General features: G+C 40.7%; 1 protein-coding gene across 2 annotated transcripts; it reads right to left on the bottom strand.

Moving 5' to 3' along the window:
* Positions 1-15,930: 15,930 nt before the first annotated feature.
* On the bottom strand, positions 15,931-40,592 carry riok2 (RIO kinase 2 (yeast)). Of its 2 annotated transcripts, none has more exons than XM_052019643.1 (10): positions 40,139-40,592; positions 37,246-37,384; positions 34,523-34,639; positions 33,031-33,206; positions 27,096-27,184; positions 22,850-23,041; positions 21,686-21,778; positions 19,845-20,345; positions 17,020-17,110; positions 15,931-16,513 (listed from the first exon to the last, which is right to left on the bottom strand). In XM_052019643.1, exons 1-10 carry the CDS (start codon positions 40,202-40,204, stop codon positions 16,352-16,354), a joined length of 1,626 nt encoding a protein of 541 aa, XP_051875603.1. In that variant the 5' UTR covers positions 40,205-40,592; the 3' UTR covers positions 15,931-16,351. The 2 variants fall into 2 exon arrangements, with proteins under 2 accessions (XP_051875603.1, XP_051875604.1); XM_052019644.1 differs by having other exon boundaries at positions 40,539-40,592.
* Between the last annotated feature and the right edge of the window lie 20,356 nt (positions 40,593-60,948).

Here is a 60,948-nt window from a genome sequence, read left to right as displayed (position 1 = left end):
TTTCATTGAAAATTGTATTTCTTTCAAAGCTCACATGGGTGGAGATTGTACGTCTGGGCTGAAAAAGGACAAGGCAGCAATCAAAATGAGAGGCCAAGACATCAGGACATGTATGCACGTGATTCCTCCCTTTTAACTGAAAATGTAAAGGATTTTAGGAATCTTCCTATGGTAATCAAAGAAAAGTGTGAGGTGTAGTTTATTATTGAACATCAAGATGACAAAAAGTATTCTAAAGCACTTCAAACTAGACAATAACCAACTGGAAGTGGCAGATATTGTCTTCCTGGGAGCCAGAAATGGAGAATGTGCAGAAGTAGTCAGAGGGACAGGTAATGACAGGTCTCATCAAGATAATGAATGATAAAGATGTTACTGTGATATCTAAAATAACAATAGTAAGAAGGCTGGATTTCCCCAGTAGTGTTGTACAGATGTTAAAGTGTTTTATGTGAAAGAATGAGAGGAAGGGGATTTGAAGAGTGGCACTGGAAAAGGCTGCTCAAAGTGCCATCTGCAGGAAGAGTCAATCATTCAATCCTGAGCCAACTGAGGCCTATTTGTCCCCTTGAGGCTGTTATGCTCAAACAATAACTGACATACTTTGGATGTGTGATTCAGGCAAACAATGGGGTGCACCTCGCTGACAGGGGTTTCATCATCTGGCCTCAAATGTGAAATCCAACAGCAGAAACCAGCTTTCTGGGATTCGCGAATACCATGCTGGATCCTGGGCCAGGAAAGACCTGGACCTTAAACTGAGATTCCATTGACTTGCACAGAGATTAGGAGGCAAAGGAGAAAGCAAGCAAGCTTTTAAGCATTTGTATAATGTATTTAATTATTTCATGCCTTCATTTTATTGTATAAAATATTCAATAATTTTAATGTTTTAATCATTTAGATAAGATATCTTTATTAGTCACACGTACATCGAGATACACAGTGAAATGCACCTTTTTGCGTAGAGCATTCTGGGGGCATCCTGCAAGTGTCGCCACGCTCCCAGTGCCAACATAACATGCCCACAACTCCCTAACCTGTACGTCTTTGGAATGTGGGAGGAAACCGGAGCACCCGGAAGAAACCCACGCAGACATGGGGAGAACGTACAAACCCCTTACAGACAGTGGCCGGAATTGAACCCGGGTCGCTGGCGCTGTAAAGCATTACACTAACCGCGACACTACCGTGCCTGCCTATTTATGTAAATTTTTAAAGGTTACAAATGGCTCTGAGTAAGTCTTTCTTGGTCTGTTTGGCTCATATCTTCTACTGTGTTAATTTGCTAAGCTGTCAGAAAAGTTTACAGAAAATTTATTCTTACACCTTTATAATTCTAATATTAATGTGAAAGCATTAATGTTTAGAATGTAGACAGTTCTCCATCATTTGTGCCATAATGGGTTAAATCTATCTAAGCAGATATGGTAGGAATAAAAAAAAAGACTTGTTCATGGATAACTTTAAGTTAATTAAGATAACTTAATTGCATGGATAACTTTAAGGCAAGATCTCCCTCAGGTTAGATTCTAGCTTGTTGGACCTTGGGCTGCAATTTCTTTTTCACGAGAACATAGATGCAAGTGAATTAGAACTTGATTTTTCTGGTATCTTTGTGCCATTACTCAACAACTTAGTGATATAACAGATGGTGCCAATAAAATATGATGACAGAAGAAATCATTGGCTTTGTACTGCTTGCTGTCAACTCTCTTTTCTATTGAAACAAGATGTCAATGCACTGTCAGTGGTGAAGGCTTTGGGACAAGGAAAGGGCTCAATCCCTGAAATATTTTTATTTCGAGCATGATTCAAAGAATGCTTACAGTCTTGCTGGTGAACTAATGGAGCTGCTTGGCAGTGATTTCCCAGTATTTACCGAAAAATCTGCTGCATCAAACTGCAGCAACACATGAAGGAGCTGGAGGAAATCAGCGGGTTGGGCAGCATCTATGGAGGGAAGTGAACAGTCGACGTTTCAGGTTGAGACAACTTCATCAGGACTGGAGAGGAAGAGGAGAGATAAGCCAGTATAAAAGGGTGGGGGGAAGGGGTGAAGCAAGAGCTGGCAGGTGATAGGTGGATGCCGGTGAGGGGGGGGGGGAGGGAGTGAGAGGCAGGAGAGGGAAGAATGATTTAAGAAGCTGCGAAGTGATAGGTAGAAGTTACAAAGGGCTGAAGAAGATGGAATCTGATAGGAGAGGACAGTGGAGCATGGAATAGAGGGAAGGAGGTGAGGAGGGGAACTGGTGGGAGGAGTGTGTGGGTGACGGGGTGATCGTGAGAGAGGGGGAGGGGAAAGAGAAGGGGTAATGGGGCCGGTGGGATAAAGTAAAAATAAAAGGAGATGGAGGGGTTTGAGAAATCGATGCTCATGCCGTCAGGTTGGAGACTACCAAGGCGAAATATGAGGCGCTGTTCCTCTAATCTGCGTCTAGCATCAACAAGGCAGTAGAGGAGGCCGTGGACAGACACGACTCAACAACTTAGTGATATAACAGATGGTGCCAATAAGTGGGAATGGGAAGTGGAATTAAAGTGGCTGGCCACCAGGAGGTCCTGGCTGGCATGGCGGATGGAGCGAAAGTGCTCGACAAAGCAATCCCCCTTTCTGTGTCGGGTCTCACCGATGTAGAGGAGGCTGCATCGGGAGCACCAGATGCAATAAGAGACACCAATGGATTCACATGTGAAGTACTGCCTCACCTGGAAGGACTGTTTAAGGCCCTGAATGGTGGTGAGGGAGGAGGTGTAAGGGCAGATGTAACACTTAGCCCGGTTACAGGGATAAAACTGTGTCTCCTCTTCCCAACCCCAGTAGAAATGATACACGTGTGCCTACTAGGAGGACAGGTTTGAATGATTCCATTCCTTCTGAAATGCACAACATAGGCTCACAATTGTCAAGTTATAATCTGGATTATGCACCCAGGACCCACACACCAACATGAACCAACACTGCTTAAGATGGACATATGGCGCAGGGTAGGTTGAAGAATTGCCAAGTGAAAACACACTCACATGATGGGAGTGGACCCCACCACTCTTCCTGACAGAAATGACAAAATCCTTGGCAAACTTAACAATACCTTATAAATGTGCTGGCTCATGCTAGTTACACAATGGTTCACTCAGAGTTCCACATTTCTGCCTTGTTGGGTAAAGATTGGAGCAAGATGATATAATTGTTGTGAGATCCACAATGTTCATTATGTGCCGGAGACACGGCTTTGTTATTTATCTATCCCGCATTGTGCCAGTCGTTCCTCTGGTGTCCGTAAACTATTTAGCAAATGATGATGGGCCACCAGCAGGAAGATGGATCTCTGGGGCAACCGAGGCCTTGAATGACTATTTTATGTCAGTCAGAATTTAAGAGCAGGGAGGTTATGCTGCAACTGTACAGGGTGCTGGTGAGGTCGCACCTGGAGCACTGCGTGCAGTTCTGGTCTCCTTACTTGAGGAAAGATATATTGGCTATGGAGGCGGTGCAGAGGAGGTTCACCAGGTTGATTCCAGAGATGAGGGGTTTAGCCTATGAGGAGAGATTGAGTCACCTGGGATTATACTCACTGGAATTCAGAAGAATGACAGGGGATCTTAGAGAAACATATAAAATTATGAAATGAATAGATAACATAGAGGCAGGATGGTTGTTTCCACTGGCAGGTGAGACTAGAACTAGGGGACATAGCCTCAAGATTTGGGGGAATCCATTTAGGACAGAGATGAGGAGAAACTGCTTTTCCCAGAGAGTAGTGAATCTGTGGAATTCTCTGCCCAGGGAAGCAGTAGAGGCTACCTCATTAAATATATTTAAGACACAGTTAGATAGATTTTTGAATAGTAGGGGAATTAAGGGTTATGGGGAAAAGGCAGGTAGGTGGATCTGAGTCCACAGCCAGATCAGCCATGATCCTATTGAATGGCAGAGCAGGCTCGATGGGCCAGATGGCCTACTCCTGCTCCTATTTCTTATGTTCTTATGTATCCGTGCAGGAAATTGGCCAGGGTCTTGACTTTGCAACATCTGCTGGAAATGGTGGATACGTAGGCTTTACATCACAAAGGAAATCATTCAGCCCATTTGCATTGTCCCAGCACCATGAAAGATCCAACCTGTTAATGCCCTTTCCCAACAATTTTTTCTTTTCTAAGATATATATTCTATTAACTTTTTAAAAGTTATAGTGGAATTTGCATCCACTAGTGTTTCTAATATGGCAACATCATTTCTTAACAATTCATAACAAATCATCTAAATTTTCTATGCATTTGATAACGATTTTAAAGTTCTCACTCACTAACCAATGGGAATCGTTTTTGTTGATTTATCTTGCTAAAGCTCCTCATAAATATTATGGATGTGAACAAGTTATTTAAGATTGCGAATGGAGAACCAGAGGTCATGTGTAATCAAGCAGGAACTGGAATAACATGAATTGTTTTTCCACATAGAGTAGCAGTTACGTGCAACAGATTTTCTTGGAAAGTACTTGGTGCTGTATCAGTAATCATTTCTCAGAAAGGAGCTGGATAAAATCTGGTTAAGAATTGGATTAAAAGTAATAGGATATATAAAGTGACCAACTTAATTAGAATACAAATGTTAAATACACATGCTCCAAATTTCTTGGTGTGCTTATGCTGGTGTTAACCAATCAATTGAACAATACAGTAAAATTTAATGTGAGCAACTATTTAATATCTGGCCCTTCCCCACCTAACACCTCAGAATCATAGTCTAAGGTAGGACAGAAGAAGGCCCATTGAGTTCTCAATGTTTTAATTTGAAGGCTCAAGATTCCACATACTTTATTAACTGATTTGTTCATTTATTCTCCCACCTTCAAAGATTTGTGCACAAACTACCTATATGTCTCTCTCTTGCACCCATCTACACTGGCTCTAGATCCAGCAATGCCTCATCCTTGTCAAATCCCTCCAGAGTCTCACCCCTGCCTCATCCTTGTGATCTTCAATAGCCTGGGCCTTAATATCAGGCGTTCAACCCGTAGTGTTGTGGATAATTTGCAGTAAGGCTCACATACCAATTTAACAATCTGAAGAAACTAGTTGAATCATTAATTTTTGTTGCTGTGGCTTGAGGAAATTCAGCATAACTGACATCATAAAATGTATGAAATATGTGTGACATTGGTGCAGATGCAGGTGTGTTCACTCACAAACCGGTGACCCAATGTGTCAGCTTGATAAATGTTTTCAAGCTTGCCATTTACATATGATGGGAATTTAAATGTTAGTGGCAGCTAATGTAAAGCTGTAGAGAAAACAAAATCCTAAATACAACTTTCCTTAATGATTCCTGCTCTATCCTTTTGACAGCTAGATCAAAGGTGAAAGGAGCTTGAGAGTAGGTTTCTGCCCCTTTAGCCGTACACGGGTGGCTTTGTAAAGAAGCCATGAGTGTGAAAATTAAGCAAAATAAAAACAGAAGTAAATACCCAGCAAAACCACACCTGCCAAACTGGTGAGAACATCTCCGACAGATGATAAAATCACACTTCCATTTTTGTTACCTGTCAAAGTTGTCAAGATTTTGGAATGCTTCTGAACATCTCTGACATTCAGAAGCATTCAAATATTGTGACCATTGAAATAAACAATGAAAAGTTATTAAATGTTTTAATTTATTTTTAAAAATGACCTCTAAATATTTCTAAATAATGTTAAAGAAAGTAATCTGTTTTGGCTTTTTTCTAGCTGTAAAACCTCATTCGAACAGATGGGCTCATGGATCCTCCACCAGGTCCAGTTTTTTGAGAGTTAAAATTCCTGTAGGATCCATGAGCAAACTTCCAGATGCTGGGGAATCTCAGCAATTTCATGCTCGCCCGGGGCCAAGTAGTGGGGCAAGTGACAGATTCTCCAGCTGGAATCCATCAGCAAGTGCTGGACTTCCCATGTTTGGATACACTTGGACTGAAGTCCCATGCTTGCTCAGATTTACATGGGTAAAGGCCATGGTTCACTGTGGAGTTGCCTGCATGTCACATCAAGCATTTTCATTGTGTCTCTGTCAGCGCAAGTTGTTCTCTCTTTGAGAGTCCTGATTGTTTTAGTTTTTGTGTTCACATTTTTGCATTATGAGCAATTGCAATAAGATTTTCCAATAATATGATTAAACTAATCCATGAATTATTTTTGTGACCACTTTATTCTCTATTTTTTAAGATTTAACTCTAAAGCCTTAGCCACTTCCAATAACATTGCGTGAATTTTCACCCAGAACTGTGATTGATTTTCGATTGTGCACTTGCAAAGTATTGCAGACATTGAGACTCAGAAATAAAGACAGAAACTCCTGGATGTACTCAACAATTCAGGGGAGGAAAGAAGGAATGTAAAGGACTGTGTAAAGGTAGAAGATAGAAAAGAGTTCATGCAAAATTAAATTGTCTAGTCCTTTGGAAAAATGCCCATAAATAAAGAAGATTGTAAGATTGTGGCTTTGGGTGATTTTTCTACTTTAAGTCATGTCAATCTCTTAGTAAGAACCACCTATTTTATCTGGGTTTTCTGAATGCAATATCACTTTTGGGCCCTTCACTGCTGCATTCTCTAGTGCAGACTATCTGAAGACAGATGTGAACTGGTATCTCACTCATGCCCTTTGCCTCCAGAGAAAGATCTTTGTGGTTCCTCAAGGCCCTATCTTTAATTTATTTGCCTTTTATTTATTTCTACTTTTGAAGCATCGAGTCCTCATGCATTGATGGATGGAGGAACCTGGTCCAAGATAGCAAACTTCATGAATCATGTCACAAGGCCTGAGTGTTTTTCATCAGCAAACTGTCAGATATGTAATTGTAACTATTGAAACCGCATTTAATCACCTGCTGTTATCTGTTTTTTTTAAGAGTATAAAACCTTGATGTACTTTGAGTTTGGGTGGATTCTACCAAGGGATTCTGTCAGGACATTCTCCCAAAAGTCTCCTCCAGAATATCTGCTTGTGCTTAAAGACCTTTTACATCTACAGCTCCAGTCTCCGTGTGGCTTACTCAAAGACACTACACAGGTTATTTGTCCATGGTGATTCCTGCACTTGTTTTCGGATCCCAGATGTATACTTGAGTTCTGCAGAAGTGCTTTGAAAACCAAACTGTGGAGTACTGAGTATGGAAATATACCATTAAAGGAAAGGATGGTGTTGGCCAAGAGCTTGAGAGAGGCCCCTGAACTCTGCTCCTGATTGGTCTACTCCTGTTTCTACATTTGTGTCCTTATAGAGAGATGTCAGTCACAGTTGTACAGCTTGTTTTGGTGACTTAAAATCAGAAAATGCTAGAAGTGCTCAGGTTGCATTTGGCAGTAACTGTAGCAAGAGAAACAGAGTAGACCAATTTACAACATGCCCAGCTCTTTATCTTCACAGACAAATGAAGGGAAATCCCTGTGGTCCAGATGCACTGCTGCCTGTTTTACATAGCCTTCTAGTGAGAATGGAAAAAGATTAAAATTAGAAATGTGAATTAGTCTTTATAACGCCTGTGTGCTTAGTTTTTGATGTTTGCCCATGTCTATGTGACCTTTTCCACAGACATAATAGCCCGTAAAACTGAATGGCATTATTTTATTCTTCTATTTAGTAAATATTCTGATTCACATTCATTCCTTATCTTAAAACAAAAATTTTGTAAATGTGTTTCCATTCCTACGACGACCTACAATATTCCTTGAGTTTCTGAAAATCTGAGCTTTATTTTCTCAATCACTTTCTGGGGGGTTCTGGGACTGAGATACACAGTCAGCCATCAATGCTTCGAATGTCTTCACAACACATGCTTTATTGAGCTCAGCATTTGTTGTAGATTCCCAAGCCATTTTGACTGGATCTGGAATTTTCTTCTCTTCACTCCTACAGAATGATATGAAGAATTAATTTAATACATCTGTTATTTCCTAAACTCCTAACATATTTCCACATATTATCCCCTAAGTAACCTACCTGTTCCTTATCCTTCTATCTGTTTCATACATAAGTAAAACATTTCCAATACATCATTGTCAGGTAAGAAACCCACTTTTAACAGTAATCTGTTTTTCTAATTTTTTTGATTGCTTCTGCATTTTAAAATAATTACCATACTATAATCATAAAAATAGAAAGAATTTTACATGATGTGATTGCTCAGCTATGGCAAGTAATCCAACATAATTTATTATCCTCCTAGGAAGAAAATCTAATCTCCTCACTTGTTCTGCCTACATGTGAGAACAGACTCACCAATATGGTTGATTCTTAACTACTCTCTCGAAATGGCCTCACTAGTCTCTCAGTTCAAGGGGCACTTAAGGTAGATAAACGCTAATTGCCAGCAAGTTCCATATTCTGTGAAAAAAATCCAACTTTATTGGAAACTAGCTGAGCATTTTTCATTAAAATAATTAATGCATACAGCCTTCATCTAAACAGTTTTGTGCATGAAACAGGGGCACTTGGCAAATGGTTGGGAAATTAAACAAGGCTGGATTATTTTCAAAGTGGCTGCAGCAAATAAATTCCTTAAAAACAGATCTGTTGATGGTAAATTTGTACAATAAGCACTTAATTAGTGGCGAGGATTCTTATGTGCAATTAAAGCCTTGGCCAGAATGTTTTGCTTGTATGCTATTTAGGGGATAAATGTGAAAAGTTACCAGTTGAAAGCCTGGATGATAACACTGTATGTATGGATATTATATGTTGTCCAGATGTCTTGCAAAAGATCAGTCATCTCATCTCCATTAACACTTCCTTACCAAATCTCCTTAGGCACATCTCTCTTGTCATTATCATCCTGATATCAGCATCCCAATGTGCAGCAGAGGCCAAGACTTGATAGTATATTATGTGTGCTTCATTCTTTGTCAGTGCTCTTTCCGGCTTTTGCTGATACTATATCTACTTGCATTTATAGAGTTCTAAATTGTAGAGTTGGAGAGGTGGTAGAGAAGGAGGAGGGTTAAAACAAAACATGGTAGATAGCTCAGTAGATACTGATTGGTGAACTGTTCTTTTAAAGGTTGAGCAATACGTTGCAAATATCTCCACCAGTTTAATATTTTTTAACTGTCTATTACCAGTGAAGGAAAGCTTGAAAGAACAAAGGCGGAAAGGTGGTGGAAGTTAACAGGAGGAAGTGGCAGTGGTTGGATACTCAAAGTCATGGAAACGTCTGAAGATAAGGACCATGATTTGGAATTTAGATGAATGGAAGTCAGATGATAGATGAGCAATACACAATACAGATCATAGTCTGCGATAGGTTTCAGGTAACTGAGTTTCAGACAAATTGTTGTTGGTGACACTAGCAAGGAGAACAATTTCAAGGTGGCAAACACATTTTATGTCTTAATACAAACTAAGCAGATATTTATGTATGATGTTTGGAAGTTGATGCAATCACATGTCCTTAATCACGAGCCTGTGAGTCGCCTACACTATATTTTATCAGTTCTTGTGGGGATGCGTACTCGGGCAGGTGGGATGATGGTGAGCAGGAGATTGCTGGAAGAATGCATTCAGTGGAAGTGAGTTATTCATCTTGGGTTAGGGCAATTGAGATGGGAGGAAAGGATGATTGCTTTCTAAAAATAAATAGCTGCAGATGGTGAAAATCTGAAATAAAAAGTGAAAATATTGGAAATGTTCAGCACATCACACTGTTCTGATGAACTGTCAATGGCCTGAATAATTAACTCTGTTGCTTCCTCCACAGATGCTGCCTGACCTGTTCAGTATTTTCTGCTTTTATTTAAACTAATTGACACTGGCTGTCACATTCCCTGCAAGTCACATAAAGGTAAGCTGGGAAAGGTTAGTTTAATATTTGAGAGATCTTTATTTACGTAGTATTACACCAGTTTGGACTTGGTAGAGGTTTGGGAAAAACCCTGTTGATGGTTTCAAGGGGATAGAAACTAACAATGGAAAACATCACAAAAACAATATTGTATATTGCATCACTTTACTTGAGGGAGATAAGGAAATTTATAGCGATGGTGCTACAGGAGTTTCAAACTCTTGATCCCTTTGAATAACTAGAGCTGAATGGAATGTGTCCCAACTGGGGATAATCAAGTGTACCAGTGCTTAGCAACTCAATAATCTGACTATGATTGAATATCTGGCATTCAATTGCTAGATATATGTAGGCACACAGACCAATTCCAGCAAAATATAACAGTGATATCTTGGGACCTCAATATCACTGTTCAAAGATATTACTGTTACATTTTGCTGGAATTGGATTTTCAAAACTGATATGGATCATAAAGAAGGAAGGAGAATTTATTTCACTCATCATTCTGAGTACATTAAGCTGAGACAGCTGAAGTGAACAGTAATTTTACTGTCTAGTACGAAAGAGTTATAACATGTCTTTATGCTTCTATAAATGTTGATTAACTGGAAATACTTGTAGGATGCAAAATGAGTGAAACATAATATGGGATGTAACAATGGCCCAGATTTTGTATTATAGGAACCCAAAGACTTTCTATGGGTCATTGCACTGGAAGATATGGTAATTAGAACAAAAAAAACATGGCACATTCTATCAGAGTTTTGAGATGGAAATGAATAGTGTTAGAATATTAACTCAAAGCTAATCGTGTGCAGAAATAAAGAGAAAAGAAAATGGGATTAAGAGAACGATAGACATAAGAATTAAAAAGAAAGCAAAGGAGTTTAAAACATTTTCAACAATAATAGAAATAAATAATAAAAATATAAATAATAATAAAAAGATAAATTTTAGTGCAGAAGAACTTGTTTATAGTAATTAAGGTGAAATTATGGTGCTAAAATTTTACTTAGATTGGAATGGAAAGCTTTGATTTTTTTCTCATACTTTTCATGGATATTTAATCTGTTACATGCATTTCAATGTTGAGCCTCTGGTGAGGTACCCATATAGTGTAGCATCAGGAGCAGGCCAGCTTAATTGTTAACTTCCTAGATATCCACATTTAACTGCACATGTGAATTTGCTGGAACTTTGCTGTCCAACTTGCTCTTTAATAATGTTGAATTCTGAGAGATAATGTTGGCAAAAATTAGCAAAATATTGTGGAATTTTTCACTGCTAATGATAGAAAAGAAAATGACTGTAATACTATTGGGAAAAACAGAGTTAAAAGGAGAGGCAAGCTCAGGAAAACACATTGGACTTCTGGGTTTCTTACCCCAAAGTTAAGGCAGGTAGGAATGAGAACCCCTCCAGAAAGTTGGCTCATTTATTGGAAGGTGGAATAACTTCATCACTTTCCATGATGAACGGAGGCACAGGTGAACAAGGCATGGAACCTAGTGGTTATCAGGATATCTCCTATCAACCCAATGATCTAACTCCACAGAAAAGGCTTCATTTCACTGACGGTTCAAGTTGTGTTTGACCACAGAAACACCATTATACTAATCCATGGAACACCACTGGTAGGTTTCAGAGTCACCAATGCCCCTATGGAAATTGCTTATCATTTATTAGCAGCACCAAGAAGTGTATTGATTGGAAACCCCAGAAATCAATTATTTGGAGGCACACAAAGGGAAGGGAGAGGGGTTTCTGTACAGCCATTAGAGCCAATCCTCAAATAACAATGCAATAGAGGTACAGTGACACACATGCCATGATGAGGATTATTGTGGAGAACACCTAAAGGAAAGATTTCCTGGATCGACTAGGCACCATTGCCCAATGTAGACACCCAAATAATTAATCTCATATAATCTTTTTTTGCCTAATGTGGTTAAAGAGAAGGCACAGATGCTGCAGTAGCAATGGAAGATGAAGAAAGGGAAGCAATGAAGTGATTAGAGGTGCAGCTGGGAAGATTGATGTAGCAGTCATGTCATGAACTGCTTCCAGTAAGTTTCAGATTTGGCCCCTGCAGAAGCATGGCAAATAAAACCCAAGTGTATTTCATTTACATTTTCATCTGGTTTTCACCAACTGTCTGCAATAGAGAGGAATAAACTTCTCAAAATTTATTACATGCTATTTAGCATAAAATATGCTCAGCATTCCCATTTGACTTAGCTTATGTTTCAAATCCGACTCTAGTCATATTGAGAGAAAGACAAGAGTTATGGTTGACATCCAGCAGGATACTTGGCTCTGAGGGCAATGGAGTTCTCCCCCAATCCCAATCCCAATGAGGGACCAAAGTTCAGGCCTCCAAATGCTGGGTTGACATCTAGTGAGGTACATTGTTTTCACAGGCAGGTTGCTGCTTTCTCCAGAAGCATTCAGCTTCCTTTGCTGCATTGATATGTCTTCAATAACTGGGGAATGCTTATGGGATTATTTCCTGTCCACATCTGTGGTAGTGTTTTCTAGTCACTGTTCTTTGATTGCAAGTAAGATGTTTGCTAAAACATCCCCTCCTTAATTGAACGCCATAGCCATATAGACATTGAAGAAGCTGCAGATGCTGGAAATCTGAAATAAAAGCAGGAGATGCTGGAAGTACTCAGCATGTCAAACAGCATCTGTGGAAAGAGAAGCATTCAATCACCTTTCATCAGAAACCAGTTGCCCGTCACTGTAATTCTCTACCCCACTCCCACTCTGATTTTTCTGCCTTTGACTTCCTACACAATTCCAATTAGGCCAATGTAAGCTTGAGGAACAGCATTTCATCTTCTGAATGGGCATGTTCCAGCCTTTAGGACTCTGAATTCAACAATATCAGATATTCAGCCTTTCTGGTTTGCGTCAGAACTAACCAATTCCAATAAAAGGTCATTAACATGTAAGATTAACTTTTTCTTCCCATAGCTGCTGCCTGACTTGCAGAGTACTTCCAACATTATTTTATTTCAGTTTCCCAGCAACTGCAATGTTCAATATTTCAGTTCCAGCAATTTAAGTTTTTCTCTGTTCTCATTCATCTTATTCTATTGTAACTCCAAAAAGATCCAACACTTAGAGCAGAGCAGACTCCAGTGACCCAATGTCCAACATCACTTCCCCCTACCCATTTATCTGATTACTAACCCAGCCATGACTCCAGACTCTAATTGGGTCTACAACTATCAAGCCTCTCATTTCCTCCCTTGTCCTACTCTGACCTCCAAGGTCCAGACATGGTCTCAGGCAGCCCTGAAAAAGTGCAACAGCCAATCAGCAGTGCCTGAGTTTAAAGCAGTGGACCGAGAGCTGCAATACTTGCTTGCCTATTGTGCAATGGCCAAATAGCATCCCCATTGAGGCACAATAGAATTTCTAGACATTTGTCCCTTACACTTTAAGATTATCAGTTCAAGTTTACTGATGGGTGATGCATATACAATTGATGGAAAAGAGGAACTGAATGTCAACTTGAGCGAGAATTGATCTCCCACTTGCATATCCCCGATAGCCCCTTCAGGCTTCTTCCCTTGGATTTGAAGAACTTGCAGGATGTAAAGATGTGAGCTTTGGAAGTCTTCAGTCTACTACTGTGCATTGTTTTGGTCGTAACCACCACAGAAATTCAAGCATATAAGAAGTCATTTACAAAACAATTATAGCACTGTTTATGAGTTCACATAGACCCTGTGGAGCGTTCCTTGCTGTTGTTCTTGATGTGCACTAATTTTCTGGTTGGGAAATCATGAATACCATATACCTCGATTTCTGATTCGTAATGCTGGCAAAGATGTATTTGATGGCAGACTTTCAAAATCTTGCACTACATTTTAGGCTGTTAGTGGGTGAATCAGCATAAGTCAAGAAGTGAAGGCACACTTAGAAAAAAGGCAGAAGGAGTAAAACATGCATTGTATTACATTTTGGAAAATTTGAGCACTTTTAAACTTCATACACAGCATGTGAAATGTACCTTTAGTACAATCTTGAATGACTAAAGCCAATATTTTTTTAATATATCAGTTAATCCTTTGTTAGAAATGCAGGTTGTGCCTTATACACCTCCGTCCTTTGCACCTGTGCTCCTCTCACGAACGCCCCGGAATTTCCAAGGTGGGGTATCTATTGTATTGCTTCATTTTGTAGAACTTGAGCAGTTAGTGCTTCTTACTTACTTTAATGACCTGCTTGAACTTAGGGATAAAGAAAGGAGGAATCCGGTCAGGTAGCAATGTCTACAGGACAGAACATGCTGGAAATGCTCTGGAAATAGGCAGATTTTATAAAGAGTGTAACTGAATTAACATTTCCAGTCTTTGGCCTTTCATCAGAACAAGAAGTTGAAAGCAAATATGTTCTAGGTTGGAGAGAAGGGAAAGGGATGAGACCAAGCAAGACTGAATGACAGAAGTGCTGATAACCCAAGGAAAATAAGAGTAGAACTTACTGGGATCCTAGTGTCGTACTGCACTAAGACTTAGTTATCCTGAGAACATTGAGTCATGGTCACGGCCAGGACAACTTGGTCTAATTTTCCAAGTAATGCTCTCAGAGGAGTGTTGCAGGAATAATTATGTACTTTGATGTGCACCTGAAGTAGAAAGCACATCAAACACCGAGCAGCAACCCACATGAGAAATGCTCAGTTGAATTAACGAAAGTGATTAGAAAATGCTTGTTTCACTCATAAGATCACAATAAATAGGACATTCAGCCTTTCATGCCTGGTCTGCTATTCAGTAAAATCATTTTTGATCACTCAACTCAGCACCACTTTCCTGCATTAAAGCCCATGTTCCTGAATCCTATTAACAACCAAAAATCTGCCTTGAATATACACAGTGACTCTTGGCTAGAGAATTCCAAAGATGCACTACCAAGTGAAATGTTTTCCCATTTCAGTCCTGAATGGCTGACGTTATTTTAAGACTGTGACCCCAGTCCTGGAGACATTATCCCTGCATCTATCTTGTCCAGCTGCAGAAGAATTTTGTACGTTTCAATGAGATCACCTCTCGATCTTCTAAACTTAAGTTCTGACCCAGTCTGCATAATCTCCCCTCACAAGACAGACATGCTAGTGATCAATCAGGTGAACCTTTCTTGTACAATATTCTGAGGGCCAGTATAACTGCAGTAAGACATCTTTACTCTTCATCAAATCCTCTTGCAATAAAGGTCAACAGACTGATTGCTTCCTGATTGACTGCTGAATCTGCATATCAGTGATTTGTGCAGAAGGATACCCAGTATGCTCTGTATATCAACCCCTTTTAATATCACACCATGAAAAAAAAATTCTGCATTCTGCTTCTTTTCCCCCCACCAATGTGGATGAGCTCCCATTCCCCCCCATTATATTCCATCTGCCATGTTCTCACTCAATTCACTTAGCCTGTACATTCCCTTGAAGCCTCAACACATCCTGTTCACAGAACATACTGACACCTAGCTTCGTATCAATAGCAAACTTGGACTAAATTACATTTGGTCCCTTCATCCAAATAACTGATAAATTGTTAACTTCACCAATTCCTGTAGCACCAATCAGCCTCCTAATCTGAAATTGACCAGTTTATTCCTACTGTTTTGTTTGTTAACTAATCAATCCGCACCATCGTATTATTCCCAATCCCATGTGCTCCAATGGATTCATTCAATCAGAATTATCAGGGTCTTTCTTGGCATTTCCAGCATTTTTGTTTAAAACCAAATATAGGTCTACAACACAAAATGTGTCCCAATGCATTCATAATCACATTTGCCCAATAAGACATGGGGGATGTTTGGTGTGAAAACAAGTTTTATGGGTGACGGGTGGAAAAGGATGCTGTTCCATTCCAAAAAACTATTACCTCCAAAGTTAGAGACAGAATAGAAACTTCATCTAATTATATGATAATCTTCAAATGATTCCTCTTAATAATGGTACATGGGAATATAAGCATTTCATTCTTCAACACTGGTATTCCCCAACTTTAATCACCAAAACTAACCGGTTTCAAATATTAGAGACCTGACGACAAAAATCATCTCTTCTATTAGCCAAATTCCAACAGCAGTGAGCTAATGAAATAGATTTATTTCAATTTTGTTGATCCAGTACATCAAATCTCAAAATTTTGATTTTTATCAAATTAACATTCCATTGAGAATTCAAATACAAAACAAATGATTTAAGGAAAATAAGATTCATAGAACAAAACTCAAAATAATTTGTGGTATGATGTCACCTGAAGAGAAAAGAAGCTCTCTCCAGGATTCCCCAGTTTGATCATTCCATGGGGTTGGTAGTATAGATTAGGATGCAAACTCCTAAAATCAGCCTAGCATTAAATTCATGTGCTCCCTGTCAGTTCCAAATTGAATGAATAACTTTATATTGCACTGTGCATAGGACTTTGAAATTTAAATACAGAATCGGTACAAGTTAATTTTCACTGGATTTGTGTAGCTAAATAGGATTACAGAGCTCCTAAAAGGCTCTTCTAACCCCAAAAATCTTGTGCTTCCGCACTCCATTTGATGGTCTGCATATTTTCTCGCCGCTGCTTCGTGTAGATGTTGGCTTCTCCCTTTTGTAGACGTCGTCTTGTTGCAGCCTTTTGCTGCTTGGTGAGCTGTTGTTTAACTTTTCGTTTGATCACATCCTAAAATAAGCACATACAATCTGAATAAATATAAAGCAAAACAAGTGGTAATCATATAATATTTAGAACTGTTATCTGTATTGGGTTTTTGATTTAAAATATTTCAAATGAAACAAAATGCATTGTACTTTATTAACTAAATTCTGTACTACTATACCCAACATATTTTTGTTCAGTCACAGTTAATTTCAGAATACAGTCACAGACCTTTAGCAATTATCTATCAACACTGTATCGAGTTCATGAATGAAAGTTCTTTTATTGTAAGCCAACATCTCAAGCGGTTCTTGGAGTATAAATAAACAGCACATTACCACACTGGTAGCTGATATCCATGTCATTTTCTATTCATTTCAAAACTGAATAGAGAGTGGAACTGTCAGGGAAGGCCACCTGCTAATTTCCATTCAGGTTGTACTTCAAAGTCCAAAAAGGAAAATTGCATCGACTACCAATCAAGTAGAACAAGTAAGAGATACAAGAGTGGGTATTGAACACAAACTTACTGGTGGGATTGTTGAAGTACTCAACAAGCTGCCTGCAGAACTCACACTGGTGGTTCTCTCTCTGCGCTCATGAGAATCCATCCATTCATCCCTAGAGAAAAGTAAAAGCATTATCACCAAAACTAGGAACAAGTTAACTGCATTTCATAACATACAAATCCATAAATGTGGAATCTATTGTTGATAAAATATAAAAACCCAATGTGGTTGAAGTTTGCTCTTGATCACTTGTGCTGTCAATGAAACTGCATTACAGGTATAAAATGTTTAATGCAATAGACCAGGGACAAATTCTACCGTGATATACAAAGAACAATAAGAAGTCAGTTTATCGAATATTCAAAATTTCCTTTTTGCACTTCTAATGATGCTATATGCCACTTGTTCCTCCTGAAATTCCATTTAGTTTCCACCTTATGACATTGCACCTTATTGTCTACTGGCACTGCACTCTCTGAAGCTGTGACACTTTACTCTGCATTCTGTATATTTTATCTTGTGCTACCTCAATGTACTGTGTAATGAATTGATCTATATGAACAGTATGCAAGACAAGTTTTTCACTGTACCTCAGTACAAGTGACAATCATAAACCAATTCCAACTAAACGGACATCTTGCACATTAGGATGGACTCTTGACGCCACAATCTACCTCATAAAGGCCTTGCACCTGTATTGCACCCTCTCTGTAACTATTAACAATTTCTGCATTCTGTTATTGCTTTTCCTTTGTACTACCTCAATGTACTGATGTGGTGAACTGATCTGTATGGATGGCATGCAAAGCAAAGTTTTTCCACAGTGCCTGAGTGTACCACTGTACCTATACAATTTACCATTTACAAAAAAATGCCAGAAACATCCTGAAGACTTTAGTAACCACTGCTAAGACCACTCATAATCAGGTCAACCAGCCCATTGGGCTCATGCTGGTTCCCAGCACAGCAATCCCATCAGTCTCACTCCCTCTTTCTGTTTAACACAAACATTTATCTTCACAGTCAAAAATTTCAGCTTCTTGCATATCCCCATATAACACTGCTTCAACCTTTCTCTGCCAACAAACCAAGACCTTCATGATACACTGACATCAATCATTTGCACTTGCTTTCTCTTTGATACAGAGTCTAATTTTTGAAAAAATACTCTCCAATTTAAAACTTCCTTACACATGAAGATCACAAAATTCCAGCATGAACATCAGATCTCACAATAAGATGCTACAATTGGTTTCAGTGGACACAGTGGAGGAACATTTCTGGTTGTAATCATGATCCAGTAACTCCTGCTACATGCAAGTTAGGAATACAACTGAGTTTAGAGGATGTCTTCCACAAGCACAGAAAAAAAAACATTTAAAAAATTGGAACAGTGGAAATAACTGCAGTATACACAAACCTTACAATTTTGTAAACATCCCATATTAATCATATCACATTTCTTTGCCCTCTAACATTCAAAGTACTGGGAATTTCAGTCTGTTGGAGACTATTTGATGACTTCAGTGATGCAAGGAGCATAACGCACAGGAGCTTTATGCAGCAACTTATTGAATGTTCTGCAGTTCACTTTTAATGTCACAGGTAGAAGAATTCAGAATCAACTGCACAAAGAATTCATAAAAGTGAATTGTGGAATTGTTACTATGTAAGTGGTCATTATTCGACCAAGTCTATGCTGCTCCTACCAGAGCAATATCAGTCCCATTCTTCAATTCTTTCTCCATTGCTCTAAATTACTTGCTCTCAAGTGCCTGTCCAATTTCTTTTAAAAGCATTAATTGATTATGCTTCTACCAACCTTAAAGACCCAGAATTCCTCAACACAGTCTGAAATAAAAGTGTTTCTTTTCATATTCCTCTTGTAATTTTTACAAGTTCAAATCTGTGCCCACCGGTCCTTGAATCATTCATCTTTGGGGAATAGCATCCCTCTATTTCATTCAGATAACAGAATCAGGAACATGTACCTCTCTATCAAATCTTCTCACAGCTTTCTTTGCTCCAAGGAGAACACCAGTTTCCCAATTGTAACTCACAGCTGAAATCCTTCAGGTCTGGAACTACACCTAGTAAATCCTTTCTGTACCACCTTTAGCATCTTCACAACATTCCTAAAGTATGGTGACCATAATTGAATCAGTACTCCAATTATGGGTTGTGTTTTGTATAGGTTCAACATAACTCCACTTATGCACCCTCTCTATTTCTGAATCCCAGGATTCCACAGGCTTTAGATGTTTTATTTTCCAATTTCAAGGATCTATACACATGTACACCCAGGTCCCCTTTTCCATTTGCATCCTTTGACATTGGATCTGTGCCATTTCATCTACAAAGTGTATCACTTAACACTTCCCTGCCCTTTCACATTTCTATCCATTCCGCTAACCGATGTCTTCTTGCAGGCTATTACTATCTGCCTCACCATTTACTACATTTCCAAACAGTGTCTTCCACAATTTTTGGAACTTTTAACATGCACATCAATGCCTTCATAAACGTAAATAAGTAGAAGTCCCTGTACTGACAGGGGGGAGAAAAAACAGAATTTACCATCCTCCAATCTGGCAAGCAACCAATTACCACTACTCGCTGCTTTCTCTCTTTAAGCCCATTTCTTATTCCTACTGTCAATAACTGTTTAAATCCGTGGGCCTCAATTTTGGAAAACCAACTTTTTGTGTGGGACTTCGTCACATGCTTTCTGAAAATTCAAACAGATGATACCTAATGTGATCTCTTAATCATTCTATTTTACCTCTTCAGAAATTCAATATATAAAGTTAACAAGATATGCCAATTAGATACTTCTGAATTAGTACCTGAAAGGTTTAAACTCCTTGTTGTGAGTGGACATATCAATTAAGTCTGGGCATTCTTCATCTGTTGGAACAGCATCACTCTGGTCTATCTGATGCACCATTTCAGTCACATGTTCAAGATAATGTTTATTAGCATCTCCAGGAAGTTCAACAGCACCAGCCACTTCAGCACACTGTCTTTCAACTTCATCATTTATTTTCAGTGTGACCAGATTAACACTTTCAATTTCATTACTGTCTGAATATTCCTTGTACGTTTGCTCAATCACCTTACAATTAGAAGTAGGAGAATCTTCAGAATTAGTTTTATTGCTGGCATGCAAATCCTTGCTTTCTGTTGTTCTGTTTGAATATTTAATTTCTTCATCCACATCATCTTCTGAAAGTTCATTCTCAGCACCTTCCTCTTCAGGGTCTGAAGCATCTAGCAGCGCTGCATCTTCTTGGAGCTCTTTAGTGAAACCACTAACTTCTATCTCCACATCCAGTGAAGCCTCCTTCCTAAGGATGATGGAGAAGGATCCTTTTATATTACAGGTACATATTGCAATATTAAATTTGTTTTCTGTTGCAAGGTGAGGCAAAGCCATGGAGTTGGGGGTGGGGGTGAAGAAAGAGAGGAAATGGTAGAAGAAAATAAAAGAGTTGAATACAAAACACTGATGCAGCCTCAACTGGAGTATTGTGTTCACTTCTGGTCACCTCAATACAAGGATGTGAAGGTATTAGAGGGTCTAGAAATGACTTATGAGAATGGCTCCTGGGATGAGGGACCAGTTACATGGACAGATTAGAGGCATTTGGACTTTAGACATGGTCATGGGGTCTGTCCAGAGAGGATTGCAAGATGCTGTTCCCTTTGTTGGCAAGGTCAGGGACTAATGGTCACAGGTATTAAATAAAGAGAATTATTAGTGAAATGAGGAAAAACTTTCTTTAAAAAAAAAACACACACAGCATATAGTTGGAGACTGGAATGCACTGCCTGCAGATATGGTGGAGGCAGGTTCCATTGTGACCTTCAAGGAATTGGATAAACATTTGATGGAGAACATTTGGAAGGCCACAGAGAAGGAGCTGGGTGGAAGAACCACTGAGTTGCTCTTATAGAGAGTGACCGCAGACACAGATTCAATAGGTTGAATGGTTTCCTATTGTGCCATAACCATTTTATGATCCTACGATTCCAGTGAAGGAATGATTATTTGAGCAGAAGCTATCTTTGGTTTCTTGCTGACGTCAGAGGTTGGAAATGGTAATTACTAAACAAACGGGAAGGCACCTGGCATTGTTGGACCAACAGTTGGTGGGGGTATGGAAAAAGGAGAGAAAAATGTACAATCTACTAAAATCCTTCAGTGGAGGACAGACTGGAGAAAGGCTTTGATGCACACCAGTTCAAATAGCTATTCATTCCTAGCTGGGTTCACGATTGTTTGCTGGTGCCTATGCAACAATATCAGTGATGGGGTTATATAAAACCTTACAGAATTATGCAGGAAGTTAGGTAAATATCCTTTAGTATTGCTTGGGCTGAATCCAGGCTGCCAATTTTACTGCAGTTTACTGAAATACTGATACAAGGTGTGTTGTAAAAAAAATTGCATCTTGCCAAGTGGTCCATAATAAATTCCCTTAGCACTGTCAGTTTGCTTTAAGATCACAGTTACTTTAAGCAGACTATATATTGTAAAATTGCATTAATGTTGAGCAGAAAAGGCCATCTTTTGAACAAACAATGACCACAGAACCCAAAACATGGTGATTGTTATTAATTTACACCTAAAGAGCATCACCAGAAATCTACAATATTAAATACTGATTACACAAATAATGCTAACCTGATGTCCTTAAACGTTGGATAAAGCTCACTTTCGTAATTAAAGCGCTTGATAAAAAAATCACGGATACACTTAACATCTCTGTCAAAATACCTGGGTGAGGAAAAAAAAATCAGTTTATTCACTGAAACGTTTTAAACTAGTGCAATGCTGATCCTTAAGCAATTTTTTTTTCAAAAATCTCCCTTTTGTTTTACGCCCATATTTAGGAAGAAAAATGACAATTACAAAATCTGTTTCTCATGTACCAAAATGTAAAGATCATTTTCAATAAAAAATTCTCTTTGGGTCAATTTCATGAAAAGAAAATGTACATGTTTATGACCAGATCTTCAAATGTATACTGAAGACTACCAATTCAGTAGTATTTTCTGATTGTTTTTAATGTTTGACTTTTAATTTTAATTACTGGCATCCTCACCATTCCCCACCCCCACCTCACACAAAATACTTTTATATTAACAATGAGCCAGTCAGTTTAGGTGTAGGGAAACAGAACCAGACAAGGGATATTTTCTCCCCACTCTTCCAAACTCAACACCTCCCTGAAAAGTTCATTAAGTGGCACTAAGACCTCATGATACAGAAAATTCTGATTGCCTGCTTCCTACTCTGTTTTAGCCACTCACTCTTGAAAGTAAATACTAGAAACACCCGACCTCGGAGAGAAAGAAACCCTCAGTTTTGGCACTTGGAATAAAAGTAGTAAGCAAAAAGTCCAACAACAATCTGCAATAAAACAAAACATTTTGAATGGAAACCCTTTATCAGAACATCTGACAAGGAAGTCACCCAAAACATTGTTCAATCTTCCAGCAGATATTCTCTTTGTTGTGTATATTTGTCACAACATGTTTGTTATGTTTATGGTTTCCCTTCTGGAAAAAAAGATCAAAATCATTTCTTACACAGACACCAATCTCGTATAAATGAACAGATCACATATGCTTATTAATTCAAAGAAAAATGGAATGCAAGTGTTACTTTGACAAAGTGCCTCTAAGATGGCAGAATCAATTGCAAATGATTTAAATGACCAAAACAGAATGCAAGTTAGAATATAATTATTTCTCACTCAAATGATTCAACTCAATTCAAGTGGAGTAAATAACTCCAGCTAACGTAAAGGGAAAATAAATGCCCATTTTTTGGTTTTGTATTTACCATTCAGCATTTATATGAGATGTAGATACCATCTGTGGAAAATCAATCATTGTGACATGATCGTCATGATCTAGCATCAAATTGAATTCATTGAAGTCACCATGTATTAAACCATGATTAGCAAGCTGCACAATAAGGTCCATTAACTCATTATATGTTGCTGCCGGATTATTAAGTTGATGAACTTGGCACCTAAGGAAAAACACAACAAATGGTGATTCTTAAATACAGAAATTCTTATTCACATTGGTTCATTTTGCAAATTTCCATTTCACAGATCAAAACGCTTTAAGTTTATGTTACAAACGAATTGGGAACAGCTCTAAACCGTGACAAATTTTTTCCATGTTCTCTCAATACTTAACACATAATGTCACTATAACGAAAACATCAGATCCTTGCATGTTTAAGGCATTAAGTTTTTTGATGATTACCAAAACTTGCCATTTATCCTAATTTTACATTAGAACTAGAAGCACACATCGGCCATTTGGCTCCTTGCGCTGGCTCCACATCCAGTTAAGGTCATGGCTCATCTTTTCCTTCAGCACCAAACTACATATCACCTCAGGTCCCTTAATATGTAAAAATCCATCAATCTGTTGAATTTATTCAGCAACTGGATTGAGGGAATACAACAAACCTTTACAAAGTGGTTTCCTGGGATGGGGTATTGTTCCATGATGGTTACTGAATTCCAAAAATTCCCTATCCCACTTCGGTGAAGAAATTTCTTCTTCTTTCAGTCCTGAATATCTGAATCCCAATTTTGAGACTGTGATCCCTAGTCTTAGCATCCTAACCAGTAGAAACATCACTACTCGACATAATTTTGCATTTAACCACTTCAGATAACCAGCCTTTCCAGTTTGTTTCAGCAGTGACCAGTTCTGATGAAAGGTCATTAACATGAAATGTTAACTCTGTTTATCTCTCTGCAGAATCTGCCACATCTGCTGACTATGTCCAGCATTTCTTTTGTATTTCAGATTTCCAGCATCTGTAGTTTTATTTTACAATCCCTATATCTACCCTGTAAAGCCAAGTTAAAATTTCAACTGTTTCAGTGAGATTACCACCCATTCTTCTAAAGTATAGCCCAATCTGTTTAAACCTCTCCTCATGGAACAATATCCCATGCCAGGAATCCACTTTGTAAAGCTTTGTTGTGTACCCTCAATTGCAAGTATTTCCTCCCATTGGTAGGGAGTCCAGACCTTTATATAATAACTGCAAGAAAATATTTTTACCCTCGTTCTCAAATTCTTTTGCAATAAAGGCCAATTTACTATTTACCTTCTCAACTCTTTGTTGCATTTGCATGTTAACTTTCAGCATTTGTTATAGTAGAACACTTAAGCACCCCTGAACACCAGTACTTTTCAATCTTACTATTTAAAAACTGTTTTTCTATTATTCCTACTAAACTGGGTGACTTCATATTATATTCCATCTGCCATTTCCTTGTCACTCACTTAGATTGTCTACATTTCCTTGAAGCCTCTCTGCATTCTGTTCACAACTCAGTGCCACCCAGCTTTGTATCTTCAGCATTATATTACACTCAGTTTCACTATCAAAATCAATTTGGACAAGGTGACCAAGGCCTCCACACCAATCTATAGTGAATCTTCAATGCAAAAATGACCCTTCATTCTTACTCTGATTTCTGTCTGTTAAATTAATCTGAATCCATGGCAGTATATTACTGCCAATCAAAAACCTTAGGATGTAGGTCAGATTATAGAGATTTATTGGCTTTCAGTCCTGTTGTTAATTTCACTGATTCAACTCATTTTACTAATGCCAACTTCTTTCAGCTCCTCAATCTGTCCAGACCTATTCTCCACTATATCCAGGAAGATGTCTTACACTTGTCTCTTTTGGCAAATGTTGCATTTTCCCTGATAGTTCCTTATTCCTCAATATAATTTTTCTCATAATGGCTTGTAAAGGACACACATAAGCTCATATTCAACCTCTCCTTTTTTCTGCTGATCTATTTTTGTCTCTCACTAGATCAGTGCAACAGTGAATAATTTTTTTTATAAGTACACATTTGAATTGCCATAGATGAACTACATATAAATGTAAAAACAGTCTAAGTCAGGCAGAATCTGTGAAGAGAGAAAAGGTTAATGTTTCATATCAACAAAATTGGGTTTGAGAAAAGTGATACAATCCTTCATCTAATTCGATATACCTACACATGAAGTAACTTCTGATGGAAGATCATTGACCTAAAATGTTAATTCTGCTTTCTCTTTAAGCAGATGCTGAGTATTCTTAGCATCTTCTGCTTTCACTTCCAAGTTACAGCATTTGGCCTTTGTACATTTAAATATAATAAGATTTTTAGAAAAAATATCAATTAGCAAAGTTGATGTGCCTGCCTTGACAGTGAAGCTACATTTTGACATTTTCATTCTATGGAATTATTAAACATAATTCAGGAGAAAGTTAGAATCAGGTCATTTACAACATAAGAATTTAAGACAGCTGAAAAACATTGCAATCTGGCCTATTTCCCCTTTCAGGTTTACAGTCTTACAACACAATAAGTTTATTTTTAAATACAATGATGGCTCCCAGCCTTACCACCACTTCCAGCAAAGAGTTCTAGACCCCAAGCACACTGGCTGATTTTTAATATTTTTACTTTATATCTATGCCTCTGGTCATTAATCTCTGGGCAAAGAATAAATAGATCCTTCCTATTCATTTTATTTTGATCTTTCATAATTGTATACACCTCAATTTAACCTTCTCCAGCCATGTCTATTCAAAAGCATCAACATCAGCTTAGTTGTTATTTTTATCATTGTAACATTTCACCAATCTCACTAACATCCTGGTCTCGTCAAGAGTGCATCTAGTGCAATCACATCCTTTCTGAACTCGAGCTGTGGTCAAACTAGTCTTAAACATGCATGATCTCCCTGCTGTTACTCTGTCTCAGGCAAGAAGGAAGACATCCTAGATCTTCTTGATCACCTTAAGAAGCTTTTGTACCATCTTCAGAATTCAGTGCTCCCCATGGTTTTCCACATTTCCAGTATCCTATTGTTCACTATGGTCCGCTGCCTGATGTATTCTCCTCAAATGCACATCTCTGGGCTGAATTGAATTTGCCACTTTTCTGCATACCCATCTAGTTCACTAATATATGAATGAAGTTTGCAGCCATTTTCCTCAATTTCTGCAAAATTTTAATCACCTACATTCCCGTCTAAATCATCAAACATGAAAAGAAAGGAATTCACTGCAAGCAGCCTTCCAGTCAATACAAAACATGGATCCTGCCATTTCCCACGGGCTTTTATTCCTCTAACATCAGAATTGTACCCCATGCACAAATCTGAAAAAAGCCTGGCTAAAATCCAAGGAGACAAGATTTAGTACATTACCGTCATTGATCCTTCTTGCTAAATTCTCAGAAATGAGAATAATGTCAAATATGTGGCACCGGTCTTTGATTAATCTGCTGCTTTCTGAATGACAATTTATGCAAAAACATCCCTCCCCCCTAGTTATTTTATCCCAATTGATTTTAGCTTCACTGATCTATGAAGAATGAACCCACCCCTTTCTCACATTTTACTCCCGAGCAGTCTTTCTGTCATTATAGCTATAGTTAGGAAGAATTGGAAAATGTAGCTAGTGTCTCTGCTATTCCCTCCCTCACTTCTTTTAACACACTGAAATAAATTTCACCTTAGCCTGATTAGTTATCTAATTTCGAAGATGCTACCCGTAGTACTTATTCTTCTTTCACATTCTCATGATCCAGTGTTTCACAATTCTCTTCAAATACAAGGAATGTATTCTCAAAATAAAATGATACATGTTTAAAGAACCATACCCATCTTTGATCTCTACACTGGTTACCTTTTAAGTATCTAAAAGACCTTATTCCCTTCATCTATGTATTTACACTGCAGTGAAGTCATCAAGACCATCAAGACAACAGTTAACCTACAAAAATCTCAAACTGACTTTTTGATCTTAGCTATACAAATAGATTACTTACTGGTCTCAAGTTTTTGAATAACATTCCAAGATAAGTACAAACTAGCCTTTATGGTGAAAGCAGAAAATGCAATTGTTAACAACAAACAAGAGTTTGATCTTGGAACAAAGAGACCACAAAGATTGCTTAGTAACATTTAGACACGAGGCATTTGAAGTATTTGAAAGAAACTCTTGTACAAATCAGAGTACGCACTGAAAAAATAATAATACTCACATGGGATAACCATTTAAGAGCTCCATGACTACTGCATGTCTATTGAAATCCACTGGCTTGGGAACAGGGAATCCTCGATCATGCAATGCCTTTGTTTAAATAAAACAACTGTATAAAACAACTTATATTTTCAAGATCCTGCATATACAGTAAAACTCTGATAATCTGGTAACTGATTGATGGGAAATCCAGATGGTTCAGCATCTGGCTCAACAGGTTTGGTTTCCTGCTCTCCCTTTAAATTCACTAAGGCTCTGTTTTCTGTGGCCCCCCCCCCCCCCCGCCCCCCTTAAACTCACCAGATCTACTGGAAACTTTATTAAACTGTCATGTAACATCTAAAAAAAATTGAATTAACAATGTGTTGGAGTACTAATGGGAGTAATATCCAGTAGACAGGAATATCTGCTAGTCTAGCACCAAAGTCCCAAGGCTGTGAGATTAGAGTTTTAATGTTGCTAGATATTCATAAAAAATTAGCCATCCAATCACATGTGTGTGGGCTTTCCAATGATATTTGCTTAAATTATACATTTCAAGATGATTGATGAAGGTGGGGAAAGCATTCAACAAGGTCCATAATGGTAGGCTGATGGAAAAGATCAAGGTACACAGGATCCATAGTAACTTAGTATATTGGATTTAAAATTGGTTTGCCCATAGAAGACAGAGGGCAGTGGTGGAGGGGTGATACTCTGACTGGAGTTCTGTGTCTAGTGGTGTTTCACAGGGATCAGTGCTGAGACCTCTGTTGTCTGTGATATATATTTGGATGAAAATGTAGGTGGGCTGATTAGTAGGCTTGCAGAAGACACAAAAATTGGCAGAGTTATGAATGGGAAGGAAGGTTGTCAAAGGATATAGGTCAGCTGGAAATATGGGCAGACAAATGGCAGATGCAGTTTCATTCAGACAAGTGTGAGGTGTTGGGACTTTAGGAGGTCCAATGCAAGAGGAAAGTATACAGTAAATGCAGGATGCTTAGGAGCATTGATGGTACAGAGGGATCTTGGGAGCAAGTCCATAGCTCCCAGAAAGTGGCAACACAAGCAGATAGAGTGGTAAAGAATGCAAACGGCATACCTGCCTTTATCTGTCAGAACATTGAATACAAAGGTTGGCAAACCATGTTGCAGCTGTACAAAACTCTGGTTTGGCCACATTTAAAGTACTATGTGCAGTTCTGGTCACCACATTACAGGAAGGATGTGGAGGCTTTGAAGAGAGTGCAGAAGAGGTTCACGAGGATGTTGCCTGGATTAGAGAGTATTAGATATAAGGGTGGACAAACTTGGATTGTTTTCTCACAGAGTCACAGAACAATCTCTGGTGTGTTAGAGGCCAAGGGGCAAACTGATATAAGTATATAAAATTATGACAGGGTAGATAGTCTTTTTCCCAAGGTGGAAATGTCAAATACTAAAGGGCAAAGCCTTAAGGTGAGAGGGACAAAGGTTTGAAGAAGATTTGCAAGGTAAGTTTTTCCTTTAAAATACACACACACACACACACACACAGAATGGTAGGGGCCTGGAACGCACTGCCAAGGGGGGTGGTGGAAGTAGATATGATAGCAACATTTAAGGGGTATTTGGACAGACACATGAACAGGCAGGTGATCAAGGGACATGCACCATGTGCAGGCAGATGGGATTAGTTTAAATTGGCATCATGGTTGGCATAGATATCGTGGGCCAAAGGGCCTATTCCTGTGCCATACTGTTCTATGTTCTAATGCATACTATGATTTTTGGTATTCCTATTAATGACTAATCGAAAGGTTTAAAACAATGGTGCATTACTTTTTTTCTGGAGAGGGCTTCAGATGACTACTAACATGAAGCATGATCATTCTGACCGCAGAATGAAAATCTCATATTTTTGGGCACTTCTATGAAGACACAAATGCCATAGTTTCATAACAGCCTAATTTCTGAGGCAACTGCTACCAAACTAAAAGTTAATAATTATTTCTTTTTTTAATACGTAGGAAACGACTAGTGTTTTTATGCATTTGACTGCATAATTTGTTCAAAACTCTTCTTAAAAGTCTCAGTGTTCCCGGAAATTTAATTCCAGACTGCGTCTTTGATCCAAAAAGCAACTCATCATTTAAAAATCAATGTTCAGAAATTAAATTAGTTATCAAAACTATTCAAAATTTACCAATTTGTATAGTAAAAATACAACTCACAGTACAAGTTGTAATTGCTTTGGGATCAAATAAAAAGCTGTTGGCTTCAGTGTCACATGTATAAATGTGGGATCTAGGCATGGTTCCAGCTGGCCAATTTAAACCCCCCCTCCCCCCCCAACATCACCATGCTATTCAGGCTGGTTCAGGAATTCAGAATTTATGCCATATTCTAAGAGCCTTGTACTGAGGATACCAAGCCAGGACCTTTTCTGGACTGTAGCACTAAGGCAACAAGAACACTGGCCTAGGAATGCTGAATAAACATTCTTTCTGCACATCTGTATCAATAGAGGAGTTGGACGTGGTCCCAACTTAAATCCTTTACTCCCAGCCTCATCCCACCAAGTGCAACTATCAAAATATTCTGAATGCAATTCTAACAAGGCCTCTAGCCCAAGCATCAGCTTTCTCAAAGCCCACTCTATAATAGGTGACAACCAAGTAATGCCATTACTTGACTGTCACCTGTTGTTAATAGTTGTCCCATCACCAGATAAAGTCTTCCTTCTCAGTTCAGGCATTGGTCAATCAAGCATCCCAGATGTGTCACTAAACAACCAGAGTAAAGTGCTCACTGTACAACTTCCAGATGGCGAACATCATTGCTGTGTCTGACAAGTAAAGATTTCGGATGCTTACACAGTTCATTCAGGAGAAATGTGGGACAATCACTCACGCATGTTAGGGGCTCCAGGAAAGCCAACTATTTGATCTTTGCAGTGTTGGATGCTCCAGGGCTGGCCAAAATAAAACATCTAGCCAGTCAGATGTTGTGATTCACAGGTTAAAACATTCCAACACTGACACCCTGTGGTTTTGCAGAACAACAGCATATTGATTCTCATTTTGAACATTCTGAAGGCCAATAGAAAGGTTATACTCAGATCTAACTAAAACTCAGAATTATTCAGAGTTCTATTTTTTTGTTCCCTTCAGAGGAAATACCAATTTTTTATGTAATGAGGTGAAATGTTGCAACTACGAGCAGGAGTTTTTATTTACATTTATTGGACGAATGATTCTTGCACAAAAAATTTGTTACAATGCCCTTTCAAATAAGGGGTGCTGTAAATAATAAGGTATAACTAGTATGAAAACACACATTTCCTATTTTAAAGTTATATATTCTGCCTATTTTATACTTCCATGATAAAATCTGAAGCCTACATTTGTAATGGAAACTGACAAAATGATCACAGCTATTAAAATCATTTCACCAATATTGTTTGGGGTGGGAGAAAGAGGGGTTGAAGGAGGAAGTAATTAAAATAGCAGCAAGATCCCAGGCACCCTCTTATGGTACTTTCTCACCTTCTTTCACACCCTAACGAGAGCAAGACACAAATAAAGTGCCTGATCAGATACATTTTCAAATATACTGAAGGTTATAATATTAGAACTATTGCCTAGGTATTTACCTCTGGTTTGTAGCACTAAACATTCTATATAATCAAGTCAGTACATTGTACTCCAACTATAAAATGTATTAATGTAAATTCATAATAATTAACAACCTAATTTCATCTCACAGGAGAGTAAGAAATGTTATGTCTGTGCCATATTCCTTTAAAACATTACTTAACAAACACCTGTCTTGAAAACTCCAATTGTCCCAGCACACAATCTTATAAGAGCAGCTCCAAAAATCCATCCTTTAGTGAAAATATGCTTCCTGATTTCACTAAAAATTGTCTGGTGCTAAATTTTAGATCACATTCCTTGCTTCTTGGATACTTTTCCTTCCCCCAGCTCCACTCCAACAACCACAAGGGAAATAATTTCTCCACATCTACCCTAATTTCTTTCATTTTAAAACTTCAAACCAATCACTCAAAGCTCTTGTACATGCTAAATTGCTCTTTTTAGTGCATATGAATTCACACAAAGAGATTCTTGTCTATTTTACAAGAATACAAGAAAATAGGGGCAGGAGTAGGCCACCAGGCCTCAAAATGCCATTGAATATGATAATGGCTGATCTATGCTGGCCTCAACTCCTCTCTGTGCCAGTTCCCCATAGCCCACAATTCCTCTATCTTTCAAATATCTACACCTTACATCTTTCTAATGAGCTGGCCTCCACCACCCTCAGGGGCAAATAATCCCTGAGGTTCACTATCCTCAGAGAAGAAATTTCAAATGACCTGCCCCTTACCTTGTAACTATGTCTCCTTGTTTGTGAATCTTCCACTAGCGAAAATATCTCAACATCTACCCTGTCAAACCCCCTTTACGATCTTACATGTTTGAATAGGGTCACTCCTTATTCTTCTAAACTCCAAGGAATATAGACCCAAAATAACAACTCCCTCATCCCAGGAATCAGCTCCATTGTATTATTTATCTTTTTTAGGTTAGGCGACCAAAACTGTGTACGTATTCCAGGTGCCAGCACATTGTACAACTGAAACAACAGTTCCCCACTCCTATTTTTAAACTCCAATCCCTTTTCAATTAAGGCCACATTGCCCTTTTAACTACTGGTTGGACCTGCATTCTGACTTTTTATAATTCAGACCCTAGAACACCTAGATCCCTCTGAATTTTCGTCATCTGCAGCCCCTTTCCATTTAAATAACAATCCACTTCTTGATTCCTCTTACCGAAGTACATGATCTCACACTTCCCCACATTAAACTCCATTTTAGTAATATTAGTTGAAAGATAAATATTGACCTATAATGGTCAATAAAAAAAAACTCTGATCCTTCTTGGATTGGTGGCATGGGATTTACAAAAGAGTTGAATATCTCATCTGAAAGATTGGATTGCTGATAGTGCAGCACTGTCAGTTCTATCAACCTAAGCAATGTACTGCAGTCAAGTCCCTGGAGTGGAGCTCAATTCTGCAAGATTCTGATTTAGCAGGCAAAATTGCTCTCACTGAACCAAGGCTCACATCTGGAGGGCAAAGTGTTCCACACAAAAACTTTAAAGACATAGGGATACAAAGAGCAATTCAACTGATGAACTTATTAATGGTAGCGTGAAATAAATGATTTTGATTTTAATTTTGGGAATTACAAGAGGAAATTACTAAATAAAGCAACTTTAACTGTTATAAATGGAAAATAGTCACAACATGGATCACATGCCATAGAACAGTGTAGATTTCCCATAGTCAGTAGGTGAATGGTAGAATCTGGGAACAGTTGAGGGGAATGTGGAGAGAATAAAGTAAGATTAGTGTAGAATTAGAATAAGTGGGTGATTAATGATCGACACAGATTCAGTGGGCTGAATAGCCTGTTTCCCCAATGTATGTGTGACAGTGGATGCAAAATTTTTAAAAAATTACAAATAAATTGATGGTAATGTGGAGTACAATTGCTTCAGACAAGTTATAACTTCACATTGAATGTTCAGTTGACCCACAGAAATTTAAATTTCATCACCCCTTTAACATATATCAGAAGCATTAGGCAAAAGTAAATGTTTTTGTGCAACTTCCTCATACTGTCCAACTATGGAAGGTCACTGACTTTGGAATATTATAACAATCTGAAATGTTATTTAAATTCATGCCCTGAAGGAGCAAATTACTGAAATTACCAGCAACAATCGACAAAGATATCAAATTATTGTTTGATAACTGTATTCAGAACCACAGTATGTGTAAAAAGCATGCTACAACTTTATAAAGTCACATTACTTCCTTAAATGCAACAAGGTGAATTCTTTACGCATTAGTAGGAAATTTCAAAGTGTCAAAAGTCAATCTTTAAAAGGATCAAATACCTTCATATATGCGTATTCTTTCATTGCTGCAAGGCGGGAGAGATAAAGCCAGGACATTTTTTGTCTATGTTTGTGGTAGTCACGTTTATTCTTCAAATTCCGAAATGATGTACGACCCAATCTATGTAGCTTTAAAGCAAGCTGCTGCTCCTCTTCATTTGCAACTATATAAATATCTGCAATAAATCAATGCAAACTGTGTTATTGGTGCATCTGGTTGAAACCATTTTACAGTTTCTAAGCACTCAAATAGGCTTTGCAGTACTCATGGGAACTTTTTAAAGTTGACCATATTACCATATTTTATACTCTATGTAATGTTAAATCCAGCAGCAGGAGACGTCTCCTTGAAGACAACTCTGCAAGACCGAGTCAGATACGTGCAAATTCCAAAATTATACTGAGAACTTTGCCACTGAAAAAAATAATCAGCTTAATTCCATAGTGCTTTTATTGGAGTTAGCTGCCTAGAATTGAATGGAGCTCATTTATAGGCAATAAATTGTCAGAGTTTGACAGACTTATGAAATGGGGGGAGGATGACAGGGAGGGGGAGGGGACATTGGTGGGCAGGGTGCAAGGAGAACCAAATTACATTGAGGCAGGTTTCCAGTGCAGGACAGTTATGCAATACTGAAACAAGCCACAATCATGCTTGGACAAAAATCCCAGATGTTGCATTTGTTGCACAATGTCAAGCACCACTGAGTGTGCCTGGTTTCATGTGATGCATGCACAACCTGAAAGGACTTTGTGCATTTCAGTTAGAACTCAAATTTCCTATGTTTGATTTTTCATTCAAATGATCGCATGGCACAGAAAACAAGACCCAATTTCTAGACAAGCATCTTTAGTTACATTTTTCTACAAGTAACTACTATTACAGCTGTTAAAATCTGCTATGACATTGAAATCGATTTGTAGAAATGAAATAATGCATGAGAGGGAGAAAGACAATTGGACAAATTGGTAGAGTCCTAGAGCTGTTTTCAGAATGTTACAAGATAGTTATAGGTCTTTAGAACCACAACTCAACTCACAAATCAAAAAGAAATGATTCCTTCATTATATTAAGATAGCGACTTATCATGCAAGATAAATGCAGTAGAACACCGATTAATCCAGCATCTTCGTGATTTTGCCAGCCTAGCAGATTTCCAGCCTATTGGATGTTACTCCCACTAAATACTGTCGCACAATTTTATTTCACTTTTTCTATATTTTATATAGTAGTGTTCTAAATTTTCTAGTGAACCTGGTAAATTTAGAGGGAGTAAGAAATAAACAAGCATTCCGGATTCCGGCTCCAGTCTTAAACCTACCCACGCTTCTGCCCCCTGGTACTCTGGACTCAACCCAGGCTCCAGCCACATAGCCTGCCCGGTCACGCACCCTGCTTGCAGTCGAAACCCAAAACTCACATTCTGAACTAATGAGTAAGCAGATGCCAGATCACCAGGATTTGTGAATTTTACTACAGTTATGTTCTTACCAGATTCTTTGCCGACACCCATTTGGTTTCCAACAGAATTTAGGACATTTCGAGAAGAAAGTGTTTTCAGGGCTAGGTAATCATATCCAGTATTCGTCAACCGATAACCCTGCACAGCTAAAAGAAAGAGGCTGTGATTAACCAAAGAGGGCAAGGAATATTCGAGATGTAGAATGGGTGACTGGTTTATTTCTTGTTCTATCTTTCCAATAGTATACAAGAGACATTCTGAACTATTGGTCATCTAATGTTCTATCACACTCAATCTTGGCTGCCTACCCTGTTCCAATGAAACACAATACCAAGTCTACAACATGCATTTTTTATTTCAGGTGTTTTATTGCATTCCATCCTAAACAGTAAACTCTATAACATAACTACGGTTCACATTTTCTAATGAACAGCATGTGGCAAATTTTGAGAATGCTTACAACAAAGCTACACACAGTGAATGAGGTGGAAGCTAGGTGGGGATATCCCAGAAGTAAACAGCAACTGGAGGGGATCCATCCCTGAGATCTCTGTCATTCTGTTATCACACTGTAGGCCACTGGGAGTCTTCCTTATCTTCACTAGATTTTCATGTAATTTTCTTCTGCCAATCTGCTGTAACCATTCACACATGCTCTGGATCTTTTGTGTTTCTATCCCTTTCTTATATGATTTTGCTTTCAAGAATCAAAGTCATTAATCTGGGCACCTCATCTTTCAACTGCTCCTTTGAGACTCATGTGTCACTTGTATCAAGTAATATCTCACCATTCTGTGAAACTATGCATTATTTTGTGATCAGATAAGATCCAAGCAATTATTGCATTATTTAAAGGTGCACGGTCCCTAAACAATTATATACTGGGGAAGGGTCTCAGCCCAAAGTGTCTACTGTCCATTTCCCTCCATAGATGCTGCCCAATCTGCTGAGTTTCTCCAGCATTTTGTGTGTTGCTATATATTGGGGCTTTTTGGAAAAAAAACAGATAAAGTAGTAGGAGGGAGATACAAGCAATCTCCTGTTGTTCCTTAAGAACATAAGAAATAGGAGCAGAAGTAGGCCATCTGGCCCGTTGAGCCTGCTCCATCATTCTGTAAGATCATAGCTGATCAAGCTGTGGACTCAGATCCATCTACCTGCCTTTTCCCCATAACCCTCACTTTCCCTACTATGCAAAAATCTATCTGTGTTTAAATATATTTAATGAAATAGCCTCCACTGCTTCCCTGGGCAGAGAATTCCACAGATTCACTACTCTCTGGGAAAAGCAGTTCTCCTCATCTCCATCCTAAATCTATTCCCCCAAATCTTGAGGCTATGTCCCCTAGTTCTAGTCTCACCTACCAGTGGAAACAACCATCCTGCCTCTATTTTATCTATCCCTTTCATAATTTCATATGTTTCTGTAAGATCCCCTCTCATTCTTCTGAATTCCAGCGAGTATAGTCCCAGGCAACTCAATCTCTTCTCATAGGCTAACTCCTTCATCTCAGGAATCAACCTGGTGAACCTCTGCACCGCCTCCAAAGCCAGTACATCTTTTCTCAAGTAAGGAGACCAGAACTGCACGCAGTATTCCAGGTGCGACCTCACCAGTACCCTGTACAGTTGCAGCATAACCTCCCTGCTCTTAAATTCAATCCCTCTAGCAATGAAGGCCAACATTCCATTTGCCTTCTTGATAACCTGTTGCACCTACAAACTATCTTCTGCAATTCATGTACAAGCACTCCCAAGTCCCTCTGCAGAACAGCATGCTGCAATCTTTCACCATTTAAATAATAATCTGATCTTCTATTTTTCCTTCCAAAGTGGATGACCTCACATTTACCAACATTGTAGTCCATCTGCCAGACCCTTGCCCACTCACTTAACCTAGGTATCTATATCTCTCTGCAGACTCTCTGCATCCTCTGTACAATTTGCTTTTCACTCAATTTAGTGTCATCAGCAAACTTAGATACACTACATTCTGGCCCCTCTTCCATATCGTTAATGTATATCGTAAATAGTTGCGGGCCTGGCACTGACCCATGGCAGCCCCCTCACCACTGATTGCCAACCACAGAATCACCCATTTATCCCAACTCCCTACCTTCTATTAGTTAATCAATCCACTATCCATGCTAATACATTACCCCCAACTCCAGGCATCCCTATCTTATGGATAAGGCTTTTATGCAGTACCTTATCAAAAGCCTTCTAGAAATCCAAGTATACAACATCCACCTGTTTCCCTCTATCTACTGCACTCATTATATGCTCAAAAGAACTCCAGTAAGTTTGTCAAACAGGACCTGCCCTTCCCGAATCCATGCTGTGTCTAGAGATTGGCGGAAATGTCATTCACATCAACAGTGTGACATCAAAGGACACTAGGTAACACCAGACTACTTCACTCTATACACAACTGATAACAGAGAAACAAAAGGTAAAATACTGCAAAAGAAATAGAGAAACATTTGGTTTGCATATCTACTCATCAAAATAGATTACCAAGATGTACGAAATGTTATAAACTGAAGCAGAGACAGAAACAATTCAACTAAGGCAAAAGCAATTGAACAGGAAATATAGCACAAAGAAATGAAAAATAAAAGCAATACCACTTGATAATTAAAATATGCCAAGACCTAGTTTCTCAGAAAATATACATCTGGTGTTTATGCTAGAATGCAATGTAAAGAATGCAGGTAAATTATTTAATTTCTTATTTCTGTTTCAAACTTACTTTTTGTTCGCTCGTAAGCTAATAGTTTGTGTTTTACCAATTCACGCAGGATCTTGTTGCATCCACCATGTTTAAGATTTGAAATTGAAGCAATAAGACTGGGAGGAACAATTTCATGGTTTTTCATTCCCATTTCAACCTGTACATTGAAAGAAAACGAAAGGTGAAAATGGCAACTTTAAAACACTGTAATTAAAACTGAAACAAAACTCAGGATTTAAGTATTACCGAATAGAAATAATTAAAGAATAAGATGACAATCTATCCCTCCCATCATTTCACCTACACAGAAGCAACGAAAGACAACACCCCAAATTAGAAAAAAAAACTCTAGTAAATCATCCAATGCCAAAAGAAATTAAACACATCCTTGAAAGCTGCTACGTCTTATTATCATTAAATCGCACAAATCTTGCAGCCTACTTTTAGTACTTGTAATGCTCTCAAGAACTTATCCAGTTCCCTTCTCAAGCTTTGCAGAGAATCTATAAAGGTCTTTTGTAATCCATCCCAGAAGTCACTAAATGAAAAAATTCCTAGCATCTAACAAAACCAACTCCACAGTTTACATTAGCAATTCTTCCTTGTCTGCCTCAAACAACCCTTCAAACTGAATAGAATTCACTTGCATCACATTTCTTCGCACTAAACTTTCTCTAAACTTGCTTCCTCCCCACCCAATGGTTACTACCTTTTCATCTCCCACACTAACATCAAATTCTTTAACAAAGACAGAAAATGATGGAAATACTCAGCAGGTCAGGCCAGATCTGTGGGAAGAAAAATGATACAGGTAATAGACTCAAATTCTTTAAGTGTTTTCCAAGAGCTAAAGTCTAAGAATGGATATAATTTTGTGGATCTTGCACTGGATTACCGACATCTCAAGTGACTCACACTGGGTATGGAGACCAACACCAAAATATTGCACTCTAAGTATAATGTATAGCCATAATGTAACTATGTGAAATCCAAAGTATTGCTAGAATGTTGTAATACAAGATGTGGAATGTGTTTTTAAACTGTACTTTTCTATTGGCTCATCACGCTGCTTGCAGACCTTCAAAATGCCAGTCCTGTGTCTTTCTTCTGCTCGGCTAGTACAGTAAAACACCAACAACCCAGTGTCCAATTGTTCAGAAATCCCAATGCTTCAGCATTTGTCTAGACTTCATGCTGGGTGCTCAGCCAGATCAGGAACACCAGAACATGGGTAGGTTTGTAGCTGGAGCAGGGGGTTAGGAACAAGGGTATTGGTATATTATTGTCACTTGTACCGAGGTACAGTGAAAAACTTGTCTTGCATACCAATCGTATAGGTCAATTCATTACACAGTGCAGTTACATTGAGTTAGTACAGAGTGCATTGAGGTAGTACAGGTAAAAACAATAACAGTACAGAGAAACTGCAGTGCAATAAGGTCACAACAAGGTAGATCATGAAGTCATAGTCCATCTCATTGTATAAGGGAACCGTTCAATAGTCTTATCACAGTGGGGTAAAGCCGTCCTTAAGCCTGGTGGTACGTGCCCTCAGGCTCCTGTATCTTCTACCTGATGGAAGAGGGGAGAAGAGAGAACGTCCCCGGTGGGTGGGGTCTTTGATTATGCTGACTGCTTCACCAAGACAACGAGAGGTAAAGACAGAGACCAAGGAGGGGAGGCTGGTGTCCGTGATGCGCTGGGCTGTGTCCACAACTCTCTGCAGTTTCTTGCGGTCCTGGGCAGAGCAGTTGCCATACCAAGCCATGATACATCCAAATAGGATGTTTTCTATAGGTTTGGGCTGGAGCCAGAGTCCAAAGTGTTTGTATTTTTCAGCTTGTTTTGATAACCTCATCATTTTTATGAAAATCTGCCATTCCAGCATGATCAAAGACATTCCATAAGTATATCAACAGAGGGCAGCCATGAAAAGAGTGGGTCCCCTTAGGCATCAAAGTGATAATCTGTGTATGGAACCAGGCTATATGGGCGAGTTCCTAAATGAACACTCATCTGTATTTACCAAGAAGGACATGGAAAGTGGTGAGATCAGGGAGGGGTACATGGATAATCTAGGTCGTCAGTATCAAAAAGATGTAATGGGACACACAGGGGTTGTTAAATCCCCAGGGCTGGTTGACATCTAACCCACGTGGCCCTGAGAATCAAGGGAGGAGATAGCTAGGATCTGACAGAGAGTTTTGGATCTTCATTAATCACAGACGAGGTGCCTGAAGGTTAGAGTAGAGCTAATGTCGCCACAACCGTTTTGGTGAAGATATTGACAGAATGTTATTGGGAGTTCCAGAATTTATTTACAGAAAAGGTGATGCACAACTTGGTGGAGTACATGCAAATGAAAGCACCCTCACTCGTCCTCCTCGGTGGGAGAAGTCATGGACTGGAAATAATCATGGATGGCACTCCACTGCCCTAGGACTTGAGTAAAACCTAAGATAATGATTTTGTTTTAGTACATGGGTTATACCTTGCGTGAAAAACAAGTATGGTTACATGTGACAAGAATAAACCAATTCCAAATGCACTACCTCAATGCAGGGTTGTAATGAATTGATGTGTATGGACGGCATGCAAGACAAGTGTTTCACTATATCTCAGTACATGTGACAAAAATAAACCAGTAAAGGGTCGCAGACCCGAAAAGTCGACTATTTCTCTTTCCAGAGCTGCTGTCTGACTTGAGTTCTCCCGTCATTTTCTGATTTTGTTTCACGTTTCCAGCATTTTGTTTTTAAAAACGTCCATCCAATGCCGGCGCCGTCTGATGCTGCTGGAGCGCACGGCCCGGGGTAAGGCAGCGGGATGGCTGCGGCAACACAGACGGAAGAAGCGGCCGAACCGCCGGCCCAACGCACCGAGAGCGGGCAGAACCAAGGCTGGGACTTACCCCGACCAGCACCCTGAAGTCATCCCGACTGAGGTACCTCAGCAGCACCACGTTAAGCTTGCCCATGGCGCCCGCCGCCGGGGACCAAGCGTCCGCTCACCGCTGGGGACCGGGGGACCGAGCGCCCACTCACCGCCCGCCGGGTACCGGGGACCGAGCGCCCGCTCACCGCCCGCCGGGTACCGGGGACCGAGCGCCCGCTCACCGCCCGCCGGGTACCGGGGACCGAGCGCCCGCTCACCGCCCGCCGGGTACCGGGGACCGAGCGCCCGCTCACCGCCCGCCGGGTACCGGGGGACCGCTCACCGCCCGCCGGGTACCGGGGGACCGCTCACCGCCCGCCGGGTACCGGGGGACCGCTCACCGCCCGCCGGGTACCGAGGACCGAGCGCCCGCTCACCGCCGGGGACCGAGGGACCGCTCACCACCCGCCACAGGCCACGCACACGCCAACCTCCCGACCGCGCATGCGCCTCGCCGCTAGGTCCTCCACTCCGCCTTAAAGAAATACCAGGTTACGCACAAATTCCGTAGTTCCTAAAGACGTGAGTGGCATCTGGTTGAATTTTCGTTTTTGAAAGAAAATATTGCGTAAGGTCTGAACGTTGGTTTTGTTTTGTTCTGCGGCTTGCTGCGAGCCGAGTGTCGTGCTGTAAGGAACTGCGGGGACGTGATGACGTGAGGTCCGAGGGCGCCGGGTGTTGGCGGAAGGCGGCTTCAGTCTGCAGCACAGGCGTGGATGTCAACTGCTGGCAGAGACCTACAGGTACCTGCAGTCCGTCTTAACATAAGCACAGCACAGGCCCTTCGGCCCACAATGTTGTGCCGACATTTCATCCTGCTCTAAGATCTATCTAACCCTTCCCCCCCACATAGCTCCCCATTTCTCTATCATTCATGTGTCTATCCAAGAGTCTCTTAAATGTCTCCAAACTGGCATAAAAATAATCAGTGGTGGGCAGAGGAAGGGCGAGAATTAATATTTCAGGTCATTAATTTTTGGCTAGAATCCCAGAAAGTTCATTGATATCCCCTTCATAAATGTCTCTTTAATTAAACGATAGGAAATATGGTTTTGCAGCAACAAGAGCAATCAACTGTTCTTCGTTAAAGAGGCACAACGATAAAAAACTAAGTATCAGAGATAATGAAAGTGATCAGATTAAATAATAACCCTGTAAAGATCCTGCTCACTGTTTTCCCCAACATTTTCCATGTTATCTTTTGATACAAACTGGCTGTGCTCTCTGACCAAATCAACTCGTTAATGCTCCAGAGCAGCCTAGAAGCTGAGGAGCAACAATAGTACTAAAACAATCCTGTTTGATGTGAAATGCATTTACATGAAAGCTTACTAATCGTATGATCGCCCTGAATTAAAATGCCCGTTGACCACCTTTCCATAACCTGCATCAGTTTGAGAATAACACCCGATGCTACAAATAATTCGAGTTCGGATTGGCTTTGGGGATGGAGTTAAGTTTTGAAATTAATACTCACAGTAACGGCAGCTTTACAATTTAATTAGTAAACTCTTGTACACCTTATTCTGCATCAATGATGTTCATTTTGAGAATATATCAAGGAATCAATTTCCTTGGATAGTCTCCTGCTCCTTGACAATAATATGAGTGGAAAATCATGGAAAATTTTTTCTGGCACTTCTTCAGCTCATCTGCTGAAATTATATCAAATAAATGTGAAAATGCAGTAGGAAATTCAACCTGAAATTAAAAATGTACTGTTTAAAACACATAGTCATGGTAACCTCACTTATAGTCTTTTTATATGCATGGTAGCGGTTAGTGTAACGCTATCACAGCGCCAGCGATGGTGTTCAATTCCCGTCGCTGTCTGTGAGGAGTTTGTATGTTCTCCCGGTGTCTGCATGGGTTTCCTCTGGGTGCTCCAGTTTCCTCCCACATTACAAAGACGTATGGGTGGGTTAACGTGGGTTTAAGTGGGCAGCATGGACTTGTTGGGCCGGAAGGGACTGAAAATTTAAAGTTTTATATCTCATGTGATTTTAATTGTTATTTATGGGTGGAGTTCCATCCCTGATAATGTTACAAACCTTGGAAAGAAATGTTGTAAATCTGAAGAGCTATTATGGTAGAAGGAGCTGGACACTTAAGTTTTTCATGTGACAATAATAAACCAATTCCAATTCTAAATGCCTCCAAAAATTCTACAGTACTTAAAAATGTTTTCCAAAAAAAAATGAAGTGTGGTCATCAGTACTTCAAGTCCTAAAATCTGTCTTTTATCCAATAAAGTATGGACCATTTTTAACCTTAGCAAAGTGAAGTCTCTGAAGTTCAGTTCAATCTTTTAAAATAGAGTATTAAATATTGTAATTTTATTTATTTTTTGTTTAGATATAGCTGATAGTGACAAGACCCCATCAAGAGCATCTCTGGTTGCTTTGAGAATGGGAGACGTAATGTTGTAAGAACACCTTAATTGACCTCTCTTTTTTGTCCTGGGAAGCTGAAGAGCCTTCTTTAATAATTGAAGTCCTTGCATTTATAATGCTTACATGTCTGTGTCTGGTTAGGAATTCCTGGATAATGGAGGAACAGGGATGTGCCTGGAAATTCATCCCATTCATTGAGGCTGATCATGCTGTACAGTAATAGTTGTGTGTTCCACTCTGCTTCTACTTCTGAATTTTAATTTCATTGCATGACTGCTTGAATAAATTGTCTTTAGTGCAACTGCTAGGAGATGAATTTTAGGCAGTGATAGTCCCACACCATTGCTACTCTTGTTTTCTGTATTCTTTGTCCAGTGTACTTAGCCATTTATTAATGTCATGTACAGACACCAAAAATCGTTGAAAATTGAACAGTTGTAAAAACTTGTGACTCCAAGAATCAATCATTAATATATCTGTTTTTAAAGTATCTGGAAAATCTAGTTTAGTATACAGAAGGCATTGCTTTAATTCAAAAGTTAGCTTTATTCAGATAGGGCAGTAAAAATACTTTTAATTGAGCTGTTTTGAAAAAAGCATGGCATTGTTTTTGAAGCTGATGTTATCCAAGACACATGCCACCTTATATAATGCTATAGATCATAAGCATTTACCAAGAATAAGTAGTATACATCCAGAAGTGCTTCTGAAGATTGAGTTTTAAAGTTAGTGAATTTAATTTTGAACACAGCAGGGTAGAGTTAGGATAGAGAAATAGCATTCATTATGTGCCTTTAATTGGAGTGAATAAAATGTACGCCTGCGCTCACGTTTATGTGGAATTCTGTGACAGTACTGAAGAAATTTTGATAAAAAGAAGAGGGAACATCACCATTCACATTTTTTGCTATATCTTGCACAGGGGGATGGGATTAATGGTTACTTCTTTCAAAATTGCTGTGAAGAACTTTGTATGGGAACAAATAATCAGCGGTAAGGTTAAATGCTCTCGAGGCAATGCCCGATTTGACCAGGGAATGGGGCAAATAGTGAGCTGAGCGCCAGGGGCCTCAGCGGTTTCATGGGGAAGCAAATAGTGATACCCTTCTCTTGTTCCTTTGTCCGCTCTGCCCGAGTCCAAGCCACAAATTAGGAAAATAATTAACTTGGAAAAACTCGGCAGGTCAAGCCTGACTTGCTGAATTTTCCAGCATTTTCTGTTTTGTGAGAACAAATTGTATTGTATTGTATCTCTGTATGTCAAGTCGCTGTACACCTTGAAGTGTGGAGACATAAGAGACTGCAAAGCAACAAACAATCTGCTGGAGGAACTCAGCGGGTCGAGCAGCATCTGTGGGAGGAGGGTTTCGACCCGAAATGTCGGCAATTCCTTTGCTGCTCGATCAGCTGAGTTCCTCCAGCAGATTGCTTCTTGCACCCTGACTTATTCCTCGATTCCCTGAGAGTGAGACTTTTTTACCCAAGGTGCATGACAGCTTTATTTTGTGTGTGCCTTCTAGAAATTCATTTTCTTCCCCCTTAAAGCTCTGAAGAGCCATGCATAATACTATTTACAAGTTGTGGATTATTTGATATAAACATTTAACTGAATTTTCAACTGTCCTTAAGTTAGGGAAGTTCTTTGAACTATTACTTGACCCTGTTCCTCCCTTGAGCCACTAAACCTAGCTTCTTAGCTGGGATGGACAATGGCTTTGGGGCTGGGGATACCTCATAGCAAATGGGTTTGTTGGTGGAAAGGAAAGAGGAGGGATGATAGGAGTGGTTGGGAATTGTGTTTCTTCCAAGGCTTTCCTCACTAATGGAAAGTCTGGACAATTAAAAATATATTGTGAATTAGTCATCTGTGCCAGATCCATGTAGATTAGTCATCTGTGCCAGATCCATGTAGAACTTGTACTTATGCCCCTCACAACTCCAGGTTTTGCAAAGCAATTAAAGAAATACACTGAAAATCTGACTGAGTGGAAATAATTGACAATTCATGTCGGCGAGAGCATTGGGAGAATACTGCTACGTCACAATGAATGCTATAATATTGAGAGAGGCAAGAGATGAGATTGCTGGGGTCTTGACCAAGATCTTTGTGTCTTCTCTAGGCACAGACAAGCTCCTGGAGGACTGGAGAGTAAATAATGTTGTTGTTCCTATAACGGGATCTTTTACATCTACCTGCGAGAGCAAATTGAGCTTGTATTTAAACTTTTTTTTCAGAATTATGGTGCATCTGATAGTATAGTGTCCCCTCGATTACCACACTGAATTGCTGGTTTAGATTAGGTGCTTAGGTTTGTGGATAACTGGTTTCCAGTGATATTTATGTGTAGACTTATTTCTTCTACACCTGTTCAATGTTAAAAGCGAAAATGTGCATTTATACTGGCAATATACAGCAGATTTCTGAGTGAACAGTTCTGCAGGCATAAAAGTGTGCCATTCCTGTCAATTTATAATAAATCATGTAGCTATTGTCAAATAAGGCCATTGACCTGAAATGTTAACTCTGATTCTCTTCTCTGGATTCTGCCTGAGTTGCTGAATGTTTTCAGTATTTTCTGCTTTTTCTAAAAGAGTTTTCCAGCATAAACAATATTTTGACTTAACCAACATTGATTGATGCTGAACCATAGTGGTACTTCACATTATAATCCAAGTTATGTAGGGTTTGTCTTCATAATCCAGTTTGGTAAGGTTGTCCAGGCAATGCCAGGCAGAGATAATTAATTGTGCAATGGATTTTCAAGCACTAGTTCAAATATTAAGAACAGAATATGCTGGAGCTACACAACAGGTCAGGCAGTAACTTTGCGGAAAGAAACAGAGTTAACCTTACACTTCAGATTGACAATCTTTCATCAGAACAGTTCAGTGAAGCAAAATGTTATCTCCTTTTTTCTCTCTCTCTGCCATATCTGTTGTGTATTTTCAACGTTTTCTGTTCTTGTTTAGAAGAGTGTGGAGAGGCTGGGCTTGGAGGTTGAGGTAGAGAGAGAGAGGAGTGGGGATGAGCCAATGAAGGAAGGAGTTGAGCAAGGGGGGAATGAGATGGGAGGAGATAATGAGAGGGAATTAAGAGTGGGAGGGGAGACAAAGATTGGGAGACTGAGGGAGTAGGACTGAAGGGGATCAGGACGGTGAGTTTCGAGGGAAGGGGACATCAAGAGATCATGTGTATGCATCAATGTGTATGGCTGCATATGTGTGTGTGTCCAGATCTATGTGTGTGCTAAATCTGTGCAAACCAATTAGCACTTATCAAATTTGCACAAACAAAATGACCTGGTGTGATAATTTGCCCTTAACTGTTTTCAGTAAACATACAAAATAGTAGTAGCTGAGTACTGTATCTTAATTCTGAAATACAATTTCATGTTTTACTGTAGTATATATTGTGTGCCAGCAGTGAGAAGTGTACTATGTACAGAATATTGGAAGTATAGTACTTGCATTCATTCTGTGATATTCAAGCTCTTCTCATAGAAGAAGCCAGATAAGAAAAGTTTTTTTTATTAAATTTTGTTTTCGGACCTAAATATTATGATGTTAAGAATATTACAGATATCAAAGAAAACATTGTATTTTCAGAAACTCACTCAGCTAGTACAGTGAAAACCAGTTTGTGGTTGAAGTACAGTTGTATAATACAGTATTATTTAACAAATAACAATGTTTAAATTCCAGTGTGAAATGCAGAGTAACCATCATCAACCAAAGGATCTGGTGATTCTTTGAGTTCTGACTCAAAGACATGAGTTCAAGCTCCATGTTTTACTATGTATGGAGAGAATGCTGCACTGCTGGAGGGTGGAAATTTTCAATGAGGAGCCAAGATATTCTCTTGCAGTCCAAACAAACATTTATCCCTGAGCCAAAACCATGTAAACATTTCTGTTTGTGGCAACTTGCTGATCATGAACATACTATTATAAACATAGAACATACATAGAACAGAACAGCACAGTACGGGCCCTTCGGCCCATGATGTTGTGCCGAACTACATGAACACCTCCTCTGTGACCAATCTAACCCTTCCCTCCTGCACAGCCATAACCCTCCATTTTTCTTACTTCCATGTGCCTATCTAAGAGCCTTTTAAATGTCCCTATTGTATTAGCCTCTACCACCACCACTGGCAGTGTGTTCCAGGCACCCACCACTCTCTGTGCAAAGAACCTACCTCTGATATCTTCCCTGAACATTCCTCCTCTGACCTTAAACGGATGTCCTCTGGTATTTGCTATTACCGCCCTGGGGAAAAGGTACTGGGTGTCCACTGTATCTATGCCCCTCATATTCTTATACACCTCTATCAAGCCGTTTCTCATCCTGCATCACTCCAAAGAGAAAAGCCCCAACTCACTCAACCTTTCCTCATAAGATATGTTCTCTAATCCAGGCAGCATCCTTGTACATCTCCTCTGCACCCTCTCTAAAGCTTCCACATCCTTCCTATAATGACTAGAACTGAACACAATACTCTTAAGTGTGGTCTAACCAGAGTTTTATAGAGCTGCAGCATTACCTTGTGGTTCTTGAACTCAACTCCCCGACTAATGAATGCCAGCCCACCATACACCACCTAAATCACTCTATCAACTTGCGCGGCAACTTTGAGGGATCTATGGACGTGGACCCCAAGATCCCTCTGTTCCTCCACACTGCTCAGAATCCTGCCATTAACTTTGTACTCCGCCTTCATGTTCGTTCTTCCAAAGTGTATCAGTTCACACTTTTCCGGATTGAACTCCATCTGCCACTTCTCAGCCGAACTCTGCATCCTATATATATTGTTGTAACCTATAACAACCTTCCACACTATCCACAACCCCTCCAACCTTCGCATCATCCACAAACTTACTAACCCATCACTCCACTTCCTCATCCAAGTCATTTATAAAAATCACAAAGAGTAGGGGTCCCAGAACAAATCCCTGCGGACCACCACTAGTCACTGACCTCCAGGCAGAATATTCTCCATCTACTACCACCCTCTGACTTCTGTGGGCAAGCCAATTCCGAATCCATATGGCCGAATCTCCATGGATCCAATGCCTCATGACCTTCTGGATGAGCCTACCAAGGGGAACTTGTCAAACGCTTTACTAAAGTCCATATACACCACATCCACCGCTCTCCCTTCACATATTTGTTTTGTCACCTCCTCGAAAAACTCAGTTAGGCTCAAGAGGCATGTCCTGCCCTTCACAAAGCCATACTGACTATCCCTAATAAGACTGTGCTCTCCAAATGCTTGTAAATCCTACCCTAAGAATCCTGTCTAATAGCTTGCCTGCCACTGACGTGAGACTCACTGGTCTATAATTCCCAGGATTATCCCTATTACCTTCCTTGAACAAGGGAACAACATTAGCCATCCTCCAATCCTCTGGTACCACTCCTGTGGCCAGGGAGGATGCAAATATCATCGTCAATGCCTCAGCAATCTCTTCCCTCACCTCCCGTAGTAACCTGGGGTATATCCCGTTCAGTCCTGGGGACTTATCTATCCTAATGTTTTTCAGAAGCTCCAACACTGCCTCTTTCTTAACCTCAACATCCTCCAGCACATTAGCCTGTTCTATGCTGACCTCACATTCGTCAATGTCTCTCCCCCTAGTGCACACTGAAGCAAAGTATCCATTAAGGTGGGCCGAAGGGCCTGTTTTGTGCTGTATGGTTCTAAGGACCTCCCCTACCTCCTCCTCCTCCAGGCACATTTTCCCCCTTTATTGCTGAGCGGTCCTACCCTCACTCTAGTCATGCTCTTGTTCCTCACGTACGTACAGAACGCCTTGGGGTTTTCCTAATTCTACTCGCTAAGGCCTTCTCATGTACCTTTCTAGCTCTCCTAAGACCCTTCTTAAGCTCCTTCCTGGCTACCTTATAATTCTCAAGAGCCCTGCCTGATTTTTGCTTCCTAAAGCTTAAGTATGCTTCCTTCTTCCTCTTGACTAAATATTTCACCTCTTTTGTCAGCCATGGTTCCATTACCCTACTATCCTTTCCCTGTCTCAGTGGGACAAATCTATCCAGAACTCTATGCAAGTGTTCCTAAACAGCCTTCACATTTCTTCTGTGCATATCCCTGAGAACATCTGTTCCCAATTTACGCTCCCAAGATCCTGCCTAATACCATCATAGTTAGCCCTCCCCCAATTAAAAACTTTCCTATTTCGTCTGCTCCTATCCCTGTCCATGGTTATGCGAAGGGTCAGAGAGTTGTGGTCACTATCTCCGAAATGCTTGCCCATCGACAGGTCTGTCACCTGACCAGGTTCATGACTAGTACTAGATCCAGTATGGCCTCTTCTCTAGTCGGCCTGTCCACATACTGTGTCAGGGATCCTTCCTGCACACACCTAACAAATTCTGCCCCATCTAAACCTTTTGCACTAAGGAGGTGCCAATCAATATTAGGGAAGTTGAAGTCTCCCATGACAACAACCCTGTTATTTTTGCACCTTTCCAAAATCTGCCTGCTTATCTGTTCCTCAGTGTGCTGCTGGCTATTGGGGACCTATAGAATACTCCCAATAGAATGGTCACTCCCTTCCTGTTTCTAACTTCCATCCACACTGACTCAGTAGACGACCCCTCTGCGACGTCCTCCCTTTCTGCAGCTGTGATATTATCCCTGATTAGCGATGCCACTCCTCCCCTCTTTTATCTCCTGCACTATCCCTTTTGAAACATCTAAACCCCGGAACATAAAGCAACAAATCCTGCCCTTGCACAGCCAAGTTTCTGTAATGGCCACAACATCGTAATTCCACATACTGATCCATGCTCTGAGTTCATCACCCTTATTCTTAATACTTCTCACATTAAAGTAAAGACATTTCATGCCAAAACTCATCCTGGGATCACTTACGGCACATATACAAGCACCCACCTTCTCCAGGTTCCGGAGCAAATAATTCCAGGTTCTGCTATCTATTGGGGGAGGCAGAATATAAGGAAAGAAAGAGCACTTCGGCCATTGTAAGTAAGAAAGTCACTGAGAAATGCAGGGAATAAAAGCAATACAAGGAAAAAAGAGTGAAGGTTATGTGATGAGACAAGTATTGTGAGAACAATAGACTGAGATCATAATTGGGAATGTGAGAGGAATGCAAAAGAGAGAGATTGAGAATGAAAGAGGCAGTGAAAGAGAAGGAGGGAAAAAATATTGAAAAAGGAATGAGAGGGCACAATCCAGATATCAAGTAAATAACTGCACACAAAGTGGCATGGGTATACTACCACAGACTACATTTTAACAAGCTATAGGATCGAACTTACCTGAAACTTTGTGCAAACATCAGATAATTCTATTTTCACAAGATCACAAGACAAGGGAGCAGAAGCAGGCCATTCAGCCCATCGAGTCTGCTCCAAGGAAGGGGAAATAGAAATGAGAAATGGGGAATGGGGGAAGAAAAAAAAACTATTCTAATCCCAATTTCCGGCCTTATCCCCATATCCCTTGATATCCTGACTATTTAGATATCTATCTATCTCCTCCTTGAACGCCCCCACTGATCTGGCCTCCACTGCTGTACGTGGCAAGGAGTTCCACAAATTCACCACCCTCTGGCTAAAGAAATTTTTCCTCATCTCTGTTTTGAAACTGTACCCTCTAATTCTAAGATTGTGCCCTCTGGTCCTGGACTCACTCACTCACCCATTTCATATGAGTGAACACTGCTGAGCATGCATGGTATTGTAGCGGTTGCTACCGCAGAATAAAACAAGACGCTAGTCGGAGGATTGCCAAACAAGAACCGGTTTATTTTCCCGCCTTGCGCGGGCCCTTTAAGGGAGACTGTTCCCACCCAATGAAACCGGCAATGACATAAGTATTATGTCATCAAGACTTTCCCGCGCGCGGGTTCTCCCCGTCGCTCGGAAAGATGAGGCCCGCCGCCATCTTGGGCCTTGTCGCTCCGATGCCGCGCGACCCGACTGCCGAGCCGGTTCGCCCGACTAAACGGTGAGTCACCACACAACCCCCCCCAGAACCGGCGATACAGTCCCCAAGGTCCGTGGGCTGTGCCAGCTGCCGCTTAGGGGGCCGGCCTCTGCGTCGTGGCGTTGCAAGCTCGACAGGTTGTTGCAGATCCAAATGGGCCGGTTTGAGGCGGTCCGCCGTGAAAACCTGTTCCCTGCCTCCAACGTCCAAAATAAAGGTGGATCCGTTATTCCGTATGACTCGGAACGGTCCCTCATATGGTCGTTGCAATGGTGCCCGAGGTGTGCCCCTGCGAACGAAAACAAACTTACAGTCCCGTAGTTCCTTGGGCTGGCAGGATGGGGCTTGACCGTGCCGTGAGGTGGGAATCGGGGCCAAGTTGCCAAGCTTCTCACGCAGTCTTTGCAGGACTGCTGGGGGTTGTTCCCCTTGGTCCCGAAGGGCAGGTATGAAATCCCCGGGGACAACTAGGGGCGCCCCGTACACAAGCTCAGCTGACGAAGTGCGGAGGTCTTCTTTGGGGGCAGTGCGTATGCCGAGCAGGACCCAAGGCAGCTCGTCAACCCAGTTAGGACCCTTCAGACGGGCCATCAAGGCTGATTTCAGATGGCGGTGAAAACGTTCCACCAACCCGTTTGATTGAGGATGGTAGGCCATGGTGGTGTGCAGCTGTGTCCCTAGCAGGTTCGCTAATGCAGCCCAGAGACTGGAAGTGAATTGGCTGCCGCTGTCTGAAGTGATGCGGGCCGGAACACCAAAACGTGAGACCCAAGTTGTGAGCAGCGCTCGGGCGCAGGAATCAGTTGTGATGTCAGTCAGGGGGGTTGCCTCAGGCCACCTCGTGAACCGGTCCACGATGGTAAGGAGGTACCGGGCTCCTCTTGAAACCGGCAGAGGGCCCACGAGGTCAACGTGTATGTGGTCGAACCTCCTACGGGTAGGCTCGAACCGCTGTGGTGGGACCTTGGTGTGTTGCTGGAGTTTTGACGTCTGGCAGTGCGGACAAGTCCTGGCCCACTCACTGACCTGTTTGCGCAGGCCATGCCAGACAAACTTGCTGGCGACCAGTCGAACGGTAGATCTGATGGACGGGTGCGCCAACCCATGTACCGAGTCAAAAACGCATCTCCGCCAGGCTGCAGGGACTATAGGGCGGGGCTGACCAGTCGCAACGTTGCAAAGTAGGGTCCGCTGACCTGGACCAACCAAGAAATCTCGGAGCTGCAGACCCGAGACTGCGGTTCTGTAGCTGGGTAGTTCGTCGTCGGCTTGCTGTGCGTCAGCTAGGGCCGTGTAGTTGACACCCAAGGATAGGTTGTGGATGGTTGGTCTGGAAGGTGCATCAGCAACGACATTATCCTTTCCGGAGACATGTTGGATGTCAGTTGTGAATTCGGAAATGTAGGATAAATGTCTCTGCTGATGAGCTGACCAGGGATCGGAGACTTTGGAGAAGGCAAAGGGCAGAGGCTTATGATCGGTGAAAGCGGTGAAAGGCCTGCCTTCTAGAAAGTATCGGAGATGCCGGACCGCCAGATACAGTGCTAGAAGTTCCCGATCAAGAGCGCTGTACTTCAGTTCGGGCGGTCTAAGGTGCTTGCTGAAAAATGCCAAGGGTTGCCAGCGGCCTTCGAGTAGCTGTTCCAGTACCCCACCCACCGCGGTGTTGGACGCGTCTACCGTGAGGGCAGTCGGGACGTCAGTCCTAGGGTGTACAAGCATCGTGGCGTCTGCCAGGGCGTCTTTGGCCTTAACGAAAGCAACCGCAGCCTCGTCAGTCCAGGTGATGTCCTTGCCCTTACCAGCCAGCAGCGAGAACAGAGGGCGCATGATATGGGCTGCTGCAGGGATGAACCGATGGTAAAAGTTGACCATCCCAAGGAATTCCTGTAGGCCTTTGACTGTGTCGGGGCGGGCAAAATGGCGGATAGCGTCCACCTTGGCGGGTAGAGGTGTTGCCCCGTCGCTGGTGATTTTGTGGCCGAGGAAATGGATAGAGTCAAGTCCGAATTGGCACTTGGACGGGTTGATCGTGAGGTCGAAATCGCGGAGGTGGGAGTACAGCTGGCGGAGGTGGGAAAGGTGTTCCTGGCGGTTACGGCTGGCGATCAGTATGTCGTCTAAGTAAATGAACACGAAGTCCAGGTCTCGGCCTACCGCGTCCATCAGCCGCTGGAAGGTCTGCGCGGCGTTCTTAAGGCCGAACGGCATCCGAAGGAATTCGAACAGGCCGAATGGGGTGATAATCGCAGTCTTGGGGACGTCATCCGGATGGACCAGGATTTGGTGGTATCCCCTAACGAGGTCCACTTTGGAAAAGATGCAGGCCCCGTGTAAGTTCGCTGCGAAGTCCTGGATGTGAGGGATGGGATAGCGGTCCGGGGTGGTGGCGTCATTCAGCCGCCGTAGCCATCAGCGGCGGCTGGCCCTGGCGTTTCCCTGAAACTTGCAGGGTGGGTGGCATTGACAGGCCTCCGCACCCCACCTCTGATGGTAGAAGCACAGCTAGTCACCCGTGTCGTCGTCTGCGTTCCTGGGGCGTGGCTGCTCGGTTGCTGGGGCCGGGCGAGGCAGGCGTTGGGCTTGCGGCCTGGTGATTTGACTGACGGACGAACTGCTCTCGCGCTTGGCCCTCCACAGGACATCTGCCCGGGTGGCCACCTCACGGGGGTGGCTGAAGTCAGCGTCAGCTAACAACAAGTGGATGTCATCGGGGAGCTGTTCGAGGAAGGCCTGTTCAAACATCAGGCATGGCTTGTGTCCCTCGGCCTATGCCAGCATCTCATTCATTAGGGCAGATGGGGATCTGTCCCCCAGTCCATCCAGATGAAGCAGGCGGGCGGCGCGCTCACGACGGGAGAGGCCGAAGGTCCTAATCAATAGGTCTTTGAAAGCCGGGTACTTATCTTCCTCCGGAGGCGACTGGATGAAGTCTCCAACCTGGGCAGCTGTCTCTTGGTCGAGAGAGCTAACCACATGGTAGTACTTCGTGGAGTCGGAGGTGATCTGCCGAAGGTGGAATTGCGCTTCGGCCTGGTCAAACCAGACGCTGGGCCGAAGTGTCCAAAAGGTGGGCAGCTTGAGGGCCACTGCATTGGCTGCTGCGCTGTCGTCCATTGCGCGGGTCCAAAAGCCGTTTGGACCGTCGGGGTCACCAATGTAGCAGTTGCTACCGCGGAATAAAACAAGACGCTAGTCGGAGGATTGCCGAACAAGAACTGGTTTATTTTCCCGCCTTGCGCGGGCCCTTTAAGGGAGACTGTTCCCGCCCAATGAAACCGGCAATGACGTAAGTATTACATCATCAAGACTTTCCCGCGCGCGGGTTCTCCCCGTCACTCTGAAAGACGAGGCCCGCTGCCATCTTGGGCCTCGTCGCTCCGACGCCGCGTGACCCGACTGCCGAGCCAGTTCGCCTGACTAAACGGTGAGTCACCACAGTATTGTCAATAGCATGTGATGTGATGTTAATGCTTGCTACTTTTTTTTAGTGTTTTCTTTCTCATAGGCTGCCCTTGGCATCAAGCATGACCCGCTTCTATTCCAGTTCTATGGGTTCTGAATTAACTGATAAGGCTATTGTGTGTCCTGCAGACTTTGTCACAGGTGGGGTGAGAGGTGTTTCATGGGGTGGCCAGTTTGGGAGATGATGCACTCCTTCCACCATTTACGTTGGGCTTCTCTGTGCTCCTGTGGTTTATAAATAGCACAAGCTTTAAACATTGGAGCAGTTCTTAAATCGACATTGGTGGTTCATGTCCACCTGAGCCAATGTAACTAGGGCAGTGAAGTTTTTATTCAGGATGGGTCATTGTTAATTAAATTAGGTCCTTGTCTTTTTTCTGTTAAGTTTGATCATCCCCACTCCAGACATTGGACCCCACTCACTTCCATGGCCACCTATATCCTCCATTTCCTTTTAGTCCTTTGTCATTGTTCTCCCTCTCCACCCCCGAAATGATCTTCAACCAATCTCCACACTGGTGACCATCTCCTCACTCCATTCTCACATGCAGTAGCTACTATTTTCTGTGATGCCCCTGATTTCATCCCTCACTTCCTCTGGAATTGTTTTTTGGCCCCTTTCTGATTTCCTTTGTGCTTTCCATTGGCTTCTCAAGCCTCAATCTTCTCTCTGGCCTGCAATGACTTCCTGGCCATCCTACAATCTTCTCCCGGCTCTCAGTCTTCTCACTGTAACTTCTGCAATTTACTGTCTCAAAGATCTTCCCACACCCTACTCTGATCATTCTTCGTAAATTACTCTGCCCTGATCTCTACACCTCCCAACCCTCTTCCCTCCTCCAAATACCTTGAACTTCTCTTATCTTACTCCTTCCACGATTGTGTCCTTGTTCTTCTCCTCTTCTGTCATGTTGGGAAATTGCAGATGCAGGGTTTACCACGCAGGTTTTGAGATTGCTGGCTGTAGTGTGCATAAAGTATTGACATAGTTCTATCCCAGAATTTCAAGTGAGCTGAATTACGAAATTGAATATTTATGATTATAGCCAAAATATCAATGAATAAACTAGTGGTTATTAAATTTAGAACTTGTGACTCGGTGCCAGTATTTTTTTTTGGCTCTTGAACTTTGAAAAGCGAGCCACATTAATTCCAGTACAGTATACCCACTTGGATTATTAGATCGAGTCCCTCAGAAATTGATCAATCTAAATTTAGTGGGTTATAAAATTGGTATTTACTTCCAAGTATGCAACTAAGTACTGAACAATTAACAATAGACTCTGCTTACTGGACATTGGCCTGCTTTAAGAACAAAAAATACCACATTCACAAAGTGAAATGTTCATATCATGACAACAAAAATGTTGAGATTTTCTTAATCTTCATCTTATGATAGAAAAAAACCTTGCTGTAAATGCTTCAAATTAAATTTTACAGGAATATGAACTATATGTGGTGCAAATGTTGTTCAGATCATGGTAATGTGTTAGAGGTAATAATGTTTCTTCATTATTATCTGTGCCGGTGAGCTTGAGCCTGATTTGTATTTGGGCCTTATCATTTAATTGCTACTGAAACTATTCTATATATGTGAAGTTTAGGTATCCAATAGTGGCAGGAAACCTTATGATGCCAAAAGAGAAACAGATTGATTTTTTTTCTTATCAGATTTCTGTCCTCCCCATCTCCCAGAAAATGAAAACCCTTAAATGAAATATGGATTATGAGCCTTTTTCATTCCCTGGTGTGCTTGAGTAGCTGATGTGCATGTATACATTCTGTAAAGGTTTTAGAAGCTAAACTCAATTCTGGTCTCAACTAACTATACCTGAGCATTTTGCAAGGCCCACTAGATAGCAATGTGGAAGAAGACCTTCAGCTGACTTTGTTTTCCCCTTTCTCCCCTTAACCCCAAGGGGATCAAAAAGGAAGTAACAAATAATGATATGCAACACTGGCAACATATGTGTACTTCAAACATAGTAAATTGAGTGTGGTGGATAATGTTTGGCTTTTTGCCATTTTGTTCATGGCAGAAGAGAGAAAAGCCTTAAGGGCGTAATTTTCCTGTTTTGGAAATAAAAGTCTTGGGTTGGACTACTGCCCAAGAATAGTGGGATTTACCACAGAGGGCAGTGTTTATATTTGAAAATTGCTTCCAGTGCATCCTATTTTATGTGCACTTTATACATTTGTGCAGTTGGCAAGAAAACTTGAGCAAAGTACACAGAAGCTAAGCTTGTTTCTGATGGAAATAGACTTTGTTCTTGGCTAAGGGAGCATTTGTGAGTGTGTAGTAGGGGGAGTAAAGGGAAGAATTCTCTTGTCTAAAAACTCTGTTTTAGTTTAAGATCACTGTACCAAATACAATAAAAAATGCATGAATGAAAGGTATGGATTACATGATGGCAGTGTTGAACTAATTGTTGACGGGGCAGGAATTTGGCTGTACAAGGTCCTGAAAATAACTTCAAGCTGATAGGTGGAAGAAAATTTGGAATGGTACAGCCATAAAATAACAATATTTCAGCTGCTTCCTAAATGTGGTTAATGGATTTGTGATATTTAAAAATATATAAACCTTAAACATTAACTTAGAGAGGTAATACACAACAGATATTAAAGTAAGAAATAAGGCGAGAAATGTAATTTATTCCTTAACTAAAGATCTTTGTCCTTGTATTCCTCTCACCAAGACAGTACACAGACATAATATTAATTCAGGTGATGGAAGAAACACAGCTCTGGGGCCACAAAAGGGAAACATAGACTTTAGGGAGTAGGATTGCATTGTTATATAAACATTACCAAATTGAGATCATTTTTTCTTGATACAACAGCTACTATTGGAGAATTCTTTAAAGTTCCAACAAATAGGATATCGAATTGTAACAGTTTTAGGTAGGATGGTTATCCATATTATTCCCTAGAATGCAGATATATAAGGCTTGAAACTAAGCCCTTTAACTCTGTAAACCAATTAAACCCATTAAAGTTTCTTAAGCCAAAGCCTTTATTTGTTCTGTACTCAACATTCCCTTCAGTAGAAGAGTTTCTTCTGAATTTCTTAATTTCTTTTGTTGCCTTTTATTTGTAAGAACATTTCTTAATTTATCAATTTCTTCTGTTGTACTTTATAAGTCTGACCTTGCTTAAATTCTGGAGGTGACAGAAAGGCTTCTTGGACTTAGTTTGTCCAAATCTCTCTCAATTTCAAACATTCCCATATCCTCAACTCAATCACTTTTTTTTCTCATTATCAAAGGATTAAATCACTTAGGAATTGGGGAAATATTTATTCATATAACATTCACATAAATTCTAGGCCTTACTGTGTTGTTTGTTTGGTATAAGATGACAATTGGTATTATATGGAAATGTACCACCTATTTTGTGTGGTGGGGGGTGGTGGTGTTATGCTGATAAGTGCTGCAATAATTGTAGAATCTAATGGAAGGAGGCTAAATATAAAAGTCACAAACAGTCATTGACATTTAGGAATGTAACATTGCTTCAAAAATCCAATTATGGACGGCCAATGGGTTAATCAATTAAGTATTTTATATAACCACTAAAGTACATCCAGTCATATGGTTTCAAGGTGTTAGATCATCCCAAAGCAATACAGAGCCAATGAAGTACTTCTGTTGTAATATAGCAAAAGATACTGAAACAACCTCTGCTCACCCAAATTGAGGGTTGGTGCTCAGCAGACTGAAGCAAACTTGGGACTCTTCTATAGGGTGAAATAATAGATAATGATTATTGCTCAGTGTTTTTGGTGTCACTGAAGCAGAACATATTTCATTAATCAGGGTCTGAAATAACATTTGTATCCTGGGCTGCTTAAAAATAAGAATGCAAGTAGAATGAATGCTTCATTTAGGTTTCATTTGTCCCTTTTATCGATGCGATTTTTTGAAATCCTGATTTTTTTTTTGGAAACCTTTTTCCTGAGGGTCTAAGTATCCCACCTTATTCCTCCCCTCCAATGTTTTACCTACACTCACCATACAAGGTCCTTTCTTTGCATCGTGTGGAGGAAAAATGTAATTTAAGTGTTTACATTTTCATTTTAACATTACATTTATAGTAAAGTAGGACACATGTCAGCATTGAGTAGTGGAACATGTTCAAGGGACTGAATGACTTACTCTTCATTGAATATTTCCATATTTCTGCCAGTCCTTGACATACAAGTAACAATCAACTAAGCATCAATTTATGTTTGCAGAAGGAAGCTCCAACTTCAACAATTCATTTATTTTACAGTCGCATGTGATTAGTGTCTGAACTGCACTGCCCAGGGGCAGTAGTGGAGGAACTGGATAAGTATCTGAAAGGAAGTGATTTGCAGCGCTATAGAAAGACCACATGGGAGTGAGACTAGCTAGTACTAAATTGACAGGTCGACTAAACCTCCTTCCCTACTGTGACTGTTCTGTAATTGCTTGTAGATGTGTTTTCTATCTTTGTCCTGAAAGACCTGGATCTAATTCTTAGACAACGTTGCCTAGTCCAAGACTCCCCAAACAATGGATAGAGTTTTTCTCTATCCACTTCATCTGTTCTCTTGTTTACTTGAAAAGTTTAATCAAATCATTTTCTAAGCTTGCAATTGTATCACAGAGTCCAATATTTATATGAACTACCCAATAGAATTAATGGAATCCTGGTTCAATGACGAGTTCAGAAGGGCATGCAGGAATGTGGGTGCTAAACACAAGGCTGAAGCACCAGGTGACCCTATGTTCCATTTTGCCTTCCTCCTGAGATCCCAACATCAAAAGTCCAACCTACAACAAATTGTATTCGGTCCACATGATATTTAGAAACTACTGAGAGCATTGGATATATCAAAGGCTATGGGTGTAGACAATATCCCAACTGTAGTACTGAATGCCTGTACTCAAGAACTAGTCCCTCAAGCCAAGCTGCTCCCATACAGTTACAACACTGGCATCTGCCCAACAATTGCCCAGGTGTTTTCCATTCACAAAACAGGATAAATCCATCTATCTACTCTCCATCAATAGTAAAGTGACGGTAGGTGCAACAGTGTTATCTGTGTCATCAACAGTGTTACCTGGCAGCATTTACTCACCAATAAACTACTCACCAAGGCCCAGTTTGGGTTTCATGAGGACTGCTTGGATCCAGACTTCATTGCAGCCTTGGTCCTGACATTGACTAATAATCTGAATTCCAGGGGTTAGGTGAGAGTGACTGCCCTTGACATCAAAGCGGCATTTGACCAAGTGTGGCATCAAGGAACCTTAAGTGAAACTGAAGGGAAGTCAATGGGCATTAAAAGGAAGACACTCTAAGGTTGAAGTTACACTTTGCATAAAGGAAGATAGTTGTAGTTATTGAATATCAATCAGCCCAGCCCCACTACATCACTGTAGGAGTTTCTCAAGATAGTGTCCTAGTTTAGAGGCATATGGGCCAAACACAGGCAAATTAGATTAGCATGAATAGGCATCTTGGTCAGCATGGACAAGTTGGGCTGAAGGGTTTATTTCTGCGCTGTATAGCTGTATGGCGGCACGGTAGTGTAGCGGTTAGCGCAACGCTATTACAGCGCCAGTGATATGGGTTCGATTCCCATCGCTGTCTGTAAGGAGTTTGTACATTCTCCTATGTCTGCGTGGGTTTCCACCGGGTGCTCCGGTTTCCTCCCACATTCTACAGACGTATGGGTAGGTTAATTTGGGGTTTAAAAATGGGCGGCGTGGACTCATTGGGCTGGAAGGGCCTGTTACCATGCTGTAAATAAAATTTAAAAAAAATTTTAATGAGATCCAGATCCTGGCAATGAACCTCATGGGTTTCTGAGATAAAATTTCCAAATTTATGGATGGCATAAAGTTTGGAAATGACCTAAACAATGAGGTGGACGACAAGAAGATAACATGGTTGCGTGAGTTGCAAGTGGCAGATGAAACTTAATACAGTGAAGTGGCTGAAATAATGAAAAATGATAACTAAATGGCAGAGGGTTTACAAAATCCATAATAGTGTAATGGCATGTTGAGAGAGTAGTTAGTAAAGTAGATGTAATTTTGAGATTCATAAATTAAGGCACAAGAGTATAGAGGTAAGGGAGATACATTGAACCCATACAACAGGTTAGACCACTTAATTCAGTTGGTGCCCACACTTTAAGAAGAATGATTTAAGAGGTGATGTAAAAATGTATTCACTAGAATGGTTCCAGGAATGAGGATTTTCACTGTAAAGTTAGAATGGAGAAGCTAGGGTTCTTGGAGTAAAGAAAGTGTAGGGGAGATTTGGTAGAACTGTACCAGACTGACCAGTTTAAATATGGTTAATTGAAATATTAACAACTTAGATAAGAATTTTAGGCAAATGATACCAGAGGAATGTTAGGCAAAACTTTTAGTTCATAGAGTTGTTAGGATCTGGTGATCTGGTATGAATGATCGTAAGGGTGGTGGAAACAGAACCAATCATTGCCTTCAAAACAGAATTGAGTGATCAACTTCAGAGAGAGTACTTGGCAGGATTATGTTGAAGGAACTCCACTGATGGGATTGCTCTAATAGGAGCCAGCATAATGAGCCGAATGGCCTTCCTCTGTGCCATATTTGGAGAAATTCTGGCACTCCCAGAACAACAATGTTTTCACAGTGCTGGGACCTCCTGAATCAATTCTGACTACCCAACCAAGGTAGATCCCTTTTCATTTTTGTAACACACCTTTGGACCCTGCACCCTTTTCCCTTTGGCCTCTGGTTCTCTACCCACCATCCTCTCCACATGACCCCACCCCCAAATCTTCACCAACCCAAGTTCTGATAAGCCACTGAATACTGGCTCTCTATCCCCACCTGCCATAACCAATGGCTAATCAGTAGACAACAGGTTCTTGGTGCACCTTAATTGGTCTGAACCAATTTCTAAGACTGTCATGAGACAACCAACCCACCT

This window comes from Pristis pectinata, chromosome 7 (genome assembly GCF_009764475.1).
Source record: "Pristis pectinata isolate sPriPec2 chromosome 7, sPriPec2.1.pri, whole genome shotgun sequence".
Lineage (NCBI taxonomy): Eukaryota > Metazoa > Chordata > Chondrichthyes > Rhinopristiformes > Pristidae > Pristis > Pristis pectinata.
Note: the sequence above shows the minus strand (reverse complement) of the source record. Positions and strands in the feature narration are given on the sequence as shown.

Coding starts and splice junctions, on each gene's coding strand:
- riok2 (XM_052019643.1), bottom strand. CDS start 40,204: ATGGGCAAGCTTAACGTGGTGCTGCTGAGGTACCTCAGTCGGGATGAC. Junction 23,042..27,095: donor CTCTTAAATGGTTATCCCAT/GTGAGTATTATT, acceptor GTTTTTCCTTAG/GTGCCAAGTTCATCAACTTA. Junction 20,346..21,685: donor CCAACGTTTAAGGACATCAG/GTTAGCATTATT, acceptor CATCATCCTTAG/GAAGGAGGCTTCACTGGATG.